Here is a 72,089-nt window from a genome sequence, read left to right on the forward strand (position 1 = left end):
CCAGGAAGTACATATAATTTTCTAGGAGCTCAACAGGACAACTACAGCAGAAGAAGAACAGTGGACATACTTTATTGGACCAACAACATGTATTTTTTCAGTAGGAAAAAATAGTAGAAATTCAAGGAGCTTCAATAATTAGTACCAAAGACTAAGAAATAATTCGATGGATAATCATGAAGGGACAAAGAAGAAAATATGTCAGGTATTGTCAGAGTATGCTATCCATAAATGCAAATATTGTGATGAAAAAAGAGAAGCAGACAAAGACTATGAAGACCCTTCTATCAACATGAATATTCTGGATTAGCTTGCCGACAAGTAAAAAAAAGACTGAAGAAGATAGAAGAAGATGGAAAAAGAGAAAGTCAAAAAGACTAAGCCTATTATGTCTCTTGTAATAATTACTTTAGCCTTTCATTTTGTCAAAAAGTCTATGTAGTCTAAGATTAACTTTTCCATTTTGTCAAAAGTAGTTTTGTCTTCTTGTAATTATTAGAGTTAAAATTAACCAAGGTTATGTAACTAGGGTTGGAATGCTAACTCTATATAAAGCTATATAATTTCTGAAGAAGAACACATTCAAGAACGGCTGAGAACCTCAAAGCCTCCTTGAGCACTTGAGTTCTCTGCCTTCTTGTAACCTTGCCTTTTCAATGTCAATAAAAGTCTTCTATTCATTTATTTCTTAGTTTACAAGTATTGATGATTAACAGGTATGGCTGAGTAATTTCTTTTTTAGGGATTAGGGGGGGATTATTATCTAATACTTAACAAAAGTTTTGAATTTCCGCAATGATCCTGTAAGGGGAATTACTAGTTATGTGTTGTTATGGCTACGCCTCCAGTAGGAAACGAAGGAAGGCTATGCTGTGCTGGTCTGAAAAAAGTGGTTCTGTCAAAGGTCTATAGCCAGGCTTTTGAGACTGCCGGCTTGTAATTTAGCCAATGCTTTACTTGAGTATTATCAGTTCTTATAATAAATCTGGTATTAACAATAAATAATTTTAACTTTTATATAGCTTTTACTATTGCTAAAAATTCTTTCTACTTCAATATATATATATATATATATTATATTATATTTTATTATACTATATTATGTTAGTTTGAAATTTAATTTTATATGATAGATTAAATTTAATAACTAATACAATATGAGAGAATATCATGTCAGTTTTATAATTTCAATTTATAAGATAAATTCGAAATAGATATGATATCATGGATTAAATTTATGAGATAAATTTAATTAAATTTTCGTAGGTTCTTTATGTAGAAGACAAAAATCCTAATTTATATAATATATATAGATAGGGACATGCTTTGTGAAAAGATGAGAGAGAATTAGAAAAGTTCCGACAGCAAAAATACTTTAAGAGCCACGAAACACTCTATAGAAAGAAAAACTAACGTTCAAAGAAGAAAGGACGCTGAGAGCGCTAGCACGCTGGTCGAGTTAAAGAACTATTCATGTGGATACCGGTAGAGGGAGCAGATTTACATTGTCACCTCCTGAAATCCAAACTCTTAAAGAGAACACACGTCAACTTCGAAGAATTAAAAAGTAACTCTTCTATCAACCTTGACTTAAACGAGTTTGTTCGATCCATATCAAGATAGAAATTTTAAAATTTTAATCTTTCACTGTGCCTCCCTATCTAACAGTGGTATCAAAACCAGGTCAAATTTTCATTTAAGTTGGGTTTTGATTCATCATATTCTAATTCTTACATCTTCATGTGATAAACTTCTTTAAATGAACGTTGCTTTGAGATTTTTAAAATTTATATATGATATTTTTGAAATCTATATATGTTTTTCATGTGATATTTTAGAAACACACACACACACACACAAACTCATTTTATATATTTGAATTTACATGAATTTAAATAAATTATTATGATTAATATTTCGCTGTATAATGTGCGTTCTTAATATGACTAATGTTTGCCTATATGATGTGCGTTCAGCGCAACCTAATTCATAATTTATAGCCTTTCATTATATATGAATTGTTTATTTGTTGTGTTTTCTTTGTCTTGAAGTTGTTTAGGTTTGGTGACACATATAGCTCTAGTTTTACAAGGGTTGTAAATTTTAAATACGACTTGCGTGTCGTGCTTCTCTTTATAAACTCTAAATGTACATTCTCTTCTCATCGCAATCCCCTTGTATGTATAAATAAGGTTTCTTGATGTAATTTATCTTCTTAGAGAGGTCCTCTGATTGGCTTGGGATGGATATAGGTTACGTGAGCCATATTATGTCACATTTAATTATGCTTTTGATTAAATCATAATATGCATGATTTTGTATAAGATACAATTTCTTTCACTTTACATAGTTATTAAACTAATAAATCAAACCCTCTAATTAAAATCTTAAGTCATAATGCCTTTAATTAATGAATACTTGTCAAAACCTAGATCACTTAAATGTAGGATCCACCAAAGTAGATACATGTGGGTTATCTTGGTGGGATAAGCGTGAGTAATTGTGTACTCATAAAGATTAATTATTGTTTGACTTAATTGATATTATCAAAATGATTTTGGATCTCAAGGCATTAGGTGGGATTTAACATGCCAAATCATATGATGATTGAATCTCATAAAGATCTAAGAGTTACATGTACTATAATTGGTAAATGAGTTACCTACATAAATAATTTAATTTTAAGCGTCCTACCAAAGCGAACTTAAATTTAAGTGAAATATAGGTCTTAGCCCACTAATCAAATTTGAGGGTTGTTAGTTTTAGTGGGAGATATAAAATTAACTTTGTGTATTTTATTGTAGAATCATATCAACTAGTAACACTACTATATTATCATTGCGATTAGTCCTTGAGAAGGACAAACTCAATGGAACAAACTTTCTTAATAGGTTCAGGAACTTGAGATTTGTTCTCAAGCAAGAAAGAAAGGCTTATGTCCTGGATGAACCCATTCCTAAGGAGCTTGCGGCCAATGCTCCAAGAGCTCAAAGGGATGCTTACACAAAGCACACCAATGACTCGGTGGGTATAGAATGCCTAATGCTAGCTACCATAGTTCCAGAACTTCAAAGAGATTTGGAACACATAGAGGTTTATGAGATGATTGTACATCTCAAGAAAATGTTCCAACAACAGGCAAGGCAAGAGAGGTATGAGACTATAAAGGCCTTATACTCTTGTAAGATAGCTAAAGGTGCATTAGTTAGCACTCACATTTTAAAGATGAAGAGCTATATTGATCACCTTGAGAGGCTGAAATTTCCCCTAAACCAGGAGTTAGGTATAGATTTGATCTTGAACTCACTCCCGAAAAGTTATGACCAGTTTGTTATGAACTATAATATGAATGACATAGAGAAATCCATTTTTTAACTGCATCCCATACTTAAAACTGCTGAGCAGAACATTAACAAAAAGCCTAACACTATTTTGATGGTTTAAAAAGGAAAGGGTATGAAAAAGAAAGGTAAAGGCAAAGGCAAGGGAAAAGGGTAAAGGCTCAAATGTTAAAACCAAAAAGTCTAACAAGCCCAAAACCAAGCCTCCAGGCAAGAAGGCAAAGCCTTCAAAGGAAGAAGTTTGCTTCTTTTACAATGACCCAGGTCATTAGAAGAGGAACTGTAAGCTCTACCTAGAAGATTTGAAAAAAAAGAAGGATAGCAAGGCTACTCCTTCAGGTATTTATGTTATAGACATTCACCTTTCTACTTCTTCTACATGGGTATTAGATACTGCATATGGTTCTCACATTTGTACAAATGTGCAGAGTCTTAAAGACAGTAGAAAGTTGATGAAGGGCGAAGTGGACCTATGAGTTGGAAACAGAGCAAGAGTTGCTGCTTTAGCTGTAGGCACTTATGAATTACTTTTTCCCAGTGGGCTTTTGTTAGTTTTGAACAATTGCTATTATGTTCCTGCTTTGAGTAGCAATATTATTTCTCTTTCTTATTTGGTTTTACTTCCATTACTAGGAATGATAAATGTTATATTTATCAAAATGGCATTTTTTATGCTAATGGTGATCTACATTTTGGTCATTATCTTTTAAATCTGGAACATCCTAGTAATGAAAACATTTATAACATAACTACTAAAAGGATCAAATCAAATGATTTGAACCCAACCTACCTATGGCATTGTTATCTCAGCCATATAAATGATAAATGCATTTCTAAACTCCATCAAGATAGACTTTTCAACTCGTTTGATTTTAAATTTTATGACACTTGCGAATCTTATTTATTAGGAAAGATGACAAAAGCACTACTAGGCATAGTGAGAGGTCTAATAACTTATTGGGACTTGTACATATAGATGTATGTAGACTAATGAGTACAACTGCCAAAGGAAATTATTTGTACTTCATTACTTTTATCGATGACTACAGTAGATATGGATATATCTACCTAATGAAACACAAATGTAAATCTTTTGAAATGTTCAAAATATTCCAAAATGAAGTACAAAACCAACTTGGTAAGACTATTAAAACTCTTTAACTTGATCGAGGAGGTGAATATTTAAGCCAAAAATTCATTGATCATCCCAGGAGTTGTGGGATGGTCTTACAATTAACTCCTTCAGCAACACACAGTGGAATGATGTTTCTAAGCAAAGAATCAAACACTATTAGATATGGTTTGATCCACAATGAGTCAAGTAGATCTTCCACCATCCTTTTGAAGCTATGTACTAAAAACAGCTGCATTCACACTGAACCGTGTTCCATCTAAGGCAATTAAAAAGACATCATATGAGATATAGACTGGGAAGAAACCTAGTTTGTCTTTTCTCAAGATTTAGGGAAGTGAGGTTTATGTTAAGAAACAGGCCTCAGACAAGTTAGCACCTAAATCATAAAGTGCCTTTTTATAGGGTATCTTAAAGAAACAAAGGGATACTACGTCTACAATCCCATCCATAACAAAGTATTTGTAATTCAAAATGGTATCTTTCTAGAAAGAGAATTTATATCTAAAAGAACTAGTAGGAGCAAGATATATCTTGAAGAAGTTCAAGAAACATAAAATAGCACAAAGTCATAAATGAAAAACCAAGATGACTTACAAGAAGTAAATGAGCCTACTCAAATGACAGAAGGCCCATAAAGGTCTAATAGGACACGGCATCTTGCTCAAAGATTTGGATTTCAAATTAATGAATGTCGTGATGTGTTACTCATTGAACACAATAAACCAACCACCTATCAAGAAGCCATAGTGGGACTAAATTCTAAGAAATGGCTAAATGTCATGAAGTCTGAAATGCAATCCATATACGATAATAAGGTATAGACCTTATTCGATCTACCTGAAGGTATAAAAACCATCATGTACAAGTGGGTTTTTAAGGAGAAAATTGACATGGATGGCAAAGTAAATGTCTTCAAGGAGTGATTGGTTGCAAAAGGATTCACCTAAACTCATGATATAGACTATGATGAAACCTTTTCACCAGTTGCAATGGCCAAATCAATCAGAATCCTTCTTGCCATTACAACATATTATAACTATGAAATATGGTAGATGGATATTAAAACAGCATTCTTTAATGGATATCTACTTGAGGAAATGTACATGACACAACCTAAAGGCTTTGTATGTCCAAAGGACTTTGGAAAGGTGTGCAAGCTTTAAAGATCTATTTATTAATTGAAGCAAGCATCTCGGAGCTGGAATTAACATTTTGATGAAATAATTAAAGAGTTTGAATTCATTCAAAACATTGATGAACCTTGTGTTTACAAAAAGTTAATGGCAACACAGTTATATTTCTAGTGCTATATGTAAATGACATCATACTCATTGAAAATGACATCCCTACCTTACAAAATGTCAAGTCTTGGTTAAAAAAATATTTCTCTATGAAGGACTTAGGTGAAGCCACTTACATCCTTGGGATTAAGACATATAGAAATAGATCCAAAAAGCTGATAGGCCTAAGTCAGAGCACATACATAGACAAAATACTGCATAGGTTTAGTATACAGGATTCAAAGAGGGGTTTTATCCCTATGTTTTATGGCATTCATCTCAGCAAAAACTAGTGTCCTAGTACACAAAATCAGTGAAATCGCATGAGTAAGGTTCTATATGCCTCAGCAATTGGATTTATCATGTATGACATGCTATGCACTCGACCGAATGTTTCATTTGCCTTGAGTATGACCAGCAGATACCAAGCAAATCCAAGAGAGGATCATTGGACTACTATCAAGAATATCTTAAAGTACTTAAGAAAGACTAAGGATTTATTCTTGGTATATGAAGGATTGGATAACGAGTTAGTTGTAATAGGTTACACAGATGTAAGCTTCTAAACTGACCAGGAAGACCTTAAATTGCAATCAAGATATGTGTTCACCTTACATGGTAGGGCAGTGAGTTGGAAGAGCTTAAAGCAGAGCATAACAACTAATTCTGCAACAAAAGCTGAGTATATAGCAGCATCAGATGCATCTAAGGAAGCTATTTGGAACAGGAAGTTCATTGCTAAACTAGGAGTGGTGCTTAGCATCTTAGATCCAATAAACTTGTTCTGTGACAATAGCGGTGCAATTGGATAGAGCAAGGAGCTAAGGTCACGCCAAAAGACCAAGTATATAAGGCGTTTCTACCTTATCAGAGAGATTAATGATAAAGGTGATATAAAAATATGCAAAGTAGCAAGAAAAGACAGTGTTGCTAATCCTCTTACAAAGCCTCTTGCATAGGTAAAGCATGAGTGTCATGTCAAGACAATGGAAATTAGACAAATTAATGATTGTACCTAGTGTAAGTAGGAGGATGTTGGAAATTGTGCCCTAAGGCCAATCATTGTACTATGCATATTGTTATTTAATGAATTTTTTTTTATTATCATATCAATTGCATGTTCACTATGATAATTGTATCCTTGGATAAACTATAATGATTGTCCTAAATGTCCCTGGTTAATCATCTATGAGGAATCATAGATAAAACAAGACTAGTATAACTTTGATTAATTTTAGAGAGGCAAATCAAAGTCATAGGCACTTGAAAGAGTATAAGGTGCTAAACTAACTCACTATGAGAAATTTTTATTGTACAAATTATAAGCTTATCTCATATGTAACTATATTACTAAGCCTATTGACTTGAGATCATCATGGATTCCTATATGATGACCACTGAACTTTGACCTAGTTAAAAGTTACCTTTGACTGGGTGATTAAAGGCTATGATTGAGTTTAATGATATTTATGTAGAGAAATATGAGTGGTTAAGATGGAATTTCTCCTTTACATTAAGTGAGAGATATTAATAGGCCCCTCAATGAGTAAGACTGAGAAAATGTATGACCATATTACAATGAAAAGGGTTTTTCTATTGATACAATCAGTCCACTTAGAGATCGAGAAAGCAATGATTAAGTAAAGGAGAATGACAATTTCATGTCTCACACTTGACCAAAATATCACGTGACAAAAGGGATGTGATATGGTTGCAAGATAAGTTACATCAAATCATTTATCCCCATATCAATTAGGTAATTGTAATGTCTTACTAGAGGTCACTTGTGACTTGTGGGCTAATAATATAATTAGCCTACTACTAACTTCATATGAGTCTACAGGATTGCACACAAAAACAGCCCAACTCGAGCTATAATGTCTAAGTTCATTGAATCTGAAATATGTCTACATTTAATGAATATAATATAGAGAGCGTTAGCACACTATTCAAGTTAAAGAGCTGTTTGTATAGATGCCAATAGAGGGAGCAAATCTATATTGTTAGCTCCTAAGATCTAAACTCTTGAAGAGAACACACATCAAGTTCGAAGAATTAAAAAGTAACTCTTCTATCCACCTTGACTTAAACGAGTTTGTTCAATCCATATTAGGATAGGAATTTTAAAATTTTAATTTTTCGCTGCGCCTCCCTATCCAACAATACTACCCTCTAGAATTTATTTCACTTCTTATTTGAGGTCATATTTTATGCCCTTGCTTGATGAAAAAAGATAGATGGAATTCATATAAAATAGCTAAGAGCCAAATAGCTAACCCTTTATTATTGATCACCTTTTGTCAACCATTTTGAGGTTTTGGTTTGATTCTTTTGAAAAAAAAGTTATTAACCCTATTTCCCCATGGGTTGCATGCTATATTTTTATGTCTTTCTAATGTGTATTACATACCCTAGATCAAGAGAGTGGATGTCTTCTATTATTGGTTTTCCATCTATTAATTTATATTCTCTACTGTCATATCATTATATTTATTATTTTTCATTGCATAAACAAAGAGTTAGGAGCAAACAAAAAGAAAAGTAAAGAAAGATTGAAAAAAAAATAGTCAAAAGAAAACAACAAAATTATTGGAAAAAGAAAAAGAAAAAAAAGGTAAAAAAGAAAAGAAAAGAAATAAAGAAGTTGCCTAGTTCATTGACATTCATTTCTTGTCATTTCTTTTCATCTTCATTGTGTTAAGATTTTCACTCAATTGAACTTAGTTATACTTTACATATTATGGGACATATGTCTCAGCTAAAGCATTATCTTGATGCTAAACCTATTTTCTCACATACATTCCTTAGTCATCCTTTCATAAGCCACATTATAACCTAATAAAATTTATTTGATTATTGATTGCAAGTGCTATTTTAATGGCCAAGATGTAAAAAGGTTACAAGCTTATGATAGAGTTTGTCCTAATAAAACTTGAGTGAAATTGAATACCTTATACAATATGATTGAAGAGTGCAAACACTTGACCTAATAAGGCTTATTCTTTGAAAATTAATTCTTGGTAAGGGTTTGTTTGTGAAGTGCATAATTCTTTCCTAATTGCTATCACATTGATTGATTAATTGTAAAAGTTCATGAGCTAGTGATTTAGTAACTTTAAGCATTGTTTTTCTTTGTTTCGATTTGAGTCTCATGGAAAGAGAGCTTCTTTTATTTTTATTTTGCTTGGAATGCAAAAGATAAGTATGGAGGAATTGATAAGAAACATTATTTACAAACTTTATTCATTTATTTAAGACCCATTTTATATGTTATATTATTCATTTTGGTGCATTTATGGTCTTAAAAGCAAGAAAATCACCTAAGGGCAAAGTTGTGCACTATAAGTATTTTGATCCAAAAAGTAAACTTTTGAGAAAATGTATAAAAAAATTTTTCAAAATGTGTTTGATGCCTAGGAGAATGAATATAAAATTAGATTTTAAAAATTCAATTGGGTTTGAGAGATATTAATTAAAAATCACAAATTAGGGATTGCTGACTTTGTTGATCTAATTAGGGTTTTATGCATATGTGTGTGCATGAGTGTTTTCACATAGGGAAGCCCTTAAAATACATTTTATTATTTTTATCCCATATAAAAAATAATTTCATGTGTCAAAATATGAATTATTACGTTACATGCATTTATTAGATTAATTTTGTTCATTATGTAACATAGGTGACATGTGCACTTGGACTCAATTAGTCAAGCAAGTGTAAGAGGGTATTATGGATAATAAGTGGCATGCTAAATGGCTGAATGGATGAGGTACATCAGATTTCATGAGTATAAAGCATGAGATTATTCATATTAGCATAGAAATTATCACCCAACCAATGAAAAAGTGCTACCTAAGGGTATGTGCACATAGTGTGAAACTCTCATTTGATTTTATATTCATTTTGAATTAATTTTTAGAGCCAATCTGAAGGAGAAACACACCTCTCAGCTTCTTTTATTAGGATTTTTAGATTCACTCCTTCACACACCAACTCATTCATCTCTTTCATTTTCTCTCACTTGTTCTTCATTTTCCTTTTCTTTTTTCTGCACTTCTAGCACCATATTCCTCCTTTTTCATCCATCAAATCCACACAATTCCTCTACCATTCTCTTCTCCTTCTTGACTAAATCCATTCCCTACCATTTGCACAGAGATTTGAAGTTTGAATACACCATTTTCATCGAGTTCTACAAGGCTAGGTCAAGTTCTTAGGAGAGCAAGATAATGATGATGTTTTCTAGCTAAATTCTCCATGAAATCTTAGGAAGGAGTTGATGGAAGAGGTGCATTGAAGACTATCTTTTTCTAAGCTCAACTGAATCCTCATCTTGTTTCAGTTTGATTAGTAGACTATGACTATAGTTGATTTTTAGTTCAATTTGACTTTAGTATCATGGTTGGTTGTGAATGTTTGTATTGGAATGAGATTGTTGACTTAAATTTCTTCTTCTTTTGCCATTAAATTGTTCATTTGCTATGAGGAATTGCATTGTAATATGTGATTTTCAAATGGTGAATGCCTTACATTAGCTTACCATGTAATTATTTAGTAAATGCTTGATTAAATGCTCAAATTTTATAGAGTACTTGAGTACCTTATTGACTGTGGCTATTAGGAGAAGAAACTTGGTTAATTTCTAAACTAAGCTAATGAGACAACCTAAAAGCTTGTAATTATCTCTTAGGAAATTGAATTAGTGAAGCTAGGTTGCTTAAGTTAGTTATCTTGAGTGAACATCATTTTTAGCCAAGAGGGAGAAGTTTGAGTGAGCTGCCACATTCATTTGTAAGCTAGGATTCTTCCATTAACAATGTCCTAGAGTTCCTACTTTAATAGAGAAGTTAACCAATCACAATTAGGTGTAGTTTGCAACTTCAATTCATTAGATAATTAGGTAACAACTTCATTGAATTGGTTAATCTCTATTCACTTAGTTAACTAGCCTAGGAAGTATAAATCATGAGAAGACCTAGGTTTAGCCTAAATACTAAATTTAAGTTAGTTCTAAATTTATTTTGAGGGATAAGTGACCAAGTCCTACCACACCTCCTTAGTTCAGCATATATTACACATATTCAGCTCTTTAAATGCCTTCTTTAGTTGCCTTGAATTATGTCTTCAATCATCACATTAATCCAGCTAAGTCACAATTAAATCAAATAATCAAATAACCATAATGTAACATCTATTTAATTGGATTAAGATAGGAAATAATTAATTCATCCAAAATAATAAAATTACTAAGGGAAAATGAATACAAAAGCCTCACAAGACACAAGTGTAGAGAAAGCAGATATTTGAACTAAAATCAAAGGTTAAATGAAAACCGTTAGGGAGATAATCTTAAAATATTATCTTTTCCTAATAACTCCCAACTTAGAATGAACCAATAAAAACTAATTTGACTAATCATCTTAGGCCATCAAAAGACATAATTCTCAAGCTTAACCTTACTTTGGTGAAAAAGTGTATTTTATGATTAAAACACCCTTAATGCATGTAATTCAACATTTAGGCAATTTTTCACTAAAAATGTGATATAAATGCATATGGAGACTCTTAATATGTGTAAAATGGTCCTAATTAACTAATAAATGTGTGTAAATAATATGTCTGCTCAATGCTGAAGTTGCGTGTTCTCAACAAGTAAGGAATGTAATAACTATATGCATTTAATGCTTTAACAAAAAGTAGGTTGGTTAATACCGATAAAGCAAAATGAATATGGGTATAAGGAAGAGTGTAAGAATTTATAAGTATTTAATTCTACCTAAGGTTGTGTTTAGAATGTTCCTAGATAGGTAAAAAATTCAACACAACACTTAGAATATGAAATGAATTGAGAACAAAGTGAGACTTAAAGCTCATAAGTTTTAGAAGTAAAACAGAGCACAAATCTTCATGTTAGTACTAGTATAAGTAACCACTATATCGGTATAGACAATGAATATTTTGAAGATAAGTGCTAAGTTTAATACGGGTATAAATGAATGATACCAAAATAATGATAGTGTAAAAATAGAGAATAGTACCAGTGTAGATAAGTTTATACCCATATAAGAAAGGTCCATACCCATATAAGAAGATTTAAACCCATATAAGAAAGGTCTATACCCATATAAGATGTAACATGAGAAATAAGGAGTATAGATGAAATAGTATGGGTATAGAGAAGATTAGTATTGCTATAGAGAGCTTAGTATAGGTATAGAGAAAATGGTACTAGTGTAGAAAAACAAATCTTCTAAGAATAGAGAAGTTTTAGTGTCCCAAAACAATTAAGAATGAGCGACTAAAACCAATTGAAATACTTAAAGAACAAAGGTTTGCAATGAAATAAGCCTTAAAATATTTTGGGCAGAGTCAAATACTTCTCCCATAAAAAAATCATAAGAAATCAAGGCTTTAGAATTTAAGAAAATTCATATCAATATTGATATAGGCAAAGTAATATGGGTACAAGGACCTAAAAGGAATAGGAATCAAAGTTTAATGCATAAGAGTCCAATTGCCACTTAATTTCCTTAAATGTCATTAAATTTCCTTGTTAAACAAAATATTCTCTCTTTTATAATGATCAAAACTAGGGTTCAACATTTCTCTCCCTTTTTTACGACAACAAAACTGGATGTAAATTGTTAGTCCTAAGAGAGATTTTGTCTCCCTTTTAAATAGATAAAAGCATAATTAAAGAATAAGATAAACAAGGAAATAAACATATAGAAATAACTGATAATTGCAATTTGTATATAACATAAGAGGAAATATCAATTAGCACCAAAATAAACTAAGCCATTGTTCAATAATAAAGATGAACGGCTAAAGGCTAAGGCTTATTTGAGGGATCTAAGAAGATCTATCAACTCATTGAAATTCTTGATTATAGGGGATTCTAAGTGAAAGGAAAGAGCTAGTGGCTAAGATGTAGTGGAGGTAGGTATAAAAGGTTTTAGAGCAAGTTTAGACTTCTCAACCTTTGTCTTCTTGATAGACACCTTTTTCCCTTTCCCTTTTGTTATTTTTTTGATAAATGGCTTCTCAACAACCTCTTTCTTTCTTAAGTCTTCAACTATCTCAACAAACTTCTTAGGCTCAACCTTTGTTCTAACTCAAGCACAACTAATTCAGGGTTCTCTTACTTTACATCTTTATCCTTCTCCCTATTTTTTCATCATCACCAAGAGGACCTTAATCAAGTTTAACTTCTTTGAACCATTAAGAAGGAGATGGAATTAAAGTAAATAGGTCCAGATGCTTTTACCTTAGCTGCAATCTCATCCCAAGTTAGCCTTGGATTAAACTAAAGATTCATTTAGATCATCTCCCTAATAGACAAAAGAATGGTAAGAGGCTAAGTTGCTTAAGAATATTAGGATTTTTTGCAATTAGATCCTGGAATAAGGTTGTAAGATGTATTCTAGGAAGAATGTAGTAGCTAGGGTACTCAGAGCATTTTATAACATCTTGATTTTCTAATCCCGCGATTAGCTATTAATCAGGGGTAAATTAATAATTAGCAATTGATTAGAAGTTTGGATGATTTCCTGATAATTTGACTCGTTGGAATGTTAAATGAATAGATGTAGGTATAAGAATCATGTTTTGAGGTGAAGCATATGTGCGCAGTGAGAATTTTTCTTGCTGTGCTATGCGCCGTGACTGATACTGCTTGCACTGTGGTGCATTACATAAAAAGTGACTTAATAAGTCATGAATTTGCATGAGAGTTTAGAAGGGAAGGGAAGAGAAACACGAAAGAGAGAGGATAAGAAGGCTTTGGTTGTTAGGGCAAGGGATTTCAGAGTATTGGAAGGCACTTCTGACCAGTAACTTATCAAGTAAGCTTCTGACCAGGCACTTCATGACTTAATAAGTCATGAATTTGCATTACTATAATTTCTCTTGGTATGAGTTATAAAGAAATTAAATAAGAGAAATTTAAGGTTTTTGTTTCTTACCTTATAGTAATAAAAAGGTTCTTGAGAGTTGAATTAAAGCTTTGTAACTAGTTTAGAGTTGAACGATAGAGCTTTGAACTTATAAGGTCAATTTAGCTCTAAACTAAGAGAAAATTGGGGTGAAAGTCATGTTTAAGTGAAATAGGATCATTTAAATTGATGTAAAGTGGCAATTGGGTAGTAACTAACTTAGATGGACTAAGTGGAGAATAATGGATGGCTAGTTGTAGCCTTATTTGATAATTAAATATTTTTAGTCAATGGATCAATTGACTAATTATGCCAATTGTGTGTAGATTGGCGTATTTCATGTGTGAGTTGAGGAAGGAGATTTCTAGTAAGCTTTTATGGTAATTCAAATCCACAGGTAATCTTTCTTGTGACAAAAGAGTTGAGATAATCGAATAATCTTTTTTGTTTGACTATTTATTGTAACTGTGTATAAGTATGCTATCTACTGCATGAAACTATTTTAAACTGAGCATGTTTTGTGTTATTACATGGTTATTGCATGAAAATAAACTTTGACCTAAATAGACAAGTGAAATCATGTGAAAGTATTTTTTGTGTGTGTGTGTAATGGTGATTGAGAACCTATGATTGGTTTGAAAAGCATGATCGTAGGGGTAGGAATTCACCCATGTAGAGTGTAGTGAAAGACCATTTGGCATTATTCTCCTTAGTACTCAATGTGGTACACTGTTAGAGAATTGTATCACCTTAGTGCCTTTTAAGATGCCATTTTGGAGATTATCTTCTTAGTGTCTATTGAGGTGCGATGTTAGGGATTCAGACTCCTTACTATCAATATGATGCAGTGTTAGAGTCAACAACACCCCATTGTGTGTATTGGGGGAAACCATAGTCCAGGAGTGAGATAGAATATCTTTAGTCGAGTGATTCTATTACTGAAGGTGAATCAAGGCTAATAAGAGTGTATATTGGTCTAAGGCGAGCCTATGGTTTCAAGTTTTGGTGATTTAGAGGCTCAATTGGTAGTGATCATGTTATATATTAGAAAAGTAGTGAAAAGCAATGAATTGTGGTGAAATGAAATATATATATATATATATATATTGATGAGATTTGAAGTAAAATATATATTATATGCTATGTTTAATTGTATATTATGCTACACTTACTTATGGTTTCATGTGATAGTTGACAGTAGAGAGTTACTCTATTACTGTAATTTTTATCTTACCCTCGTGGTTACATTTTACAGGTCAAAGTAGTGACTAAAGCAAAAGGAAAGAGTCAAGACCGACATAGTGGGTCCCATGGCTATGAAATCTTTGAGTTTGTGTAATGAATTAATTTAATGTAAATATTGTATATATAAGTTGCCATTGAAATTGCATGTATGTTTGAGTTATGATTTAGGGAAATTTGTAGAGATTTTGTAAATCTTAGCCCATATGTGGAGATGTGTGGTGAAATGATTAACGGGGGCTAAGATTTAGTTATAAGTATGCTGTGAATGTGTAAAGTTGTAATTTGTATGAATTTGTGGTGAAAATGGCCAAGTGGATCAGTTTATGCTAAGTGGTGAATAGTTATTGTAATTTGTATGAATTTGTGGTGAAAATGGCCAAGTGGATCAGTTTATGCTAAGTGGTGAATAGTTATTGCAATATAGAAATAGGCTATTGGATAGCCAAAATGTGATATATGTGTGTATATAATATAAAATGTGGCCCATTAGTGTATTAGGTTTTTTTAGACTTGATTCAAGGCCTAAAACAGTTTAATGAGATAATATGAACGGTTTGTGTGCTTGGATGCACTAAATTTTTATAAAAAGTGACTTTTTACACCCCAGATGTCTATATTTTGATCAATCCATTAGATCATGTCCAAATCAATCTCATTAGTTAACTTATGAGTTAAGCTTTGTGTGGGCACTTGAATCACTCTAATTGGACATAGTATGTGAAAATGGCATACGCTGAGAGTTTGCCCTATGAACTGTCACATGACAATTGTTGAAACTGGCATGTGCATAGTGGCACATTGGGTATCATGCCACAGTGTATGGTACTGAGAAGGTCAAAGCTCATGGCTCTGTACCACATTCCATGGCACATGTGATGCACGCCACGACACATGCCTCATAATCTGACCTTATTTCCTCGTTTCAAAGGCATGCAATGATTGATATGAATGCATGTGATTTGTTTCTACCATGTATGGCTCTGATATTTTAAGATTTTGATAAGTTCCAAAACAAGTCTTGGGTCTAAGCTTTTTAAACAAACTATTTGATTTCAGTTTTGCTTGATTGGTGGCGATTAGGTTAATTCTCTGCTTACACCTTTTAAGACTTACTCTCAACATCATCATTCCTATAAGCCTAAGGAATGGCAGACATTACCTCAAAACCAACATTCTCTACTTGTTCTTCAAGTTTCTTTTTTCCTTTTTTCTAACTTCTCAATCTTCTCTTCTATTCTATGCTCATTAGAGACCTCAACCATCTCTAGTTTTCTTTTTCTCAAAACTTGAGAGGAGGTAAAAGTAAAGTGAACTAAGGCATGCTCTGGAGTTAGTTCCTTAGGAATCTCTTCATTATTGTTCCCTTTGACTAGATTCTTTATCTCAAACATAGATTCTACTTGATTGTCCAATTGTTTTCTTTGAAGCTCCATTTGAGATCTAAAGAACTATTATCACCTCTCAAGACATAAGGTGAACATCTCTGCTTATGTTTAGAATCTGAACTCAAGCCATTCAATGGTTTGAGTATCAAGATTAAGCCTTTCACCTTCTTCTTTGATTGAAACAAAAGAACTTGGCTTATCTCTTCTTCTTTAAGACACAAAGGTAAGGGTTGCAGATGTTGGTGTAACAATTGAAGCTCCCCCATGATCTTCTTCCCATACTAGTAGCTTCATCTTCTTAAGTGTTTATGTCCCCATAACATCAAAGTAGGCATCAAGGATCCCTTCCAAATACATGATCTTCTTTTCATCTAAGATCTTTGACATCATAGAACCATATAGCAAGTATTTTAGAGCTCTTTGATGCTCCAAGGTGAAAATATCCTTCATTCTGCCAAGGATCATAGCAAGAAGGTTGATTTTGAATTCTCTGAGCAAGCTGGTCACATAGACTTGTTATTCATAGAACAATGCATTCAGTTCAATTTGCTTACACATCATAGTTTTGGTAAGAACATGATGAATAACTTTATATACATATATATTTTGAAAATATATATCTATATATTATATATTTAATTTATATATCATATACACATATATCAGATACACACACACACACACGAATATATATATTTCAAATTTTATATTTCATATAAATATATATAAATATTTATCAAATAAATATTCATATATATATATATATAATTCATTCACCCTATATTACATTCACTAAATCTAGACATATTCCAGATTCAATGAACTTGGACATTATACTTCTAGTTGGGCTATTTTTGTGTGCGAGCTTGTAGACCCATATGAAGTTAGTAGAAGGCTAATTACACTATTAACCTACAAGTCACAAGTGGCTCTAACAAGACATTGCAACTATTCAATTCACATGGGAATCGATGACCTGATATAACTTATCATGCAATCATATCACATCTCTTTTGTCACGGGATATTTCAATCAAGTGTGAGACATGAAATTATTATTCTCATTTACTTAACCATTACTTTCTCAATCTCTAAGTGGACTGACTATAACAATGAAAAAATCCTTTTTATTATAGTATGGCCATACATTTTTTCAGTCTTACTCATCAAGGAGCCCAGTAATATCTCTCATTTAATGTGAGAGATAAATTTTATCTTGACCACTCATACTCCTCTGCATGAATATTACTAAACTAAATTATAGCCTTTATGATCACCCGGTCAAAGGTAACTTTTGACTAGGTCAAAGTTCAGTGGTCATCATGTAGGAATCCATGATGATCTCAAGTCAAAAGACTTATAGTTACATGTGAGATAAGCTTGTAACTTGTACCATGCAACATTTTCATAGCAAGTCGATCCAGCACCTTGGACTCTTTCAAGTGCATATGACTTTGATTTGTATCTCTACAATTAATCAAAGTCATACTAGTCTTGTTTCATCTATGATCCCTCATAGATGACCGATCAAGGACATTTAGGACAATTAATATAGTTTGTCCAAGAATACAGTTATCATAGTGAACATGCAATTGATATGATATTAAGTACAATAATTAACCATAGGGCACAATTTCTAACATCATATTCACCAAAGACGACTTGAAGTAGTTCATGATGGACTATAAGATCAAGTGGTTCTATTCTACTCCTCACTATATTCAAGCCAAGGGATTTTAGAGATGTTATACAACTCTTGGGATTGGCATCAAGGCTGTAGAGAAGTTATTTTATAAAATTAAAGTAACTTTAGAATAGATTAAATCTTATATGTTCAATATAAAAGCGTAACTAAAAAAGAAGGGAAAAATAAATAGAACTTTTTAATAAAATAATTAATTTATAATATAATAAAAAGGAAAAATCACAACATCATTGTTCCCAGAATTAAAAGGGAGGGAAAAATTAAATAAAATTCTCGTTAGATACATAAACACAAACCGAGCAAAAAGAAGATAACAAGGGAATAATGTCCTGCTCAATGACTTCTCTCTAGTATTGTTCTTCATAAACTAGAGTTTGATCAGCTGCTTCTTATAGCAAAAAATCATCGAAGAGATTGGAGAAGTACTTTGGACATTATATCCATATACATGCATAGGCAAGAAGAATTGAAGCATTCTGGGTCTTTTGTTAGAGAACGTCTGCAAATGATGGTTTGAAGTACCTCATCATTGCATTGCATTGATACAAAAGAAATGTTTCATGTACTTGGGACTTTTTCATCCAAACTTCCAATGGAACATAGAGAATATGAAAGAATAAATAAGACTAGAACTACTTCCAAATACACAAGAGGAGATCATAAACTATTGGGGGGGGGGGGAGTGCAGATCATAAACTACTATTCTGTATCTTCACTCTACAACGCTTTGGATGCTTCCAAATTTCAGTTAGCCAATTGCTTTATTGTGCATCACGGCTACTTTGCACGTTAAAAGGCAAAAATACTCATCATTTTTTTTTTCCAGAAACACCCAACATCCTTAAATGAATAAGGGTACAAAAATATCCATGAACTTATTTTAATGAGTGCAAGTTTTTCTAAACCATAAAAAATGACAAACATCCGTTAGTTTCGTGGGGTGGATCCCATAGTCATGCTAGACATTAAAACTAATGGACATTTTCCATTTTTTTACAATTGAAGGAAAATTGCACTCGTTAAAACAAATTCATTCGTAATTTTTTTGCACCCCTATTCATTCAATGATATTTTCTTCTTCTAACCTTTTTATTACTGGAAACTAAAACCTACATTAAAAACTACTCAAAAACTAGCACAACAAAAATAGATAAATCCATACACTCCATCATCATCTTCCAACTCATCTACAATTAGAAGGGGAGGATGATCAAAGAGCCACAAACTATCAACAATACTAAGAGAATACCACAGCTGCTTTGTTTTCAACATCAGTTCTCTCATTAACTAAAACCATACATATATACATACTTACAGACTTACGTACATATATCATTTCCCTCATCCAGTCACTCCTTAAAATAAAAAGGGGCTACCCTTATTCTTCACAATTTTACATTGTAAGATAAATACATATCTTCGTTTCTATACACCATACTCTACAAACCATCATGACATGGCAAGCATAAACCTCTTCCTACCACTATTATGATCCTTGGCCTTGTGATGTCCGTCATGAACATTTATTAAAGTAGACAGCCAAAGTTGCACGTTTATTTACATTTTTAGTTTTATGTTGAATATTACAAAAACCGTATCCTGTTAAAAACATGAATACCGCTGCGAACAAATCATGGTTTTGATTGTTTCAACATGAATGTCGCATTCTCCAACGTCTTTTAAATTTTTTGTTTTAACATTTCAACTGTATAATAATATAAAACAGTCGAGCAAACATTAATGCATTTGTATTCAATTTTGCTTTCTTTGATACGGCTGACTCGATAAAAAGATGCTGCCATAAAGGAGGGAAATGAAGGGTAATAAAAAAGAGAAGGGCTAAATGGCTCACTCACATTCAGATTAGAATGACTTGGGGTGTAATAATACAACACAATAAGACCCAAAAGCAGAGACTAGAATGTCATCCATAGTTACAACTACTCATTACAAAAGATTGAAGTAATCAGGAAAACTACTCCTTGTTGCGCGAAGAGCGCTCCTTCCTTTGGCCACCAAGAATACGAGAAATTTGCAGACCTCTACTGAATGCTTGGTTGAACAACATTCGAGTCTGAAATTCTGAAACAAAAGGAAACCATGCCAGGAATGCCACTGGAGTGAACAAAAGCAAACCCATAACTATTTCGTAACCACGAGCAAGGGTTTTTACAGATCCCCAGAATCCAGCTCGGCGAACAAAAGGTTTCAATGCCTGAGCAATCTGCAAACAAAAATGACGGCAACATGCATATTGGACTGAGTGTGATGATATAAACAGATAGGCATCGAAATCAAGTCGGAAGTTAAGGAATAAGGGACAGACTGAAGACTTGTGCCACTAGCAGCAAACACACTTTTGATGTTTATAAGAATTTCTCATTTCTTCCAATTACTTGCCTTCATTAATATTGGATCCGGTGTGATGCAGAGTTTAAGAAATAAGCCACGCGATGCATGGCTCATGAACACTACTTGTTATAGGTTCAGTGTGTTTGGATAGCAAAAATAATCAATTTTTGGCCCAAAAAAATGATTCTCTACAAAATTATCCAAACACCCACTTTTTTGGAGAATCGAGTTTTGGGCCAAAAATCGATTATTTTCAGAAGCTGAGAATCAGAGCTTCTGCGAAAAAGCTTGTCAAAAATGTTGGGGAAAATTACAAAGACAGGCCCAAGAAAAAATTACAAAAAAAGCATATAATTTAATAAAAATAAAATCATTCTCTTCTTTTCTCTTTCTTTTCTTAATAAAAATTAAACTTTGTATCTTCAAAAAATGATATTTGGTATTTAAAAATTAAATCATATAATAATTTATATAGCTAAAAATTAATTCTGATTAAATTATCCAAATATCTTCAATTCTGTTAAAATTAATTTTTAAAAAACAGTATCCAAGTACATTGCATTATAACATAATCAATTATGATTAAAATCTATCACTTAATCAATTATTTTCAGAATCTATTATACTCAACTGAAATCCAAACGGGCACTTCATATATAGTCATAATATAAATAACACAACTAAGTATACAGCTAAATAAGGATCAGGTGATCAAGAGAGATCAACCCTCATTGCCACAAACATTCTGGCATCTTCTAAAAGAATTAAAGATGTAGGCTAGTCATTTACCTGAAGAATGCCCCAACCAGTTGGCATGAAAGCAAGAATGCAGACAAAAATGTCTTGTAACGTCATATGCGGAAGTGCAATCAAAGTGACCAGAATTGAGACAAATGTTAGGAATATCAATCCCTTGATTAGCCGGAAGCCAAGTTGAAATTCTGCACTGAGCTTCCGTCTCCCAACAGACACCGTCTGAGACCAAAGACACAGATCAAATTTGTCAGACCATAGTAAGGCTTTGTATGAGCGAAAGTAGCGGATCACCTTGTCGTTCAAAATAAAGACTAGAAAAACCATTTCACACACGCCAGGCTAAAGAGCATAATTATATGCAAACTGTTTAACATTCGCAACAACATATATAGCCGCAAGTCACTAACCTTCATCACGAATAAGATTAAAAAGATCACCAACCATGACAGGCCATAGACCTGTAGCCAAGGAAAGAATATTCAGTCCACATAATGACGAAAAGGTTTTTCTTGTTTTGAAGAAGAGGACATGGTAGAGACTTACCAGAACACTTTTTGTATGCCTTGTAATATGTAAGTGATATACAAGACCATACTGATAGATAAAAAATCGTAAAGATAACAAGATTTCAACAATGATGCCCCTCTTGCCAGAATATTGAAGATGCTCCTGTTCCTCTTCCCACCAAGATTCCCAACTTTTTTCAGGCGGTACCCCGATACCTCCTATGTTGCTAATCCATTTATTCCAATCAGTCCAATCATCTACAATTTTTTGCCACTCAAACCCAGAAGGATTAAACAAGAAGGGTGCAAAAAGCCAAGTTCCCACCATAAACCACATCGATATGGTGATGAGGATATAAGCAACAGCGCTTCTATAAGAATTACCAAAAATTTGGTACACAAGAAGCAAAATCATGAGTTCAATACCCTTGACAAAGTGGCTACGGGAGTAAAGTCTATAATTGTCAGCAAATTTGGCATGGAAAACCACAAACCCTCGTCCTGTGGGCCGATATTTTGCACCTCCATGAAGTAATGTCCTTCCATAATAATGAGTTTTTGTCCCAAGAGAAAATGTGAAGAATACTGGGGCTAATTGTAACTGCATCAATATAAACTCACTTAGCGCAGTTCGGAAACCTCTTTCCAAGCCAATCTCCATTAGCATCGGCAAGGCCATTAGAAAACCAATCTGAACAAATGACTGAGAGGCAAGAGCAACTTGAAGAGGCTTATTGTCTCGAATGGCTTTCTGTGTACTTAAACCTTCTTCAAGTCCACTTAGAACAAGATAAAGGCGACCATAGAGGAATACATATACAGTGAGAACAGTAATCTGTCAATGTAATAAAGATAAAAAAAACGAATTTCAGAATAGTGACATAAAAACAAGATAGCGGGTAAAGAAAGCAGTTAGCCATGGAAAACATACAAGAGTACTAAAGTAGAAACCAATTGTAGTGAAATAACAAGACAACATTCTGAAAAAGTCAAAGCGGTGCCCAAGTCGGTACACATCTCGACTTAGTGTTTGCTCTCCATTGCCATTAGCAATTTTGGCTTCAAACATGGAAATCTGATTGAGACCCACATCTCTTCCCTTCCCCACTTGTATGTACTCATGATGTGTAACATTTCCCTCACGGAGGGTAGAGTTGAATCCTGCATATAACATTTCGATAAATGAAGATATAATCAACTACAAGACAAAAACTAAGGCAGGATTGGCAATCATTGTACCAGCAAAAATATCTTCACTCAAATTGATAACTTTAGAAGCTTTGCTGACACCACCTCTTGTGAGGTGGAAGAGCCTATCGAAGATGTCAGGATGACCATAATGGAAGCGAACCCTGCATGGAAAAAAGGAAGTGAACCAGATTATATATCTCCCATGAAAATAATAACTAGTCTAATGAAGACCTAAGTAAAGCACAGGAAACCCAACTTTAAAAACTCACTTTTAGAGAGGAAGAACTATGCCACTTAAGTACCACAAAATAACCCATGATTCCAACAGAGCTAACTAGATAAATCTACAAAATTTCCAACCCATAATCTGGCCAAGTAGAAAATTTATTTATTTTTATTGTAGTTATTTAAAGACTTTCTTAAAGGATCTCGTAACACTGAAAATAACACTGCATATTCCTATTCTGTTCAACAACATAAAAAGAAACAAAAAGTAACACAGAAGGTACAAAACAGAAAGGAAGAACATAAAAGAAAAAAATCCCACTGTCAAGCATTTGAATGGTTCATTAAAAAAATAAATAAAAACAAGAAGAAAAAGAAGCCTCATCCCACTACGTAGGGTGGGCTACATGGATTAAACAACGCTATTTTGCTCTATCATCAACCAAACTTTAAGGAATATTGTAAAATAAGAGGTCTCGTTTAACAACTTCCATGAGTATTCTTTTCAGTCTTCCTCTACCACTCTTTACAAGGCTACTTAAAACAGACATGGATGGAGAAGTAAACCTATACACCACAACTTGGCATAATATTCATAAACTAGGCTACTTAAAACCTGCCTTACACAATAATCTGCGCCTAATTCTACATCACTACAATACTATATGGTTCTCATGAAACTGAATCAAATTAGAAAACTTTATGGTTGACTTCTTCAAAGGTGGATTATGTCTCACCTAGCACACTCAATATAGACCATAACATAAAAGATCTGACATTAATCAGCAACACAAGTATATTCAAGAATTCCATTATCCTACATTTGTTATTTCTTTTCTTTTCTTTTCTTTTTTTTTTGGGGGGGGGGGGGAGGGTGTGTCAACTTACTTCAGCGGATTAGCCAACAACCTCTGACCAATTGTCACAAAACTGGTCTCCTGATTTGACATGAACCAAGCAAGAGAAGAAACACTGAAACCTCAAAGCAAAACAGTAACAAGAAAAAAATCAGAAACACAACAAAAATACATTTGAAAACAACATAAATACATAAAAATTAAACAGACCTTCCAGTAAATATATGCTCCCTAAGTCCAAGAATACTTGGGTATCTCACACCATCATGCTTCGTAAGAAACTCTTCCAGCAGATTTCTCATTTTCAGAGCTTCTTCCATATAGTTGTCCTATAGAACTGGAAAACTCAGAAATGGCATGAGACTTGCAAAGAGGCGCACTTTGTAATATGATATCTTACCTGATTCATATCAATTGTCTGCAAGCCTTCACCACGTGAAAAAATGATGGCATGATTTTGATTTTCAGGCTTACCCTCACCCAAAATGGCTGGTCCAGGAAGTTTTATTTTATAAATGACCTGATTTAGACAATCATTTGATAAGCACATAGTTCAACAGTAATAAATGTAACACTGGAACCAGAAAGAGAATAGAAAAATACTTCATGTAGAAAATCCTATATTGAATTGTAGTATATTGCATTGTAGATTAAAGAGTTTGGCAATTAAGCTTAAATTAGTTTGTCAATTAAAAGGCATAGATGACTGAGTTATATTTTATGTAAATAGGGAAGTATCTTATTTTGAATTATTTCATAATCTAGGAGAGAATATCTTGGGTAGTTAATTGGGTTAGTATTATTCCTAGTGTTTCTCCTATTTTTGTGGGATTTGATTCGTCCCACCATTTTATATATTCAGATGTGCTATTCTTCATAAAATACAGGTTGATAGAAGTATATGAAGGGAATTGATAGAAGTGAATGAAATACAGGTTGACATCAGAATTGTTCCAGAGATAATCATCATAACCAGGATCGCACATTTCTAGGGCACAGTCCTAGAGGAAGAGACCATTAATGTGAGAGACAAATACTGGTTTATCTTCCTAGATGAACCACTGAACTAGATGATTGGGTCAAAAGTCTATATGATAGACTCTGCAGGCAAGAGCAAAAATTGGATGCAGACCTTCGAAGATATATCGGAAAAAGATAGTGGACACGACTTTTTCAAAGAGGAAAAAGAAATTTCAGAAGTATGGAGACAACTACAATCGATAGAAGCAGATTTAACTCGAGATCAATCTAGGACTATTTAGGGGTCCTATCCCACCTATCCTACTCTGTCAAAACAATTCCCTTCATACACTTCTATACATCCTAGAGGATATCTGTAATAACCTAAAAATAATAATAATGAGTATTTTTTTAATTTCTGATTAGGTAAGCCAATCATATTTATATATATACATATATTTTGGAGTTAATTTGCCAAGTAAACTAATGGCTCAATTGGTAAGCATTATTAATCTTAAATTCTAGGTTCTAGGTTCGATTCCTTTGCCATGCAAGAGCAGATTTTTTTAATCTTAAGCAAATTACCATTTTGCCCCTAGCACAAACAGATTTTTTTTTCCCCTCCCAGCCCTTGCGATCTGCATTCACGAAGAGAGGGAGGAGAGGATTCCAAAAAGCTTCTCATCTATTCTTCTCCATTTCAACATGACCACCGACGTGAGTGTGCGATCACCATGATTAGCTATTGCTAACGGTCCAAGTCATGCATCGTCTTCTCCGTCTTGTTTTGTAGCGTTCACTGTTGCTAATCTGTGGTTAACTTGTTCGTCCATTCTTCATCCGCATCGCTGTTCGTTCTTTTCTCCCCTGCCCTTTTGTTTGTGCGATGGCTTCTCTTCTTGCTTCACATTGCTGCTACATTTGTAGGTGCGGCTATGGCTGCAGGGGTGTTTAACTTCTTCCTTTCATGCTTCATGTCACCATTGTCTCCTCCCCTATTTGGCCATCAAGTTCCACTCTTTCTTCATTGAGCTACATCAGCGAACAAGTGGGTTGCCACTCTAGTGTAACTGAGTGTGTTTCGGATTTCTTTCTCCCTCATTACACTGTCGGCCTTCTCTTTCTTTGTTGTTTTTCTCCTCCAGCATTACGTGATAGCATATTCATCTCCACCCTGTTTTTGACATCATCGATCTGGTGTGCTGCAGCTTCAAGCTCTTCTCGTTGTTTGCTCAGCTGATTTGGGTGTTTGAAAAGGCAAAAAAAAAAAAAGAAAAGAAAAGCTCGATTGGAGTTGTGAGAAGTGAATTTTGGGCCTTGAGGGTACTACAGTAAGTGGATAGTTTCCCAACTGATTTATCAATAAAACTAATTTTATTGAAATTTTATACTCTTATATGGATTATTTTAATAATAATGATGTTGATTAATGGATACTTGGTTAATTAAACTACTTCATTTTCAAGTTAGAAGATAGTGGTGAATAACATTTACATCGTGGCATATGAATGCTTTACTCCATATGATATATATTTTTTAAGATTGATAAAAATCATTTTTACTACCTCTGGGAATGTTTGATTACTCAATAAATGCAAGCATGAGCATTGGATATGAAATTTTATTTTGGCAAGTTTTGATGCCTAGGAACCATTCATGCGAGTTTGATTTCAAGAATATAAATTATATTTTAATAGTGGTAATTTTCTCACATGTTTGAAAATGAATTTGGAAGGGATTTTATACAGAACACTAATTGCTAACGACAGTTCCGTTAGCCCTTGACGTGCCATGGTCAATGAGTAGCTAGTTCGATTTTCGTGAACTCTGCTCTCACATTTGTTATTTGTGGGTTTGTGCCTGTGTTTGTTTTTCATGGCTTCAAGCAGCGTTTGGTTTGCATTACCCTCGTGGGCTACATGTCCACGTTTGTTTCGTGGCTCAAGCCGCGTTTGGTTACTTACCCACGTAGACTATGTGTCCACATTTGTGAATTGTTTTAATAAATAACCATAAACATGAATTCGCACAGAAACCGAATGAACAACAAGCAATTCTTATTCTTTCAAGTCTGCCTCTTTCACAACCACAAGGTCCTATTTATAGTCCTAGAATTCGTGAAACTGAACCATACAAATTTAAAAGGGGGTTACAGAAATTAAGGGGCGGTTACAAAGAGTTTATGATGCTCCATTATGTGTGTCTCTCGTTTTCTGCTTCATTATGTGTGTGCCTTCCGTTTCAGCTCGTTTCTGCTCTTTCCGTTTCATGAATTCTCAATTAATTGGTGATTTTATATTCAATGGTTTTCAATTGGTAAATATCATTATTCTTATTCATTTATTTAATCATTTTAACTTGTCAAGATTCAATGTTAAAGCTTCTTTGTCATTATAAATTTAAAGTTTATTGACATTTAAGTTATATAGATTTTTTTTTTACAAGTTTACAAAATTTGTTTACATTAAATTGCTTTCTTTAATTTATGTAAATGTTGTAGCTATTCATTTAGATTTTGGAAAATGCTATAGTTGAGACGTTATTCATTGAAAAGTTATTTTAATCTCGAATAGCATAGTAATGCGGTGTAGTCCTGCTGACCACTAAGGGATTTTTCCTAAGCTGAGTGGAGATTGTGTAAATATCTCCTATTGATGTAAATATGAAGTTTATGTAGTATGTCATGAAAAATATGAATAGGTGCTCCACATAAACTATAGTTAGGGTCCTTATTTTTGTTACATACCTCGTTTGTTGGCAGAAAGGAGAAAAACTCCTGGTTGTTGAAATTTTCTGTTTAAAAATTGTGATGTAGAACTTTGGGAGGTTCTACAAAAATTTTTTATAAAAATATTAATGCAGTTGTTTGAAGAAAAACACTAAAGATATCTTAAATCCAATATAAATATAATTATGATTTAGAAATAAAAAATTTTTCTAAATTAAGGCTCAAGGGATACTTGTTTTGTACTCATATCCCATGCCAGTCACTTCCATATTTCGAGATGTGACAATATCTTTTTCCTCGTGGTATCAGAGCCTAGTTCCGGTAAGGGACCCAACGTGAAGATGATGAAAAACGTCTTTGAAGCCCACAAGCATTATTAAGCGAACATGTTTGTGTGATCAATGATGGACTTACTCTAGGGAAAGATTGTTGAGATGTCTAGTGTAAGTTAACTTGACCTCATATGGAGAAAAAAGTCCTACATCAAATGGAATTGGGCAGGAGAAGATGTATACAAGTGAAAAAGACCTATAAACTCAATGCCTTGAGGTTTTGGGTTAAAATGTGATATTATACTCACTTGCATGAGTCCTCTTGAAACCATTGGGCAGCCTAGCTGTGTTCTCCCTCTAAAATGCTCCCCAAGCCCAAAAGTGGTATCAAAATGGCAGATGACGGTAGTAGAGATGAGAGCACTAGAGAAAAATGACACATATGAAGCAAAATACTTCATGCAGAAAATCATATATTTCATTGTAGAATAACAAGTTTGGCAATAAAGCTTAAATTAGTTTGATGATTAATAGGTGTAGTTGACCAAGTTATTTTATATGTATATAGGGATCTATTTTATCTTGAATTATTTCCTGATATAGGAGACAATATCTTGGGTAGTTAATTGGGTTATTATTTTTCCTAGTTTTTCTCCTATTTTCATGGAATTTGATTCTTCCCACTATTGTATATATTGAGATGTATTATTATTCTTGATGAAATACACAATAGTGGATATCGTTTTCCGCAGTAGGACTTAGGGTTTTAAATGGACACAAGGAGCTTGATTGATTAAGTCAATATTTCACAAACAAGAAGCAAGAAATGCTGTGGTCAAGAAGTGGCCATGAAAGAAAATCTTTGAATATGATATGCTTGCTAGCAAATCTAGACCAAGAGGTGCGAACATTGGACAAGACATGTGAAGGATCTCAAGGAATCTTGTTAATTACTATGCATTTGCTCAATGCATTATAGAGAATTTGGCTACCCAAGACCAAAAGTTTAGAATCTTGAACATTAATGACACATCATCCTCTATATGGGAGCCTCCATACCTATGCACTATGAGAGTCAACCTTGATGGATCTACAGCTGACAAATACCATGCTACATACATAGGGATTTTCCGTGACTCAATGACACTACCAAGTGCATAGGGATTATTTGTGACTCACAGGAGCACCACCAAGTGGGAATTCGTTCCAACTTGGCTTTCTACTACCTTGCATAGTAGCAAAAGCTATAGTGATATGGAACGGTAAAATCTAGCATATACTAAACATATGTACTATTTAAGTAGATAAAATAGGATATCGCTTTATTTCCATGTTTCCTTTCTCCCTTCTTTTTACAAACTAGCAATTGAGATGTGGTTGCCTCTTCCTATTATATTCTATATTGATTACTAAATCATATTCAAGGGAGCAACACTTATTGGAACTCTTCACTAAACAACCCATGGAAATTCATCAAATTGAAAACCAAAACCAAAAAATAAGACCCATGACTTGGCAAGGTCAATGAGAAAACATGTCAATTTGAGACTAATACCTAATCAAATGGAGCTTTAAACCAAATTACTCAAAAATAAGGAACACTCGATGGTTGTAGGCAAGAAGATTGGCAAATACCAACATTGGCTCCAAATTCAATATGATTACTTCTTAACTTGAGAACTTCATTTATGAAGTATACATTGACTTTAGCATATTTTCAACATTTGTATTTATTTATTCTCACCTTCATGTTATGATATGATAATTGTAGTTATGATATGATAATTGTAGTTATAATTTAAAATTTGTGTCAATTATTTCACTAAGATTTAGCAAGTTGCAACCTAGCAATCCAACACCTTTAGCACCATTCAACTTCCAATGGAAAAGAATAAGAGAACGATAAACTATAAAATTCATCACCAGTTTCAATTATTCTTACAACTTCTAGGTCTTCCCTTGAAGAGCCTCCATGTGTCCCCAGTCTCTATCCCCTCAAAAATACCCTAACAGCACCAGATTTCTTCCTTCCTTTAGGGAATTTGTCATCAAGTCATTGGTCCTAATTAGATTTTTATTTGTTTTTCCTATAGGCCATTAACATAAGTGACAAAGTTCACATATTTGGGATGAATTATACAAAATGAAGGTGAAATTAGCTGGATGGTTCAAATAAAGAATGCTAAGAGTTATTTGCGATCAAAAAGTACCTAATAAGCTTAAAAGGAAGTTTTATCAAATATTAGGCTTTAAAGGGCCAACAACATAAAGTTAAGGTAGTGGACATGATGATGCTAAGAAATATGGTCATGAAATTTTTGACTTGGATGGAAAAGAAAATAAATTTTGGGAACCAAAATAATATCTAAGGTCCAAAAGTTTCATTATCCCATCCCAAAAATTTGGTTAAGAGCACCATGGTGTCATCCAATCCATGTAGCTAACCTCACCTAGTGAAATAAGGCTTGTTATAGTCTATTAACAATCTACAACAGTTATATAACAATTTCTTATAATTCCTAGCAATAACAAAAACTAAAATAAGTTTCAAATACATTTGTTTCTTTATATAAACCTCCACAAAAAGATATGGTCCATTGTTCATAATGGTAAAAGATTTCATGACAGAGAATTGTCAAATAATAAGGTTATGAGAACAAGTGTTAGCATATGAACTCAAAGTTCAAATTAGTTCAACACCAAATATTGGATGAAAAAACATCTATATGATTGATTTGTCAAAATAATAAATCGATAACCTGGTCCAAATATTGAGCAGGCTCAGACGGGCTGCTAGATTTTGGCATGGCCTTTACCAAGCAAGAGTAATAAACCTTGTTGATCCTTTTTGGTCTTTCTTTGCTAGGTTCTTCCACCTCATCAATATAGGCCACTCGAAGAGAAGGATATCTGCCAAATAAAAATGTGAAACCAAATAATAAATTAGCTGCATACAATGGAAAGAACTATCAAGCCTTGAAACCTACGTTGTCATAAGCCTCAATATGTCTTGTGCACGAGCAGCACCAGATCGCTTGTCAATACCATACTGTTGGCATGACACCACGTAAGTAAATTTCATATCAGCTACTGCCTGACACTGTGTCCACAAGGACCTTTCCCCTCTTGAGTTATCATCCAAACTTTCTAAGGCTTTATAACCTTCCATTAAATCTACATTCACAAAATTCCAGCCTTAAAACCCAAAATTTCACCAATTCAAGCAAAGCACTGTCTCCCAATGCCAGTTTCTTTGGCTAACAAATTTGGGAACAAAATTGCATCCAATGCAGGGGCAACTAGTAATTTTATATTGAATCAATCCCAAGAGAAGAAGCACTTACCTTCATCTTTGGCCATGTCAAGAAAAGCCTGAAGCTCCAAAGCTTTTCTATAGTACATCATGCCCCTCACTGTATTGAAAGAATACTACAATAAATAACTACGAAGATAAAAGAACGCTTTAGATGTTGGTGAATGAACAAAAGAACTCTCTAGTCCACAAGTTCACATGCTAAGTATAAAAACAAGAGAAGAGAGAAGGGGGCAACCAGTTCTAGTCAGAGTTTGGCCCCTATATGATGCCCAAAGTCGAAGTTCTTCCTCTAACTCATCATTTCCTTTAAGTTCCTCCTCACTGGAGCATTTAACTCTCTGAAGAAAGTTGTTCCACTCATCTGCACACCAATAACAGAAATATCATCAAATGCATGGATAATGAATATGAACCCATCAAATTCATATCTCAATCATCACAGAGGTTTATGCATAGTGCACCTGGAAAAATCTTTTGTAAGTAGAAGAGTATTGAAACACCATCTTCATTAGGTGATTCCAACTCACGCAAAGAGAATAGAACCTCCTCTGTGTAATATGGTGTTAAAACCCTGCAAGCAAAGTCCAATAAAAGAAAACAAGAAAAAGGAAATAAAAATTAGAGAACATAGCCAAAATAGCCAAGAAATGGCAAAAGCTGAAGCTTTCTATAAATAACAAACAATTTTTCTTTTCTAGCATTCTTTCAGGAGACTTTAATTCCTACAAGTTTCATATCCTTTCAGAAGCAACTAAACAACAACAGTAAAATGGTCCTCACTTTCACAGAATTATTTTGTTGATCAAATTTATCAACTTAAACAATTTTCTCATATATATATATATATATATCTAATGTGAGTTTAGAATCAGAAAATTTCTCAACACAGACTGAGGGGATTGAATAAGCATATTGTTGGAAGAGATTATGTCTTATTAATTTTGAATCTCCATTTACGAAGATTGCATGGGAAGGTATTGACTATTGAGTTACAATCAGAGGCAGCAGATTCTAAGAAATTTTTATTTTAAACATATCCACACTCAAACAGTGCAGAATCAGAAACACTATGACTACAAAATTTTTATTTTAAACATATCCACAATCACAAACAGTGCAGAATCAGAAACACTATGAACTAAGAAGCTTACGAGAATGAAAGCATATTCCGAACTTTGGGTGCTGGAGGCATGTCCATAAACAATGAATTTGAGAAGAAAGAAATACGTCTTCTTGCTTCTAAGTTAGATGGTACATCCATGGCAGATTCTTTTGTGGTAAGCAGTAAGTAAAGTCGTTTAATCTGCAAATAAAAGCAAATGAAAATTCAGGAGGGGTTACTTCATTATCAAAGAAATTATGTCGTGGCATCCACATAATCTTTTTAGTGAAAGACCTTCTCTGTCCACGCTTCAGCGACTGGTTCGATTGGAAACCTGATAGCTCCTTCAGATGCAAATAACTGCTGGTGTTGCCGCTCAAGGGGAAGCAACCCTTCATGCCCAGAACCAATATGGATTGACTCTACTACACTATCCAAGGAAAATGATAATATTTTCAGCAAAGGGTGGGGGGAAATGCCATTTCTTAGGGAATAAGGATCCATTTATGCATTACCTCAATATGTGATCCTCCGTCATAATATCTCTTGTAACCACCTCCAGCATGTCCTGGAATAGAATCACAACTTGATCCCTTTCATTTGCATTATTATTTAACTGCAATAGTTTAAATAGCTCTGTAAGATTTAGACAAGAAAAATAAATAAATTGTTCTTAATTACATAAAAATGTCCAAACATTACCAAATATTTAATTAGCTCAACAAACTGCCCATATAGGCTTGGAAGAGCACTCATCCGGAATTCACTTATTAGGTTACCCGCACCTATATGACTGTCAACTTCAGTGAACAATTTCTCTATAACCCTGAAACGAGAGAAGCCAGTTAAATTTTAAGAGATTAAAAATAAGCTAGAGAAGTTTATTGTAGAAAAGAAACAGAATCAAGCTGGAGAAACCAAATGTTTGTAATCATGAAAAAAATATTTATATAAACATGCCACTGACAAATAAACCACTTGTATAATCAACCACATCAAAGCATTTCTAAAGACTTACTCTTTCTCTTGTTCACCTTGGACCAAGAACTTGATAATGCTCTTAAATGAAGCATAACACTCACGGACAGCACAGGACATATAGTTATCATCCTCAATCCTTTTTTTCAGCTCCCGGTCCTTTCCATTGCTGTCCTTAGCCATATCTAATGCAATAGGGATCTAAAGAGCCAGTACAAAGTTAATAAATGGGCAGGCAGGTGGCAACATGTCAAAAAAGTTGAAGGAAAAAACCTTGCTGGCAAGTAAAAAGGGAGGCCATTGTATAAGATCCAACTCCCGGTCAGCCCAATATGGTACAAGCAAAAGGTCCATTTCCCTGAACAGTACCTACCACCTCAGTACAAAGCATGAGAAAATTGAAAGTGACACATACTCCGTGCGTGCGCGCGTGTGTGAGAGAGAGAGAGAGCAGGCTCGCTCAAGATCCAAAAAATATAAATTTACCCCTCATATTACCTATTGCTGATAAGATCTTCCTCTCTAAAGCTCGTGATTATTTGGTTCCACAATTGAGCAAATCTTGCAGCTGGTTTGCCTTTGCTTGATGGGATCTGTGAAAAACAAACCAAATCAATCAAATTTAAATCAACAATCCTCTAGTTCTCTATTACAAGTTCAAGAAAGTAAAGTAACTAACTTCAGGAAATCGGCGAGTTAATCTGGCCATCCATCCTTTTTTCCTTGGCTCGCTCTTTTCCTTTGGGATCAAGCAGTCATTGAAGGCAGCAGGCAATGACAAAAAACGAGATCTAAGCATTCCTAGTGTTCTTATCTGAAAGCAGCAAAATAGTTAACTAGATGCAACTGCCAAGATAAGGATAAGAAACACAAAGAAGCAAAGAAAGAAATGAAAATAGTTTAGCTAGAGGCATGCTAGTAATGAATGTAGCCACCAATCAAACAAGAAGAAGGGTCAAGTTCTGTAAGTATAGGAAGAACTTGTCAATAATAAAGATCCTAGAAAGTCATCCGCATCTCAAATTAAATATATGAATAACCAAAAGGATAAATTCCAACTCAGTCTTCTACAATTTCCCAATGCAGATGGTATATGAAATAAGTAAAAAGTAAATTCAAGTTCTATCACTATTTACCATACAATGAAAGTATCAAACATATGCAATGTGCAAAGGCCTGAGTTACATGCACACTTAAGAAGAAACACCCAACGAACATCAATTAAGGGACAAATATTGACAGTCTACAAACCTCTCCAAGGCGACGGAATGCACCATAAATACCACCAAATAAGGTAGAGAATATTGCATACCAAATTTGGGTATCCATGAAGTATACCTAAGGGGGAAAAAAACGAACGAACAGTTTGATTATTTCCTGACAGTGTATTCAAAAATCAAATCTGTTAAATTATAAGCCCATACCAGAATAATTGGACCCCAAAGGGCAATTACAACACCAATATTGTTCCTGGCTGCAAACAAACAATAACTTATTACAGGCTTTTCTAGAATACTGTAGTATATAAAAACCAGTGCCGATGCTACTTACCCCGAGGAAAGAATTCATGCCACTGGAACTTTGAGATTCTAACCCTCATTATATCTTTTGTGGGTTGCACCAAAGGTTTTATCTACAGCAAAATTTTAAAAAAAAAAAACAACAGGTGAAATTGACCACATTAAGAAAACATAAATCAAGTTTTTTTCTAGTAAAAAACAGGTCAAGTTTTAGTTAATGTGTAAAAACTTCACCTAAACACAAACCACTACCCAATCAAAGTATTTTAACAATAACAAGGGTCTGTTATCTAAAGGGGAAAAAATTGAAAACAACCATCCATATTATTGTGCAAAATTGTGAAAGCACAGAAAAGGCTAATCATAATAATAATTCATCTGAAAGTAACGACAGCTTCAGGTTGAATGAAGAAGTAAAACCTCTATATAGTAACTGAAAGCCAACTTTGTAATAATAAGGAGAATCCAAAACATTGTATACCTGAAAGTGCAAACAAGGACAAAATAAGATCAGAGAAACTTCAAAAGTCATATATAATTACCAAAATTCATTTTTCAACCTATGTTCTTACTTGAAAAGTGAAAATGTGCTCTCATGCATTCCCCTACCAACATACAGACGAGGCTGCAAGTTAAAATACATTATAAACATCAAGTTAGGGCCTCTTTCTAAAGTTGCACCAGCCAAAAACATGTGTACACTGAACACCAAAAATGTGTGCGTGCGTGCGTGTGCATCAGTGCATGGCACGATCAAACAGAAAGCTTCAGAAAAATTGAGGTTTTCATTCTGCCTACCTGTGACCACCACATCATTAGCATCACAATCTTATAGTTTGATCTCTCGAGAAAACGACGAATGAATGGGAACAGAAACAATACAGCAGCAAGCATATTTGGTGACAGGTAAGCAACAACAGCCACAATAAACAACGATGGCGAACTTGAATTGCTTCCAAACCAACTTTGGATGGTTTGAGCAAAACCAGGAGGATTGTCCCACGTATAGGCATAAGTAACTGATAAGACAATCACCCATGCTGCAGCTGAGAAAACTTTCAGAATATATCTTAACTTGACATGGATTGACATACTCCGTTGCGCTTTCCAACTGAGGATTACATCCAAAATAGCTGCACAAATGAAATAAAACCCAATAAGAAACTTCCCCTTCATGAGAAATGAGACACCAGTTCTAGATATGATTGGTGTTTCAAAAAGTATTGCCAGAGAAAATGAGGCTGTCGATGAAGATGGAAGAGAAATGTATAGTTTTTGACATTTCAAATTTCGGCCCTCAAATCGACATCCTAGTTTCCATTTGGGTGGTTGTTAAATCTAAGTAGATTTTTTTCTTAGGGCCATTATGGTCTATTAAATTTTTGGCTTCCTTTTCCATACCTAATTCATTTGTACCAAATAAAATCATAGCAAGATTTCATTAATTTTTTGTCATGCCAAACATACTTTTTTAGCATTTTCCAATTCTATTTCATGTTCCAATTTCATTCCCCTCAAAATGGTTCCAATAAACAAAACAAGGCCTAAAGGAAACAAGTTAAGATAAAAGATAGACTAACAAATAAGTCACAAAATAAAATAAAACGCATAAAATAAATATAATAATATATCCAAATACCCATGACACTTCAAAACTGGTCAAGTCAAAAACTAAAAACCAAGACACTAAGGGCTGTTTTATTCTGTTTTCATTTTTTTTTTTTAATGTTGTTTTGTAATACAGTTTCAGCATAGTTTTTCAGAATAAATCCAAATAAAAAAACATGTTTGGTAATACTAAATTAAAAACAATCCTAGAGGATGAGATAGCTTCATCTTGCTCTATTTTGATTGTCACCAAAATTATAACTTGTGCCATTATGGAAAACTATTTCTTTCCTTGTTTCCTCCAAAATGAAATAAAGGGATTTCTGCTTTCTTGTATTTAAGAACAAGAAATGGAAACAGTTTTCAAAATAGATATTAACAAAACAACTGATCACACAAAATTTTTATTTAAAAAAATAAAAAATGCAAATACTATTTTAAAAAATAGAAATCAAACAGCTCTAAGTACCTGTTTGGATAAAGAAAATAATTGATTTTGAACCCTCAAACCATGGTTTTGTTAAAAAAAAAAACCCAAACACCTCTACTTCCCCATAATTGATTATTGGATGCCCTAGTAGCTTATCAATTGCAATTTTACTGTTACTTTCATTTATTGCTTGTCAGAAATATTAGCTGCCCCAACATACCCTATGTGCACTTGTAGAGTTGATGTCTAGCTTTTCTTTGTTAAATTTATTAAATGAAACATTATAATATAATACCAAGATCATACCTCTTAAATATTATATTACAATACCTCCTCTGTTCCAAATTATAAAATATTTTTGGACAAAATCTCACATACCAATAAATTTTCATTAAATATACTTAACAGCCTTATTCTTTTTAGAATAAAAAAATAATTTTTAAAAATACCCTTCATTTAGTATCACCTTAAATCTACATTTAATTATTAAAAAATAGAATGTAAGGGTAATATTGGAATAAGCCTATTTAACGAAATCTTGATCTTCTCATAGTGTCTTATATTTAAGAAATATGAATCTCTCGCAAAAGTGTCTTATAGTTTGGGATGGATGGAATATTAATTACTAAAATTATAAAAGATTCTTCTATTTTTAATATTATTTTTAAATATAATTTTCATAATTAATCATACATGTTAAATATCATATAAATTTATTTGAACTTAGATACATTGATTTATTTTTAACATACATTAAATTATTAATATTACACTACAATACAATTGAAATTTCTATAATTAATCAGGTATATATATAAGTTAAATAATATGTTTTACTTGTTAAAATGAGTTGAACAAATTTAACATCATTATATATAATTTTATCAATATTTTAATTTTCAAAAGCAATGTTCTTTATGATAATTTGTACATCTAAAATTGATTCTAACTATATCATTCAAACATTTTTTGTCGAAGTCAATTTTAGAAAAATAATATCCAAACATGATCACGTTATAAAATAATCAATTACAATCAAAATCAATCATATTAATCAATTTTTTTGTAATCAATTATACACAATTGAAATCCAAACAGGCGCTAAATCTACCCTAAAGATTATCTCCTTAGCAAGTCAAACACAAATTAAAATTAGTAAAATGAATGGCCTATGAAAGAGGTTAAATAAGCTAGTATATTAAAACTTCATAAAACATTTACAAGGCACAAGGTCAAATACACTAACATCTATTATTTAATTCAGAAATATATTTGCTGGCAAAAAGTAAAGGTTACCTACCTTGCCCAAGCTTTATTATAGCAGCTGTTATAAACACACTCAACATTTTCTTGAACACATCCCCGTTAAAGACCACACTTGGGTCCCCATTGCCATTCCAAGCAACAATAATCATAGCCTAAAGACAAACCAATTATTTCAAAAGAAGAACTTATTTGGGGAAGAATTTAAAGAAGATTACACCACATCATGCTAGATGCATGAAATACAAAAAATCTATTACCTGCAAGCATAGAATAAAAAAACTCCACATCCTGTCAAAGCTTCTGAAACCATGCCAAAATGACCTGATCTCAACAAAATTGACCTTTCCAACCCATCTGTCTCTACTAGGTGGCTTATTATCCTGAAAATTGAGTTATGGCAAAGCTTAAGATAGTGGAAGATGAAATTGAGCAGTACATGACTTGGTTGAATAGTACACAAATTTGCCGGACAAAATTTTCAACTACCATTACAATATTCAACATCAATTTCTTGCCAATCACATGACTACAATAACAATAAATCTTGTCCCACTAAGTTAGACTGGCTATCACATGACGTCATTGGACTATCAACAACTAACTCTTCAGATATATCATTAGCCAAGAAAACCAATTCAATAACTTCCTTAAATATCCTTCTTGGTCTTCCTCTACATCTTTTCATAAGGCTAAAGACCATCTACCCAACTCTCCTGACTAGCACCTCCAATGTGACCTTTGCAAATGTCCCCACATCACCTTGACCATTTTTCTCCCATCTACAATTTTCCCTCTATGAAGCCACACCAACTTTTCCGTGTATACAATCATTACAAATCTTGTCTTTACACTACATGATTGAGAACAAAAATTTACCATCCCTATCTCAACCTCACATCCTATTCCTAGAACAAACAAGATCGATATTTTTTCTCAAAAAAGAAACATGTAACCAATAATACAATGATATACCATGCATATTTTATTATATTATTGTCCAACCACTAGGCATATGAGAATAAGACAATAAGTTACTTGCTCATTCAGAAGACATAGATTACACTTCAATGAATAAGCACTACGTGTTTAGGACAAAACTCTTATAACCCAATAATTATCCAATATTCAACAATTACAAGAGCATCAACGATGAGGAAAAAACCCTTACATGAAAAATGCAAACAAGATGCAAACACAACATAAGCCAATTATAAATGGAAAGCGCAACTAATTGAAGGATAAAGAATCCTCCTAAAATGCCAACAAAAGTTGGTCCAGTTGTCAATAATTTACGGCTTATAACTGACAAAATCATGGATTCAAATCCCATTGCCAATGTAACAACCATGTTGGTGGGCAACCTGTAAGTAGATAAGCGCTCTTTAAACCCAGAGGCATGCTCTAGCCCTACCAAGATCACAAGACCTAACTCACCTAAACTCTTTTATCAAAAAAGAATCCTTCTAAAATGGAAGATTAAAAGAGTAACTATCAAGAAAAGGCATGTGAGACAATAGCTAGCAATTGGCATTAGCAGTTGGGAATCAAGCAAGTCCAAGCAAGTCAGACCGGCAATGTTATATAGTAGTGAATGCTGGGCTCTAACGGGACAGCAAGAGCATAAAGTTGGAGTAGCAGAGATGAGAATGTTACGATGGATGTGCGGACATACACGTAAAGATAAAATTCGAAATGAGCACATACGTGAAAAAGTGAGGGTGGCACCTATTGAGGAAAAAATGGTAGAAAATCGGTTGAGATGGTTTGGGCATGTACAAAGAAGACCAAGGGAGGCACCAGTGAGAAGAGTGGAACATATAACTTTGAGTCCGATTAAGAGAGGTAGAGGAAGGCCTAAGAGAACACTCTTGGAAGTTGTTGAACGTGATCTCTTAATTAATAATATTTCTAAAAGCTTAATAAATGATAGAGCACAATGGCGTCTTGCAATCCATGTAGCCGACCCCACCTAGTGGGATAAAGGCTTGTTGTTGTTGTTGTTGTAATCAAGCAAGTCCAAGATTAGGCAGGAACAACTCCCACATTGGATAAATTTGAACTAGGAAGGGAGTATATGTGTGATGAAAACCCATAGATTTAATGCCTAAGATTTTGTGTCAGTATATTGTGTCAAGCCCACTTAAGTACTTTCCTCAAAGGTCTGATAAGGAATGCCTAATAGATCTCTTGGACTTTAACACTCTCCAGCCCCAACATCGTCTTCCTTTTTTCCTTTTGTCCATGGGCCCTAACATTAGCCATTAATAACTAAAGAGTAAATTAGTTAAAGTTCTAACTAACTCCTTATATAGCCAAGTAACAAGAGGAATTCAGTTTGGGCAGATGACGAATTTCAGATTTTATATAATCTTCAATTTTCTATTTCCATTCTGTTCCTTTCATTCAATAATAGTTCATAAGCTTTCTCCATTATGTAAAGATCCAAAATATAGATTAACGATCACAATTAACACATCCTATGAACTTAGCTGAAAACATTGAACTATTAAGCAAAACCCATTAATAGTTTTATTATAATCTCCAAAAAAAAAAGTGAGTTCAACTGGCTTTAGAATACAACAATGTAATTTAAGCTCTTTGCACACTATTTAAGTAATTTTTTATCAAACCAATAGCTCAAAATCAAATGGAAGCGAACCATTCAAAAGTTCAAATGCCAAATATTTAGTAGCCATCAACATACAAAAAAAGGTTTAAAGCCATGAAGCATACAGGTACAAGTATTGAATATGATATGGCATGATACGCGAATATGCCAACTTTCAAAAATTTTAGGATACAAGTACTACTACATAAATAATTAAATATTAAGTATTTACATGCATATATATTTTCATAATTTCATCTATAAAGTCAACTTTTTAAAATAAAACATGTATTACAATTTGAAGATATCCAATGCCATTAACATAACATACAGGATGCTACAAAATGACTGGACAAAGAGTGGGCTACACAATTGAGGCAAGAACGGAACACAAGAGCACGATAGGAAGTGAGAAGAAGAAAAAGAGTAAACTGTGGGCAAAGTGACCAAAGAAGACGCCAGAGAAGAAGAACTTACCTCGCTCGATGGAATATGGAGGTGAGGCTAGAGAAGATGACGAAACTATGACTAAGGCACCAGAAGGAAAAAGTGACGGCAACAGTGGAGGAGAGATAGAGCAACACAACAGATTTGGGAGAGAGACGATAGAATGAAAGGAAAGGATTGATTTTGAAGCAAAATAGGGCACCTATTTTTTTAAAAATAAAAATAAAAAAGGCCTTATTGTCTCAAAGACATTTTTGTCCCTCAACTAATTTACAAGGAACATTGGGAAACTAAATTATTTATTAAAGCAATGTTGCTCCTCCAGTGTCAAATCGACTGCAATGTCACCTTTTGACTAACAAACAGGGACATTGACCATTAACTTTAGGTTAAAAAGCATTTTTGCTCCTGAAGTATTTATGAAAGAGTAACTAGCACCATAAAGTTTAATAATGTGGAGAAATTGCTACCCTAGCCACCTATGAATTCATCAATCAAAAATACTAACCCGAATTATCAATCAATTAGCAGCATTTAGCAATATGATCACAAGTTATATATGTTTATCATAACTTGCAAGCTAAAAACTTGCAAGTTTTATACGTTTTGATTAATGGTCAACATCAAAACATGATATTAAAAAAATAAGAGGATGGAATTTGAACCTCCAGCTAAAGACTCACTGGTAAAAAAGGAAAGAAAAAGGTGTTAGCCAGCCTACACAAGTTGTAAATCGATGGAATTGACATAGATCATATACTTCTATCCTGACCGGCTATAGGACTAACTGACAATACCTTTACATATGATGGCAAAGACAAATATAATATGTGATAGTATGTTAGTTGATCATTAGCATACACTGACAGACTTTTTTTTTTTTTTTTTACTAATGAATACCAGGTCCGCATGCCATGTGACACCCAAAGCATAATATGGCATGATTCGGTTAAAAAAGCAAAAATTAAAAAAAAAAACAGGATGACAATTGGTCCAAATTGCTAAATGTTAGGGTGTTAGTTACTCCCCTATAAAAAATTTAGGGTGTTATTCAATCTAAAATAAAGATCAATGTTAACGTATATTAGTCAAGGGGTAAAAATATAAAGAATGACCCATCACCCACTATCCACACAAGAAAGTGTTGCCCTCCTCACACTCTAAAAACAATATAGCAAAGCTAGACTAACAGCTAAACACATTAATATTGACAGGCACATATATATAAACATCCACAGAAGACCCATGATGTAATTAACTCGATCCAGAATTTTCAAAAGAACAAGATAAATACGCAAGTACATGTTATTAAATTCACTCAACATAATGTGGCAATAATAAATTATTATAGGTGAACAAAATGATAGAAACGGTTAACAACTTCTTACATTGGACTTGTCATAAGAAAGTGACTCATTTGGCACAGAAAAGAAATCTGCATCAGCACGCATCGGCCATCCCAGCCGAAAGCAATCAACAGACCTACAATTGTGTCATTTGAAATTAATCACTAAAAATATTAGCAATAAACGGGAATGCAAAACAAAATCCAAACAAATCATACCAGAAATATTCATTTAAATCATCATAATTCCTCCATCGTGAATGCTTTGACCTCCCCATTTTGCTTTGCTTCGATTCCTTTTGAATTAATGAAACAAAATAAAATTGTGAGCTAATCAAATTGAGAATTGGGGGGAAATTGAATTACATGGCTTCATGCTGGTGTGAACTTCCAGAGGTAGAAAAGGAAAAAGAGAAACAAGATTGTAATGAGTAACAGGAAGCACCTCAGCGATCACATTATAGATAGGAGTGACAACTTTCTTTAAGAAAGCCTCCTCTTCACCTCCATACGCCGGCTTGACATTTTCTCCTGTCATTGGACTGACATTGCCAGCAAGCATACCATAAAGCTCAAAAGCCATCTACATGAAGCACCATCATAAAAAATCCGCATTAACTATGGTCATAAAAATCCATTAACATAGAAGGTAAGAATGTGAGCAAACACAAAAGCTCATGGGAATGAAAACAAAAAATAAAAAGTTCATATAGTAATGCAAGGAGTCACTAACAGCAAATCACCTCATAGAAAACAAAACGTTACTCGTTAGAACAAATTTCAACTTGCAAGACTTCAAGTTTATTTACACAAGTCATAGAGTGAAAAAAATAATAATAACAAGTTGCAATGCAAACAGCAGAAACAACAGATTGCATAGGCCAATAATTAAACAAACTTTTTATTCAACTGAGTTTATTTGCAGTAATTGTAACTTCAAATGACATGGAAGTTGTTCGGGAAACATTTTCCCTCATTCTTTGTTAACAACACAAGCTCCCTTCAAAAAATTTCTTCCATGCTTAGATTAGAACTTTACCACTCCAACACATCATTAATGTCAATGGTATATCACAAAATAAGGAATGAAGCTTGCTACTCACGTGCCTATTCAATGACATGCAAAATGAAACAAGGGAGTAAAGAAACAACATAGGAAAAATGTCATGTTTGAAATCAAATCACCAAAATTACATTAGGCAAGAAATAATCCTAGGGAGGACACCAGATCTTTTTTCCTTCTAAAAAACAAGAAAGAAAAGAAAAGAAAACGGATGCATTTGCAAGTAATGCAAAGCCAAGTGTTCTCTCAAAAAGGCAGTCAGTTAGATACAAGCCGATGAACCTAGAGCTATTGAACATACAAGGTTGAAGATGACAAAAAAAGGAAAGGAAAAAAAAAAAGGCTCCAACATCTGAAAATTCATGATGAGTTGGCTAGACAAGCTGAAAAGAGAAATCCCTGCTAACATGGACTGCAAGGTATGAGCGAGGGGGATAGAGCTATTGATAGGGAATATATAGTGGAGTGAAATGTCAATGAGAAATACGCAAGGATTTGGCAAGTTTCAGAAGAGATCCTAGCCTCTCAAAAGCTGGAGGATACGCTTGTTTCTATCTTGTCTTTCAATTGTTTCTTTTTACCTTGTTTCAGCATTTGACCTTACGAAAAGCATTAGCTTGTTAATTCCTATATCTTCTTGTTTAGAGAAGGAATTATAACTTCATCAATATATTGATATTATTAGCTTCTTCTGGGTTCCATCAATTTGGGATTTAAGTCGTGACAATTTGGAAAAAGGCCAAAAAACAGAATGAGATGCACAATAAGGAAATGGAAAACGTCAATGAAATACCCACAAAGAAAGAGGAAAAAAATGGAAATGATACAAGATATGGTAGGAATGATTAAGGATAGAGTGAAGCTCATAAAGAGGACCTATTACAAAGTGGAAGAGAAAACGCCAAACAAGAAGAGATCACTGAACTGATTAGTAATAAAGAATCAACTGAGTTGATAGTCAGGGAAGCACAACAAGCTCAATGAAAGATAAGTGGACGATAGATTCTAAAGAAAGTGGGTTAGTTACCAAATTTGCTACTGTAGCATTTCTTACGTCCCCTTATATCTTTCAAGTAATTTTTTCTCTTTCTTTAGTAATCCATTTACCAAAATAATTAGTTCAACAAGCATGTAAAAGCCCAAAGGGCTAGAGACAAAGTAGGCAACTATCTTCTATTAAAAACCGAACATGAATTACTAAAACTGAAAACTTAAACAGTCAACTAGAATACCACATTAATGAACCAATTGATCTAAAAGATTAAGTTGCAAGTCAAAGGCCCTAGCATGGTTTTAGTAATTCAAAAAGTGAAGAATTTTTTGAAACAAAGAGACTTTGATTAGAATTGGCAAGTTACATTGAAGAAGACAACTACATGGTTGTGCTTGATAGATACTAAACACCCTACGATAGAGGAAAAGGAAGATTCAAGTTAATAGATCAAAAGAACAAAAGAAAAATAAGGGACAGCACAAGTGTAATAGTTAGAGAAATGGAAACAAGAGCAAACAATCTCTTCCTTGATAGAACTACAAGGTCAAGAAAGCAAAACACATGCACACACAAGTGGAAGGGATAACGCAATTAGTTTAATAAGGGATCTGCCATAGAATTTAAAAAACGGAACGACATAATTGAATTTAAACATTTTGCACATCTACAAAAAGGCAATCAGATGATTATTAATCACATTTTAGTTTAATTTAGAAAACATACATGATGATAGATATAGCAAAGGCATTCTGGCATGAATCGCAAGTTGGCAGCTTCACCCCATATCAAAAGATACAGACCCATGTATAACAGTTTGCGCTGTTGGACTTCTTGCTGTATGGTTGGTAACCTGCAACATGCCGCATGATGTATATTTCAAGTGAAATTGAATAATAGATGCTATTTCTTTGAAAACCACATAATATCATAAAACAGTAATTTAAACAATCAGTAAATTTAAAAGGACTCTATTAAATGGTCACTTCTCAATTTAAGTGCCCACCAACTGATTTAACATTTTAGACTAGAATACACAATAAAAAGGAAAAAGAATATCAAAAATCCCTTTTATCTAGTCACTTGAGGAATTAAAAAGCTCATGGTCAGCAAGGCAGCAGTTACAATAACTTTAAGCAGCAAAGAACAGAGATCCTCACCAAAGGCTACTTTTCCGACCCAAATACTTGCACCATTTTTTGTAGTTTTTGAAGAGTTTTTTCATCACATCCGTCAGTGCACGATCATCCAACTAAGCAAATAACACGACGCAAGTCAGAAGCAAATCCATCCAAATCAATCAATTCTTACAGAAAAGATCGATAGGAAAAACTCATCATCACATATATGATTCCCAGAAAATTAAACACCATCATCAGGATGGCTCAGACGGAACATATGCATGGTACACATCTACATGACCCAAAAAAAAGCCAGAAGGCATCCGCTTGCAGCAGGAAGAAAGTAATAAATTGCCTGATAAGCTCTTACCAGCAAAAGAAATCACAGTTCATGACAATGAAGACAAATTAAACATCTCAAATGTTTCTGTTAAACTAAATGCTCTATTCAAAACTTCACAAGCCAGAGCAAGTTGTATGCATAGCCAGATGGTGACCCTTGATAGCACGGAAAAGTTTAACTAAGACAACTTTCATGACAAGCTTTAACCACCAAGGGAAATCATTCATGATTACAGGACCAATTTAAATAATACAAAATCATTTCTATTGCATTACATAGAAAGTTCTAAGTAGCCACCAACTTTTGATCTTGGAGTGGGAAAGACAAGGAGCATCAGCCTTGAACTAGAAACTATTGTAGACAAAATAGATGTACATTCCCCATAATCTTTGGTAAAATGAAAGAATTTTCTACCCTGACATTTGTATTATTTTTTAATAGATTATGGACATGGATGATAGTGCACTTAACCATGACTACTGTACACTGGCTTCTAAGATAGGATTTACTGAGACATGTCTTTCCAGAAACAAAAGGATTTGTTACGAACAGAGAAGAAAAAAATCAATTTCAATGTCAATATAATACATAAATGACTTACAAGAAGCTGTGCTGTTTACACACCATGTACAGTACAACTTACCTCAAAATCAATACAATGAGCAAAGCCCACATTTAACTGAAAACGATAGAAGAAAGTACATCAAGAATTCATGTTAATGCTAACCTTTGGTTGTTGATCAGGCTTTGGAAACTGCCTTATGTGCACATTTGCAAGTAATAAGATCAAGTGCTCTCTCTGATTTGCAACATTGTGTTTCTGCATTGAATTGCAAATATAGATTAAGAATAGAACGTGATAGCATGAAACACAACATCATTCAGATCTTTTAGTGATGAAGAAATAGTTTTTCGCAGAAAAACAATAGAAAGAGTTAAATGAAAGCAAAAAAGAGAGAGTTTGGTGTGCATTTTACCTGAAACCCAAACATTGCCCCAAGCCAATCCAGAATGTCCTCGTCCTTCTTTTTCTTGTAGTCCTTGGGCAAGGGAAGGCCCCTAGTGTTACGAAGAGCAAATACAGCAGCTTGAATCTGAAAATATTGAGAAACAAGTATATTCATTATTCATTCACTAACAATTAATTATTCATTGTTATTAATAATTAATGATTAATATATTGACCAAATAATAAATTAATTAACATTATCAATTAATAATTGTTCCCTCTAGTTCATAAAAATTGTTTTGGGGCATCCCACCAAGACCAAATAATCTAGATTGTAGTGAAATTAAATGTAGTATAATACTAAACTATCCTTGACTTAAATACTTTCCTTCGAATTTATGAAAGGTAAAACAGTAAAAAAAAATAATTAATGCTTCATTGAAATTCTAAAGCAATAAACATTTGGGAAAATTACTAAAAACTCCAGAGTGACAATTTTTATGAATTGTAGGGAGTAATAATGAATAAAAAAATATTAATTACCAAAAACATTAATTAATTATTAATAATGATAATTGCAATCATTAATTTTTATTAAATTAATATTAATAGTTAAGTAATATACGTACGACCGTGCAGGGGGAGTAAACAAACATAAAAACTAAAGTATATACCTCAGGAAATCTCATTATTGCCTGATTTGCACTGTCAGGATCAAGAGGAAGAATATTGTAAGGAACTAAGATCTCTGTCTTCTCAGCAACTTTATCTTGAGTCTCCAAAATCTATAACAATGTCATTAACAAGCAGATTATTTACATTACAGCCAGTCATATTTGACATTATAAAGCAAATTAAACAAGCAACTTCTTTATAACAATAAGAATTGCCTATATCCATGTGAGATTTGACAAAGTTTTACATTAACTGTCAAGAGTCTTACACAACCCTCCTCTATCTAGGTTAAGGACTGGCTATAAATACAGGCGAAGCTTTTAAGAACAGTAAGAGTGAATATAAAATTGAACACCAACGTAAAATTAAACTATCAGGAGCTAGGAAAAAATAACCTCCCGATCAACTTCCATGGATTGCGTCATGTTGACAGCCTTTAAAACTTCGAACAGAACATTGGCAGTCTGGTATGCCTTAGTAAGCTGTGCACTGAATATATGCAAGACAACTCAATGCTACTCACAAAATAGCCAAAATCAAATCATATAGCATATTATCTGAGATCCTACCGATCAGCTTTATCAGCAGCATTTTGTAAAGCCTGGATATATTTTTTATAGTAATGTTGGTAAAAGCTCTGCATCTCACGAGCATCACTTTTCTTTACTCTCCCTTTCAATGTTGGATCATTTTCCTGACAAAATCATGGCAAGATTACAAAATTTCTTCAAATTAACACGGCACAGCATAAAATAAGATTAATATCATCAACATCATTCAGTCTTACACGGAGCAATTATTATATCTATGAAACTGCTGAAAGTTCATATGGAAATACACCATGATAAAATCCCATAAGGACAAATAATTCATTACATAATTCAGAAAAAAGGTTCACATGGAATTCTTCAACAGAGCAAAATGTTTGGATTCAGCTGCATGTCAATTCCGTTAAGGTATTAGGTATTTAAATTACAGAACTCCATAGTCCATAGAGCTCAAAACCTAAGACTCCTACAATGCGCGACAGCTGACACTAAGTAGAGGAAATATCAATACAAAACGTACAGCTCATAATAATAAAACATGTATGCTACAGTAACTCATCTAAATTAATAAAAAGTGAACGCAGAGCAGGCCTATGTCAATCCTACATTTACAGATTATGCTTGAAACATGTCACACTTCAATTTTCAGTAGTTACCAAGAGTTGGATAAAATTTTATTTCAAGCAGTAAACGGCACTGATAATTGAAGTGTGACATGTTTCAAGCAAAATATTTCAAAAGTTACTAGCAACAAAAAAAAAAGTGTATCAGAAAAAAGTATAGTCCTCACTCTTTCAAGGCGCTGAAGAAGAGCAGTTTTGAATTGGCGAACACCTCGACCACTTGAAGTGGGGTCCAACCTATGAGCTTTCTCAAAGGCATAAAACCGACCTGCAGTAGCAGTCTAGATGTCACACAAATAGAAGGACAATCTTGCATCCACAAATAACCAAACTATTTACATAGCAAATAATTGTTCGTGAATTTCAGGTTCTGAGCATGAAGGATTATTCATATTCATACTTGGGGCAAAAATATGGCCAATTAACGCAAAAATATCAAACCCATAAGCCAGTACACACCGAATGCACTACTTGAAAAAGGTATGCTTTACCCAGTGAGTGAACATATAGAGAACCATAACTTGTTCCCAACAAGAAACCAGAAAAGCACAATTTGCAATGAACTTACAGAGATAAGCAACTCTTGGATGGGTCTTTTCAACTTCATTGGCAACGCGAAGAATAGGCGCAATTTCGACAAGAGACGAAGGCACAACCTCACTATCAAATATCAACTCGCCGAGGTTCCCGGCGGTCTGTGTCCGCATGATCCGCCTCTGAGGTTGTGGCGGCTGCTCCGAGGGTCCCGCCCTGGACGACATATTCTGGCACTTGGATCAAACACCCAGAATCCGCAACACCCTGCTGTACCCATCAAGGGGGGGAAAAGTGCAATGATGAACACCAAAAGCCCAAATCACACACAGAACAGCAAAAGCATTACAAGATCAAGCATACAGAAGCACATAACTGCATTAGAAAAAAAGAGAAACAGAAAAGGTACCAACCCAAATGAACTAAAAGTTAAGTCTCTGATTCCACCATCTGCACCCAGAAAAGAGGTACATTCTTTAGTTAGAATGCAGAGAAGGATGGGAATAATTCGTTTGCATGTAAGGCAGACAGCTTACAAATGAGAGCTAACGAAAGGAGTCGCAGTGAAAGCGGAAACCCTAGGAGAGAGAAGAATACAGGTAGAGAGAAGGATAAAGACCCCAGGATGCAACTGTAAGCAACTACGTAGCAAAGAACGGAAAGAAGAGAGAGTATATGAACTTTTGGGAAAAGTTTACCACTCTGAGTGTGCTAAACCAGTCTCGTCTGTAGGAGTAGGTGTGGGGTCAGGCTCTTTCGGACTTGTTTCAAAATAAGGACGATAATATTCTCTATCTGAAAAGACTGTAACACCCCCGAGGTTCAGTTTCTGCTTCACAGCTGTTTAGCTTTTCAAGGTTTGCGAAAGAATAAAAGTTGAATGGAAAAATTAATTATTTTATCTTTATAATTTAATTTAATTATAATTTAATTTTTAAATTTTAATTTAATTATATATTAATACTTAAATTTTTCCTCTAATAATTCAATCATTAAATTTTAACCTTTTAAATATATTTTTATATTTTAAAAAATAAAATTTTTAATTTAACACCTTATATAAATATTAAAAATTTATAATATTTTTAATTTTTATAATTTTATTTTTTAAAGTATAAAAATTAATATTTAAGACATTAAAACTTATAAATTAAATTATAAAAGATAAAATTTAAAAATTATTTATTATAATTGAATTAAAATTTTAAAAATTAAATTAAAAATTAAATTATAATTATGTTAAAATTAAAAAGATTAAATGATTAAAGATAAATAATTTCATTCCTTTTCAAGTAATTTTTAATTAATTCTAGATAGATCAGAAGACGTGGCCCGAACTTTAAGGCCGTTCAAATTTTAAATTACCGAAATGGAATGGAATTGGATTCGTGAAGATCTAGCGGTAAGAGATCGATCAGAAAAAGTAGCCGTTTCGAGAAACTGATTTGACAAGTTTACCCCAAGAGATGGGGTGAATCTCCAAAATCGAATCCATGCCAAACGGTGTGAGGGGATATTCGTCCATAAGCAGCATATTTGCACAGCTGAATCTAATATAATAATAACTAGAAAATGCTCTAGGATTAGAGAAAAATTCACTTATTTTTTTTAAATATTATTTATCTGCGAGGGTTTAATCGGATGCACATGAACCCCTTGAGTAAAATTATACAAAAGTGATATAAATTTTTGCATTTCTCTTCCTTTAATCATAAGATTTTGCACCCTTTAAAATTTAAATCATTTTCAATATAGATTTTTAACTAATTCAATAATATTTGATAATTAATTTGAGACTTCTATTACTGATATGCATGAAAACATTTAATTTGAAAGAAAAATTTATTTGCTAGTTTATTTCCTTTTAAAATTGATAATGAATTTTTTGCTGAAGAGATCATGAAAAAGAGTGGCACTATCAAAATAATAATTTTGTATGGTTTTATTAAAAAGCATTTTTAATAGCATTGATAATAAAATTATGGATAAAAAAGTAAGCTGAATCCTAAATTAAAGTTTGAATTCTCTCTCTATAAAAGCTGCTAGCATTTAATATCCTATCGTGTGTTTTAAATAAAATTACTTCAGATAAAAAAAATATACGTAAATAATTAGCAAAATTTTTTTATTTTTGTGCATACTAAACACTTTATTTTATTTTTAAACTTATTACACTGAAAAGCTAAAAGATAATTTAAAAACTATATAATTATAAAATATGATAATATGATATTATAAAAATAATTTTCAAACATGGTTTATTTTAAAAATAAAAGTTTAACAAAAAAATATTGTAAAAAAATGTTAAGAGAAAAACAATTAAATTTAAAAAAAAAAACAAGAAGAAGAAGAAACAATGGACCTACAATACCATTAATGTTACTGTTCTATAACAGTAAAATTATGTACACCTACAAAATGTCACATGCACACAAGAGATTAAATAAAAAATATATTGTAAAAAATATAATAAAGAAACAATTGAATTAAAAACAGAAAATATAGGTCCCATGATACAGTTAAAATTTACTATAGATTTTATATAATTATAAAATAGGATAATATGATATTATAAAAATAATTTTAAAAATTCCAGCTGTCACGATTAAACATGGTTTATTTTAAAAAATAAAAGTTTAACAAAAAAATATTGTAAAAAAATGTTAAGAGAAAAACAATTAAATCTTAAAAAAAAAAAAGAAGAAGAAGAAGAAGAAGAAGAAATAATGAGCCCATAATACCATTATTTTGCTGTTATAGAACAGTAAAATTTTTATTATGTACAACTAGAAAATGTCGCATGCACACAAGAGATTGAATAAAAATATATTGTAAAAAGTAATAAAGAAGCAATTGAATTAAAAACAGAAATTTTAGGTCCCATGATACTGTTAAATTTACTCTAGATAAGATTTTATTGTATAAATAATTTTTTACCAAAAAATAAAAAATAATAATAAAATAAGAAAAAATTAATATCAGTCTACTTCATCCTATTTTGGATCAAGTTCCTCTAGTATTTTTTTTCTGTTTTTTAATCCGCGCAATTCCTATCATCAACGGCTTCGGTCCTCCCATTAATGCATGTGAAGAAACAATGCCTATGAGCAAAACTTTTCCAAACTATCCTGTGTCAGTAATTAGTATCTCGTCAGGAAAATGATAATTAAGCCCTAAAGGATCAATTTTATTTAAGGTAAATCTCAAGACATTTTGAAATACCAGTTAAGTCCCTAGGTCCTTGAGTAGCATTTTAATATGATGAGAAATAACCGAAATACCCTTATTTAGCTGATGAAAATTTGAGGTTGCTCCTTCTTTGCTCTATCCTGCCTGCAATTACTTGTCCATTGTCTCTTCCCTGCCTTGTTCATCGTCTCTTGCCTGTCTCATTGGAAGCGAGTAAAGCTCTCTGTCGTCTCTTCTCTGGGCTATCCAGTAAAGCTGTCTGTCATCTCTATTCTAGTCCTGTTTAACATCTCTTCTCTGCTCTAAGTGATCAGTTGCTTAAGTCATTAATCTATAATCTATTTTGGTTATTAATCTTTGATGGGTGTGATACATTTGCCTAGCTGAAGAGTCTGATCCTCATCAACATTCACCATTTTGATTGTGCAGAAATTGCTTCTTCTTCAATTTTTTCCCTGAGTGACTTAGCTGAAAGGAGGACTATGTAGTTTGTACAAGTGAGGACATGCTCAAATGGATTTTAAGTTCGAAATTATACATTGTACCCAATTAATCAAGTTTGCAACTTTGTAACTCTATAATTTGTTTTCACAATTTTATTCCAACTTCTAATATTGAAACGTATTTATAATGTTTTAAATTATACTTTATACCCAATCAATCAAGTTGCCAAGCAACTTAGGTACCCAGTTTTGCAACTATCTCGAGACAAATTTGCCATTACTTGTGAAAATTTTGGGCGGAAGAACTATTAAATTCTTAAGAAATTTATTATTCTAGGACAACACTCCAGTAATTTATAATTCAGACACCAGATTTGCAACTTCTTATGAATAATTTGCAACTCCTTTTTGAAATTTTGGATGGATTAATTATTAAATTCTTAAAAAAGTTATTATTTGATGATAACGCTCCAATAATTTACAATTGAGACACTAAAGTTTACAATTTTCTTATGAATAATTTGCAACTTCTTTTCAAAATTTTGGATGGAAGAACTATTGAATTCTTAAAGTTATTATTGTAGGACAACGCTTCAGTAATTGGCAATTGAGACACCAGATTTTACAACTTTCTTATAAATAATTTGCAACTCCTTCTCAAAATTTTAGGTGGAAGAACTATTTACAACTGAAACATCAAAATTTACAATTTTCTTATGAATAATTTGCAACTTCTTTTTAAAATTTTGGGTGGGAAGAACTATTGAATTCTTAAAGTTATTATTGTAGGACAATGCTTCAGTAATTTGTAATTGAAACACCAGATTTTACAACTTTCTTACAAATAATTTGCAACTTCTTCTCAAAATTTTAAGTGGAAGAACTATTGAATTCTTGAACTTGCAAAGCTACCAAATTATTTTAGGACATGGTTCAGTAATTTACAACTGATATACCAAATTTTGTAACTTCATTACAAATAATTTGAAACTCCTTCTCAAAATTTTAGATGGATAATTTTGAATTCTTGAACTTACAAAGCTATCAAATTATTTTACGATAACGCCCTAAGCTTAACCCAGTAATTTGTAACTGACATACCAAATTTACAATTTTATTATGAATAATTTACAACTCTTCTCTAATTTTGGATGGAATAACTTTTGAATTCTTGAAATTGCAAAGCTATTAAATTATTTTAGGATATGACTCCTGTAATTTACAACTAACATACTAAATTTTACAACTTTCTTACGAATAATTTGCAACCTATGTTCGAAATTTTAAGACAACACACTTTTAGTGATTACAAAGATATAAACTGTACATATAAGTTACATGTATTAATTCATCTAATGCATCTGCACATATCAATTGTCCACATACACAAAGCATGAACTTGGATTTATAAAAGAGGGGTTGCTATGTGCCAAAAAAAATTCCCTAATACTACCAATATATATGTACAAAAACCTATAATATGTTAACCAAATCTAACTTGATCTAAAACTACCCATATATGTATATCACCAAATCCAAGTTCATATGGTAACCCTTTATAATAACATCAACTTGAATTTGAATTTCTACACCTCTTCCATGTACGACCTGCTTCATGACAATGAGAACAATGATAAACCTTCTTCTGCTGATATTGAGACTCAATGCTCACATGACGAGGTCTGCCAGCTGATCGAGATGTTTTAGGAGACAGCAAAAAGGTTTGGTTTATGAGCTCAGATACTATCAACACATTTGGCTTTGACATCTCATGGGTCTCAACATGATGTATAAGTCCTACTAGCAAATCCTTTCACTTTGTTTGCATTTAGTTCAGGCATTGGTATTGGGATACTTTGTATTGCACATGGTAGAACTTCAAAATCTTATGTAGCATGTGAATTCCCAGCCAAACTTCTGCTCTGCATTTCCATTCAAATCATGTTTCTTACTACCATTCATATTCATATTAGCATAATATTAATCATGCAACTATTAAAAAAACTTACACATCAATTGAATCTCTTGTTACCTTTGTACTTTTTGTATCTTCCCAATAATGTGCACATTAGCAAAATTATCATTCAATTTCATTAATTGATTTATCCCTTCATCATCTTAAAGTATAAAAGAGCATTACAATCAAAATTTACTGTGTACTTCAACCCTATTCCTTTAAATCACAATTCAAGTATGATGAAATCAATCTAACAAGTCCTTCAAGAAAATTCCTTGTCTAATCATTCTTCCATTACAACTCCCTCCATCATAATGCATTGTCCCATGCATATCTTTTATAATATATCCCCAAAATGAAAATAACAAAAAATTTCCTTGAAACAACTACTCTCTATCGTATCCAATAATATCAACCTACAATAAACAAAATAAAATGTATAATATATCACTTAGAAACAAGTTACTTTTGACATAAGTGATTTTTACATCAGTAAAACAGTGAAGCGTTCCATTTTAAAATATGGACACTTGATAATAAATTCTTACACTTTTAGTTGCAAAATGTCAAATCTTCATGCCAAATCTTTAGAAACATGAAATAAAAAAATCTTTCATGTTCAGTTGTAATAACTTGTTTCATCTTTTCCCTTACGAGAGCTATTTTGCAAGAAAATCAAACCTTAATGGAGTAAACTTTTTTGTTCAGATGTAAGGATTTGAAAAAAAAAACACACACATGTCTAAAACGCACCAACACAACTCCTGAGCTTCCTTGAGTCAATAATTAAGGCAACTCCACCTCTTTCAAGCACAACTCTATTTTAGGAATGGGTATTCTCAACGTGTAACCCCACCACTTATATGCAGCTCTCATTAATGGTGGGAAAGAGATAAATCAAGAGGGAAATGCTAGAGCTAATGAGTGTACATATTATATTTAATCATAGGAGCATTTCTTTCATAAGTCTAATTTGTGAAAAATAGCATGAGACTTATTGGCCTTTTACAATTATTTGGGACTTAACTAGTATAACTTGGTCTTTTGGACTTCATTATCATTTTCCCGCATCTCGCCAGCTCGTGGCCCTTTCTCCCCCATGCTTTATAGTCTATTCTCCCATTCTTTTTTCGTCCTGCACTCCTTTCTTGGTTCGTCTCTCTCTCACACCATACTTAGTGTCCATCTAAATTTCAACTGGATATATTTAATTAATAAAAATAATTAATAAATAGTTTGATTTAATCATTATTAATTATATTATAATATAATTGTTCAATATTATTTTTTAAAAAATTAATTTTAACAGAATTGAAGATATTTGAATAATTTATTCAGAATTAATTTAGTTGTATAAGTTATCATAAAAAGACATGCTTTTTAAAAATTAAATTATTAATAAATTTTTATCTAATATTATTAAATTTTTAAATTTCATTTAAAAAGTAAAATAAATTATTTAAATATATATATGATTAATTATAAAAATTTAAATTATATCAATATTAACAATTTAATTTACGTAAAAAATAACTAAATATATCTTAGTTCAAATAAATTTAATAAAAGAGAAAGATTTAATTCTTAAATATCAAATATCAATTTTATAATACCTAATGAAAATGATAATATATAAGTTAATCTCTAATGATATCACGAATATGAGATATCTGACAAAAAATATTACGCACAGCTAAAAATTTTGGCAACATAAAAAAATATAGCAATATAACAAATGATGCAAAATCTCTCTCTCTCTCTCTCTGATCTTCTTTTGTAACAATCTTTGTAATAACCTTCAATTTAAAATTAAATTAAATTAATTTTCCCTACCAATTAATATTTTATTTAAATTAGTTTTATAGAAAAGTGCTAAGTGGAGGGTGGTAGTTGACAAGAACTTGTGCTAATAATTTTTTGAGGATCTAAAGTTTGAATTTTACTAAAGAAAAAAATAGAAGAGAAGACACGTTTGATTTAATTTTATCAAGGTTTGTGCCTTTTTTATATTTTTTCTTGGGCCTTTTTTTAATTTTCTCACATGCCTTTATATCCCAACTCAGAAGTTATCTTGCAGCTTATGGGGGAAATCAATTTTTTGAAAAAAAAATTTGATTTGTGAATAATTTAGTGTTTGGGTATATAATAAGTTAACTCTTGCAGCTTATGGGGGAAATCAATTTTTTGAAAAAAAAATTGATTTGTTGAATAATTTAGTGTTTGGGTATATAATTGAAAAATTGATTTTTTAATCCAAAAAATAGATTAAAATGTGTATCTAAACACGCACTTATCATCTTTCATCTCACTGTAATTTATGCTTTCGCACAATGTTAAGACTAATAACCTCACGAACCCTGTGAAGAGAATAAAGAAGATGAAGATGAAGAGGCCGATGCCTGTTCCTTGGAATTGAGTGAGGCCTCATCTATTGGCGGTGAGTTCAAAGTCTAAGGGGATGATGGAGAGACACACCATAGGGATTTGGAAGGAGAAGTTGCTGACATGTGTTGTTGTAGCAATAGTGTTGTGTTAAAAGTTCTACATTGCCTAAATGAAAAGCTCTTATACTATAGAAATACTAAGGAATGACATGGGCTAATAAAAAAGGCTTGGAGGAGAAGTGGACTCACGTGCACGAAAGAGGCTAACTTGGGGCAATCACAGTTGAAATCAACTAATTTGCCCCCTGTGCGTGAGTTTAAAAGGCACGACTGAAACAGCTCACGATTTGCATCTATGCCGCCAATAATATTAAGAACTAACCGATCCGAATGGCATCCACAATGCTAAGAATGTTGTCCTCGAAGATGTGCCAGTGGTTCGAGTGGAGATCAATACATCTCTATTACTGTTGCCATCCTCTTATCAAGGCCATTCACAGACATATCAAAGATAGAGGTCTTTGACAGCAAAAACTTCAAACGCTGGCAAGAATGAATCTTTACTATTCTTGATATGCATAGTGTAGCTGTTACGTTTGCTCAATCTGAGCCCGCTACTGATACTAACTAAGCCTAGAGAGTTGCATGGACTTATGCAAACAAGGTATACTGACACACAATCATTAGCACTTTATCTAATAATTTGTTTGATGTCTACTGTGTCTGCAAGGAAGCCTATAAGATATGGGAGTCCTTGGTGACAAAGTACACTACTGAGGATGCCAGCAAACTAAAGTTCGTTGTGGGAAACTACTGTAAATAGGAGATGACTGAGAACAAGGATGTGAAAGAGCAAATCAATGAATTCACACAAGCTGTTGGAGGAGTTCATGTTGAAAAAATCACCTTCCAGATGAGTTCATTGCTCGAATCCTGATTGAGAAGCTGCCAGAATCGTGGAATGACTACAAACAGCAACTGAAACACAAACAAAGTAGTTGTCTTTAACTGACCTGATCACTCACATCATAATCGAAGACACCAACCATAAGGTAGTACGTGCAGCTCAAACCAGAAAGATGACATCCAAAGCCAATCTGGTAAAGACAAAGCCTTATAATAAGAGATATGATCTTAAAACCAAATATACAAAAGAATAGAAAATCTAATTACAAACCCAATGCTTCTAACTCCTTTTTCAAGAAAAAAGGAGACTGTTTTGTCTGTAGAAAATGAGGACACTATACAGCATAGTGTAGGAAGAGAGCAAATCGTGATAAGCCTTAAAAGTCAAATGTAAATTTGGTACAACGAGATGGTAATAGTGATGATGACCAATCATTGCTGCAGTGGTGTCTTAGTGTGTGTTGGATACACCCACTTTTACATTTGAAAAGTAGATTTCAACTTTTTAAATGTGAAATGTTGTTTGGTTTTTTTTCCCATATAGAAATGTGCTTTCAAAAGAGCTTTCAAATACATTTGAAACTGAAAAAAGGCAAAAGTTCCTTGGTGTTTGCTTTTGAAACGTGATTTGTGGCATTAGGCATTTATAGCTGATACCTAATAATATTTTTATTGACCATGATATCCTCCTTTTTCTTTATCTCATTCATGCAACACGAGCTGCCTACTCGTCTCTCATTCTTTATTGTTGCTCTCATCATGCTTGGCCATCGCTTAACCGTCTCTTCTCTCTTCTCTCCTTCTCCTCTTCCCTCTCCTGCCATCTCATAGATCCAAGCTCTCATCTCTTCCTTCCCTGAGCTCCTCCTTCCTTCGTCGATTCGTCGCATTCTCTACTGTTTGATTTCTCCTCATCTCTTTCACAAATCAAGCTTGTTGGGGACTTATGGCATTTTAGAGCTGAGAGAACTCAAGACACCTGGATTAATAAGCTTGTGGAGTGCAAAACTGAACATTCAGACCAGCTCGTCGAACTTCGACCCCCTTCTCTGATCTGCATCGTATGATAGCCTCCAAGCATTTTTTGTCAAATCTGGAAATGGTGGTCCTTTGTTTTTGCATTAATAGATGAAATGGTGGTCCTTTGTTCTACTCTTCGATTTGATCTACTTCTTTTTTTTGGGACCATCGTGAAGTCTCTATTTTGGTGACTGGTGTGAGGTTTTTTTTTAATTTCCTCCTTCTTTGATTGCCATCTTTTGCACAAAACAAGACAAAAAAAATGTAAATGGGATGGATGAGATCAATCATTATTTATGACTATATTTGGTGATTGTTCTGTTAATCTGTTGATGTTCATGGAATATGACACGATATTCTGGAAATATGTTCTGGTGACTGATCTATTAATTGTTCCTATCTTGCTTTGTTTTTTTTTTTCTTTAGTTTCATTTTAATAGGAATTTGAGCTAATTGATTTTTTCGAAAACTGATGAAGGGATGAGAGAAAGACTACAACTTTCTAGTCAAACTTGCTTATGTTAATACATACTATTGAATCATATGATCTAAATTTTTGAGTAAGTCTAGAAATTGCCAAGCCATTTGATTGTAGCTACTTTTGAATAACACAGCCTCTTTCAACAAGTATTATGGCTAATACAACAAGTGGCTAATTAACCGTGATCGAATAATATTTGTTCTCTTTGTTCCAAAAAAAAAACAAAAAATACAATTACTATTAACTTTTCATTGATAAAAAGGATAGTAAAGTTTTTAATATTTTAAAGTCTAACTCAATATATGGATTTTTTAGTCCTTAAATTTTATTTGTTTTGAGAATATGATATTTTGATAGTAAAAATGAGTAAAGAAGAAGGCCTATAAAGTACCAAAGAGACCAAATTGTTCATTAAATTAGCTCTCCAGCAAGTCAAGAAAAATGAGCGTAAAGGCTCTACCTTATCAAAGGAAGGTTGGGAGGCGCTAATGCAAGAGTTCACTGCTTTGAGCTCTAAAAGCTATGATAAGAAGTAGTTGAAGAACAAATGGGATAATTTGAGGAAAGATTGGAATATATGGGACCACTGTTGAACAAAGAGACCGGTTTAAGATGGGAAGCAAAAAGAATACTGTTTCAGCACCAGAGGAGTGGTGGAATCAAAAGATTAATGTATACAATTCTATATGGCATGCTATACATTTGATATTTTATTTTATAAATATACTGGACTTAGTTTCTTGTAATAGTGCAGGAAAATCCTAAGTATAGGAAATTCACACATAGACCACTTCCATACAAGAATTGACATAGTGTGTTCTAGCCAGTTGCATCACGGGCACTTACATGTGCACCTGTGGCTAATGATCCGCAAGATGTGTATAGGCCTCAATTAGAGTTGATCGAAGGATCAAGAGACAGTGATGATGTAAGAAACATTAATAGAGGAGCTCTCCTAGAAATTGGGTCATGCATACAGTGATGGTACTAATTCAAGGAACAAGCGAAAGAGAGGTGAAGTGGTCAAAACAAGAAGGAAAAATGTCTTGTTGCAGCCGTGATGGTTGATTCAGTGAGTCGATTGATGTCCACACAAGAGGATAGGGTTTCAACATTGAAGTCAATTCTTAATTCCGTAGAGGGTGGAACAAAACCAGTTGATTAAAATGTGGTGGATGTTACAAAGGAACTTTATGGAATCGAGGAGTTTGCTTGTGATTAGGTACTTCTTAGACAATGTGTTATGGCCTTGCTAGATAAGACCGCAAGGGACATGTATATTAGGCTTAGGGACAACAAAAGAGCATTAAGGCCTATTTAAAGTGCTTAGGCGAAAAAGCAAATTAGATCAATCCTAGTTTGCCTTCTCAATGTTTTAAATCTAGCTAGTATCGTTCATATTATTAATTTTATTTTGAAATTGACTGTGTTATTTGACTCTTATTTTATGCGTTTCTTATGTTAAGTCATGAACAATGGTGTAATGGTTGTTAAATTATGTTATGCAGTTTTTGTGGATAAAGTACGCAGTTTCACTTATTACAATTACTTGTACATGCGGAAGATGATGAGGGTTAAGGTTATTATTGCAATAGTATCTAATACTCAACAACTTGTTTGAAGAAGGCTTTTAGAACCAGTTCGTAATCAAGTTATGCATAGGTGCAAGAAAATTTTGCCAGGGCATCCTCAGTGTTGTTATGACATATTTTGTATGGAAAAAGATGTTTTTCTTCAACTTTGTAATGAACTAGTGTAATTGGCCTATGTCCAACCAAAGAACAGGGATTCATGAAATGGTCGGTATGTTCCTAAATATTGTTAGACATGGAGTGGGGAATAAGATGGCATAAGAACGATTTCAATGTTCAAGCAAAGACTGTTCACAGACATTTTAGAAATATATTGTATGCTTGTGAGAACTAGCAAAGGAATATATCGAACCAAAAAATCACACTTTTCTAGATATCATCCAAAAATTTAGGTGATCCCGCGTATTGGCCATTCTTTAAAATGCCATAGGAGCAATTGATGGGAACACACATCCGTGTATGGTCATTGTTGAAGAGCAAGGGAAATACATTGGAAGGAAAGGTATTCCAACATAAAATATAATGGCTGCATGTGATTGGATATGTGCTTCACTTATGTCATGGCTGGATGGGAGGGGACTACGTGATGATGCCGTTTGTTTGACTATGTACTCATAAGGTCGGACATGAATTTTCCACATCCACCCCAAGGTATATTTCATATTTATACGTGGATATTTAGGTCCTTATAAATCTCATAGATATCATCTCCTAGATTTTAGGTGTTCATCTGAATTTGCAAACAATAATGAGGTTTTCAATTATTATCATTCAAGCTTAAAGACCATGATTGAAAGGACTTTCGGGGTTTGAGAAAACAGATTCGCAATCTACGACACATGTCTAGCTATCCATTTGTGCAACAAGTTTATATTGTTGGTGCAACAATGGCTATACATAATTTTATTAGAAGAAAATCTGTAGCTAATTCTAACTTTAGGCGTTTTGAGAATGAAAATATGGTTAACACTAATGATGATAATGACGAACATGCATTTTTCATCCACAATTTTAAGTACAATTACAAGCGTAGCTTCTGATAGAGAAATGAATAGGGTTCAGGATTCTATTAGAGATCAGATTGTATATTATAGATTGAACCGTTAATCATGTAACTATTCAATATTAATGAATGTTTAACTATTATTACATAATCTTTTCCAAAATTAAATTTTTATATTTTTTTATTCTTATTATTTAACATTTTAAATTTTATATTATTTTAAATTTGTTTCACATTTTTAAACATGTTTAATATATTATATTTGTATAATAAAAATTACAAATTATCATAAATCAATGTCTTTTTTGGTCATTACATATTAAAAAGTACATTTTAAAGCACAAATTTTATTAATTAATAACTTTCAGTTTGCCAAATTGACTTTTGAAAAAATATATCTAAATACAATTTCGTTACAACAATTGACTTTCACCAAACTGACTTTTGCAATGAATTTTCATTAAGCGAACTTTTGGCAAACTGAAAATCAAATGCCCCTTAAGCTCTCTTGATTTTTGATGTGAAGAAATGAGTAGTAACTCTGGGGCTACTAGGCACATATGTGGCTAATCGGAAGATGTTTAACCTCGATGATCTTATAAAAGAAGGGGAAGACCGTGTTTATCTTACTGATTCCTGAACTACCAAAGTTTAAGGAAAATGAGTAGTAGACTCTGGGGCTACTAGGCACATATGTGCTAATCGGAAGATGTTTACCTCCTATGATCTTATAAAAGAAGGGGAAGACCGTTGTTTATCTTACTGATTCCTGAACTACCAAAGTTTAAGGAAAAGGGAGGTGGTCTTAAAGCTCACCTTAGAAAAGACTCTGGCTCTAAATGACGTTCTACATGTGCTTCAAGTTAGAGTAAACTTAGTTTCAGTTGCTCTGTTAGGAAAGATGGGGTTTAAAGTGTCATTTGAATCTGACAAGATTATAATGACAAAGAATACATTACTTGTGGAGAAAGGTATTGTAATTAGGGATTTTTATTTTGAATGTTGGTGAAATGAATAAGACTGCATCTTCTAAGTATATGCTTGTTTATATGATTGATTCCTTTGATTTGTGGCATGTTAGACTAGGTCACGCTAGTAAGGGTTATATAAATAGGATGCAAAAAACTACTTTTTAAAATTAAAAATAATGATTTTGAAAAATGTGAAGTGTGTGCAGAATCAAACAAAGTAAAAAACCTCATTTTTCTAGTCAAAGAGAATCTGAATTGTAAGAGCACGGCCCCTAGCCCCTTACGTTGGCGAATACAGTGCTGGCACGTGTCTCTTCACCGGGCCCACGTGTGACTTTTTTGTGGTAGCACAAGGGTTATTTTCACCTCACCAAAGAGGTTTTTTGTAACCTTCCCAAGGATGAAATCCCCAACCTCTCCTACCTTAGTGAAGTTGTGGCCAACTTTGAATTGTTGTCTTTAATTCACACTAATTTAGGTGATTTAAAATAACCCATGACTAAAGGTGGTAAAAAATATATATTATTTTTTATTGATGAGTTTTCAAGATATACTAAACTATACTTGTTAAAAAAATAAAGATGAGGTTTTTGAAAAATTTCTTTTGTACCAAGTAAAAGTTGAGAATTAGTTAAACACAAAAAGATTAAAAAAGTTAGATCTGATAGAGGGAGGAGAATATGTTTTGTTAAATAATTTTTGTGAAAAAGAAGGTATTATTCATGAGAAAATACCCCCTTATTCTCCGAGTCTAATAGTATTGCAAAAAGAAAAAACAATAAACATTTAAGAAATTATGAATGTTTGTTTGTGAGTTCTTCTGCGCCTGATAACTTGTGAGGTCAATTGTCTGCATGTTTTTTACAAAATAGAATACCTCATAAGAAAACACAAGAAAACCTTATAAGTTATGGAAAGAATTTACCCCAAATTTAAAATATTTGAAAATGTGGGGGTGTATTGCAAAAGTTTTATTGCCTGATCCTAAAAAGAGAAAAATTGATTCTAAAACTTTTAATGTATGTTATAGGGTATGCTAAATAAAGTGTAGCTTATCATTTTTTAGTTTTGAAAAGTGATGTTTTAAATCAAAACACAATTGAGACTAAGGATGCTGAATTTTTGAACATATTTTTCTTTAAAAATTGAACGGTTTCTAAACCTATTAAGAATTTGAATTTGAACAAAATTCAAATGAGGATTTAGTTTAAGGAGAAGTAAAAGGCAAAGAAATAAGCAAGTTTTGGAGATAATTTTTAATACTTATTTGATACAAGATGAACCATTAAGTTTTTATGAAGCTGTTTCTCTCCTGATGCTAACTTTTGAAAAGAAACAATTGAAATTGAAATTGATTCTTTAAGGAAAAATAAACTTGAGTTTTAGCATATTTGTCCTAAGGAGCTAAGGCTATTAGGTGTAAATGAATTTTTAAGAGAAAATTTTCTAGATGGTTCAATTGATAAATAAAAGTAAGGCTTGTGGCCAAGAGTTTTACAAAAAGGAAAATATTGATTATTTGACACTTTTTCTCCTGTGACTAAAATCTCTACTATAAGAATTCTTATTGTTTTGGCTTCAATTTACAACTTTTTGTTCACTAAATGAATGATAAAACAACATTTTTAAATGGTGATTGGAAGAAGAAGAATTTATACGGTACAACCTAAGGGATGTGTGATTACCGGGTAAGAAATAGAGTTTGTAAACTGTCAAGTCTTGTATGGCTTTAAAACAAGTACCTAAGCAATGGCATGAGAAACTTGATCAAGTTTTGACAAATGGTGGTTTTTTTACTATTAAAGTAGAAAGATGCATTTATACAAAGCTTGTGAATAATGATTGTGTGACTATATGCTTATATGTGGATGATATGTTATCTTTGGCTCTAATATATCTGTTGTTAATGAAACAAAAAATTTCTTTCTTCAAACTTTGATATAAAAGATATGGGTGAAGCCAAGGTAATCTTGGATGTAAAGATCATAAGGAATGAAAATGAGATTTTGCTTTCCTAACAACATTATATTGAGAAAAATTCTCAGAAAGTTTAGATATCTTGAAAATGCTCCTTTGAGTACTCCTTATAATTCGAGTGTACAATTAAAAAGCACAAAGGTAACCAAGTTGCTCAATCTGAGTATGCACAGATTATTGAGAGTTTATTACATTTGATAACTTTCACCAAGCTTGATATGGCTTATACTGTAGGCAGATTGAGTAGATATACCCACTGTCAGGCAGTAAACACTGGGAGGCTCTAGTGAGAGTCTTGATATATTTGAGAGATACCATGATTATGGTACATTGTATAGTGGATTTCCTGATGTATTGCAAGGATACAGTAATGCTAACTAAATCTCGAATTTAGAAGAGACACAATTCATTAGTGGTTATATATTCATTCTGGTGGTCGTTGTGCAAAACCTAGAAGTCTACAAAAACAGACAATTAATACAAAATCTTAAGGGATTCTAAATTTATTGCCATGGAGCTGGCTGCGGTTGAAGGCTGACCTAATGGTTGAAAAAAACTTCTTAGTGAGTATTCTAAATAGGTGAAAAAGCCCATACTATCGTGTCTTTACCTTGTGATAGCCAATCTACAATAGCAACGACTCTAAAAATAAGACCTTTAATGGGAAATGTAGACATATTCATTATTGAAATGTCGAGGGGAATGGGACTTAAACCTATTTGAAATTAACGGTGATGGCAACCCAACCTGATTGGAAAATCCTATTAAGAAGGTTTAATAGGTAAGAACAAGTCACTTGTTAGTTCTGCTAGCACTAAATTTTTCTCATTTCCTATAGCTTGAGAAAGTGCTAGAATGTATTGAACAGAGGCTGAGTGAAAACTGTTAATGCTTTCATAGTCCTTATGGATGGTATATTCATTGCAGATATACTTGATGAAAATACTTATATAAATGCGGAGTGGGATCGTCCTATGAGATCATGGCAAAATCTCTAGAGTATTTGTTAAAACCAGATATACACATGGTCAATAACGTGCAAAACCCTTGTTAACAGTAGAGATTGTGGGTGTATAATCCAATTAAAAAACCTCTAGTACACGCTCAAGATCTGTTGGTTCAATAACAAAGTTACACTGACTTTTTTGTGTGATAAGTTTTATTAATCTAAGTTTGGTTCAAGTCGAAAGACACTAAATTCAAAGTGATTATCCTTCGTGTGAATAACTCAGATGATATTAGATCCTTTTGACACATGTGGGGGATTGTTGTAGCAATAGTGTGTGTGTGTCAAAAGTCCAACATTGCCTAAATGAAGAGCTCTCTTAGTATATAAATAATAAGGAATGAAATGGGCTAGTAAAATGGGCTAGGAGGAGAAGTGGGCTCACATGCACAAAACAGGATAAATTAGGGCAATTGTAGTTGAAATCAGCCAATTCGCCCCCTGTGCATGAGTTCAAGAGGCACTAGGATCCTTTTATTGGATTATTTTTATAAAAATAAATAATTATTTATTTTTTGAGCTTACCAAAAACCTTAAATTTTTGCTATTTGAAATTTGATTTTGAGCCTTGGCCATTTTCGGGTATTAAACTACTTCTTAAAACTAATTTTGTTAATTAATTTCTTAAATGCTCTTATCTACGAATGGCTCTTGGTTAATGGCATTTCATGTGTGTGTAACCAAAGTTTTAATCCGGTGATTATGAGCCAACGTTCATGTCTTTACTTTTGGCCTATATATAGCCATGGGTGCGAACAGAATAACTGGCCAGCCTCTTAAGTTTTCACCAGCATTTCTCTCCTCCTCCGACTTCTCTCCTTCGTTTGAGTTTTTATATTCCTGCTAGTACTATTGTTATGTACCCTTGCATTTTTGCAGGACGTGCTTGTTAATCCTAGAGAACTACCGGTCCGTCATCCTGGTGTGCCGAAATAGTTTTTAAGAATAGTGTCCTTTCGGGCATGACTCAACCAGCTTACAATTTGCATCCATACTGCCAACATGTGTGTCCATGATCTTGCCTCACATCAGCTGCCTCAGTCTTGCACAGAAGACATTTGCCATCTAAAACCTCAACCATGTGCTTTTGGTGCTGATACATACAACCTCGTGCTAGAAAATGAAGAAAATTGCTGTGATGGCCATTGCCATTGTCGAAATGCCGGACCCTGTCAATCCCTACTCAATGTCATCTTAATCTATGCCTCACAGAAGCAGTGATGGAAGCATCAATGTTGGTGAAGAAGTAGAACCAGTTAAAGAAGGAGTCCTTCTTCTCTCTCTCAGCATCATCGGCATCATCAAAATGGAGTGCTTTAGAGAGAGAGAGAGAGAGAGCCATGGGCACTTTTGCATTGAAAAAGATTAGTGGGAGAGGCGAGATTGGAAAATATGCTTGGCAACATGTTCTTCAGTACCACTATCACATCATTCTTTTTAGCTTACACAAATGACGTTTGGAGTAATAATTAAGGGAAGAACTATTGCCTCCAATGGGATTGACTTGCAAAGACCTAATGAAAAGGAAAAAAAATTAAAGGGACCTAATTCAAGATTTGATGAAATTATAAGGATTGTCAAATTAATTTTTCCTAACAACAACAACAACAACAACAACAACAACTATGATCCAAAAAATATTTACATCTGTATAAAATAATCTAATTTATTGTCATTGATTTTTTTATTGGTCGAAAGTTCATTTGATAAAAGTTAATTTAACAAAAGTCAGCTATGGTAACAAATTTGAATGGATATATTTTTTTTAAAAATTATGTTGGTAAATTGAATATTGTTATATATATAAGTACTTTAAATGTGCAATTACTGAAAAGGAAATTGATTTTTATGATTTGTAATTTTTGTTATGTTAATTTTTCAAATTAAAAATGTTTCAGATCAATTGGAGCAATTTGATCTAGTTTAAATTTTTCATATTAAAAAAGTATTTAATTATTATCATAAAATATTAAAAAAAGTTTCTAATTATTTATTAAAATTTTTTAATATTACATGTTTCTAATATTAAAAAAGTATTTAATTATTTATTAAAGTCTTTTAATATTACGTCTTTCTAATATTTGTTGTTTTTATTTTATTTGGCTATTTTTTTCATTACAACATGTATTTAAATATGGAAAAATTTGTAAATTTTTATTGTTAAACAATGTTCTTAAATTAATAGTTCCTAGATCTGTATTTTATCTTGTAAGAATCACAAAAACAAAGGGTATATAATGCAACTGGTTCTGGAATCTCTAGTAAAGACTTTATTTAATTTAATTTCCAAGGGATAGTGTGAGATAAAATGAGGGTGGAGAGCATTAGAGTGATGAATGGTGGAAGAGCGTGAGGGTTGAAAATGTTCTTTCAATTTAAAAATCTCCAGGAAAATAACGTTGGCCTAATCTATTTTTTAGCCTCATTTGGATGTGCTTTTAAGAAGGTCAATTTGGGGGAACTTGTTTTTTTTTTTTTTTTGAATCAAATGGAAACTTCATTCAACAGAATATAAACCAACAACAGAGAATAAAGAGCGTAAACAACTCAATAGGAGAGAAACTAAACCTATCCTACCAAAAAGAAAACAAAAACTAAGTTAGAAGGTATACATCGCAAAAGCTGGAGCTATCAGGGAGATTGAGACACAATTTAGTAAGATAGTCTCGAGGGAAAAAACAAAAATTGAACACCCTAAAAGTGTAAATAGACTTTTTGAATGTGAAATGTTAAGTTGGCAAAAAAGCCCTTAATTTCTATATATTTATCGCGCTATCTTCCTATCCTTAGTGTTCCCCTGGCTTTTTTTTTTTTCCCAGCAATGTCAAAAGATACCATAAGAGATTGCAACAAAAGATATTAAAATCCATTTAATTTCAATTCAAATCTATATAATAATATATGAGATTCAATAAAAAAAATTAAAAAAAATAGGAACCCTTTTATTTTGTTTTAATTACATTAATCTTTCTTTTATTTAAAGCAGGTATAATTAAATCTAATTTATTTAACTCTTTGAAAAATGTTTTTGAAAATGTAATGTACTTATTAATTATAATTAATTATTAAATTTTTATATTAAAATTGAAGTAACTTGATTGTGGTGTCTCCATGTTACATATTACATGGAATTTAAAATAAGTTACATTATTGTTTGCCAAAACCAATATTGAGTTTAACCAATGATCTTGAGTTTAAGTTCTGGATATCAAGTTGGTTCTACCTAGCTTGACACAAGAATAATGGGTAATTGTATCAAAAAAAATTGTTCACCAAAAAAATGAGCTGCATTATTTTTAAATATATTTATTTCTAATATTTTTTTAAGTTATTAATAGCATGGATTTCTATCAATTATGTTTTGATAAATATATAATTTTTTTAATTATACATTGTTGCATTTGGAAGAACCACTAAGAAAAAAAGATACAGGATAAATAATCAGATATTAAACATGCCTTTTGGGAGAGAGTCGCAGAGGATCTTAACCCTCATTAGATTTCCCTCTTACGGTAAATTTTATTATTGTTGGGATTAACATGTAGAATGGGATTCTGTTTTTTTTTTTTTATATAATAATAATGAGACTCTCTTTATTCTCTTATTCCTTCTTCAAAGATCTATTAGTTTAATAAGGGGGTGAATGATTTTTTTATTAGGTCGCCCATGTAATGAACGATTGATCAATTCATATTCAATCTTTCCTCACCTTAGAATCAATTCACAATTATTTTTCTCAATCCATATAGCTTATATTTAGAAGCTTGTATATTTGATGGAATGTTACTATTACAAAAAAAGCTTTTCACGTCTCTTTTTTAGGACATTTCACGTCCCTATTGCGGGGGACATAATCTAGGTTACATAAAAAATTAACTTATTTACATCATTTTTGTAAGGGAGTGGATTTTTGAGAAATCATGTCCCTTTTTGTAAAAAGAGACATGAATTATGGAGAATCCACGTCCCTCTTTCGTAAAAAGGGACGTAGATTATGGAGAAACCACGTCCTTTTTTTACAAAAAGCAATGTGATTTCTTCTAAAATAAATATTAAAATAATTTAAATTTAAATATTTTTTATTTTTATTTTATCATTTCAACTAACTCTAAATTTCACAGACTTAAAAACAAAATAAAAGAAATATAAAACCATACCAAAATTGATGAAGTAACTAAAGATAATGAAGAAGGTTCAAGCAGATGTCAGAAATATCGACAAAGAAAAAGAGTTTGTGAATGAAAGTAACACTAACCGAATATTATTCGCTTAAGGAAAACAGGAGGAGAAGCTGTGGATCTCAGTCGTGGGTCTTGAAGCTATTCGTCAAATGGGGGAAAGAGGAGGAGATGAGGAGAAGAGAGAGTTGTTTGTCGAATGCTCACCATTGAATGCTAGCCTTAGGTCTCTATTCAATTTATTGACCGTAGATCATGATGTTGTGGGTCTCGATGCAGTGGCCAGTGGGAAGGAGAAGAGAGAGTTGTTGTGTGGAGGAGAGAAGAGATCTACGGTGGGGAGGAAAGGAGAGACGTGCTAACGTTGAAGGGAAAGAGGGAGAGGAGATAGGTTTCAAAATACAAAATGATGGAGTAAGGAAGAAGCTTGATCTGATTTAAAAAAGCTGACTGAAATTCATGTTGCTTTTTTAAAAAAGGGACATGAAAAATATTCAAAAATTAATAATTTAAAATATCTTATTTTCTACAATCCACATCCCTTTTTTTTTTAAAAAAAAGTGACTTGGTAAGTTACCATATCCCCTTTTTAAAAAAAGGAATGTGAAAAATGTCTAAAAATTAATAATTTAAAATATTTTATTTTTTACAATTCATGTCCCTTTTTTAAAAAAAGCAACGTGATAAGTTACACATCGCTTTAAAAAAAATGTAAAAAATGTTTAAAAATTAATAATTTAAAATATTTTATTTCCTACAATCCATTTTCTTTTTAAAAAAAACAATATGATAAGTTGCCACGTCGCTTTTTTTAAAAAAATGGATGTGAAAAATGTTCAAAAATTAATAATTTAAAATATTTTATTTTCTATAACTCATGTCCTTTTTTTTAAAAAAAAAAGTGACATGGTAAGTTATCATGTCGCTTTTTTTTTTTTTAAAAAGAAATGTGGATAGTCTTATATATTTAACACTTATTTACAAAATTATCACAACCTTTATTTTTTATGTCATTTTTACAAAAAACGTCGTAAATTGAGGGATGTAAAATATATATTTTGTAGTAGTGTATAAAATTAACTATAGATATAGATATTTAAAATCTATTTTAAATAAGAAAAATTTTGCATTACTTTTATATTTTACTAATATATTGACCAGACTTTAGATTATATTTTAAATAAATAATTTGAATTGTGTATTGATTTGATTATTTTCCTATTTTTATAATTTCTTTCACTTGAAATTTAAGTTAGATATAGCTGCTTCTCATTTTAGGCCTTTTTTAATGAATTGAATAAAATTTAAGCTTCTTTTGTCCTAATATAAAATTTTAGTTAGATGTAGTTAGATTATATTTTCCCTTTTCATCGTTGTTCTATAAATATAAAATCTATAGTGATTTAATTATATATTTTTTGAAGCCTCAATATTGGTAGCAATTATCTACCTCATCAATTTTTTTTTTTTTTTAAGAGAGAGAGCTAAAATGGTTAAACTCATTAAATTTGTCACAACTTAATGTTGTTTTCAAGAATGTCCTCATTTAACAATTAAATTCCATGTTGCTCACCCCACTTTTACGCTCCTCACTTTCGTTCAGTCACAGAGTTTGCTTATATTCTTGCAGATTCTCACCGTCC

At 32.7% G+C, this 72,089-nt stretch overlaps 1 protein-coding gene across 3 annotated transcripts; it reads right to left on the minus strand.

Moving 5' to 3' along the window:
• Window positions 1-19,851: 19,851 nt before the first annotated feature.
• Window positions 19,852-49,994, minus strand: LOC129320829 (callose synthase 3). Of its 3 annotated transcripts, none has more exons than XM_054966471.1 (44): window positions 49,876-49,994; window positions 49,753-49,789; window positions 49,374-49,609; window positions 48,973-49,073; window positions 48,204-48,328; window positions 48,030-48,123; window positions 47,634-47,744; window positions 46,988-47,104; window positions 46,738-46,830; window positions 45,707-45,798; window positions 45,273-45,399; window positions 42,938-43,075; window positions 42,712-42,788; window positions 42,536-42,629; window positions 38,350-38,472; window positions 38,127-38,244; window positions 35,587-35,921; window positions 35,361-35,413; window positions 35,209-35,269; window positions 34,820-34,901; window positions 34,693-34,742; window positions 34,520-34,606; window positions 33,948-34,082; window positions 33,767-33,861; window positions 33,542-33,626; window positions 33,309-33,469; window positions 32,993-33,116; window positions 32,806-32,906; window positions 32,585-32,720; window positions 32,340-32,491; window positions 31,650-31,759; window positions 31,424-31,549; window positions 31,217-31,285; window positions 30,860-31,046; window positions 30,632-30,782; window positions 24,313-24,432; window positions 24,123-24,241; window positions 23,944-24,027; window positions 22,879-22,991; window positions 22,571-22,800; window positions 21,677-22,474; window positions 21,541-21,591; window positions 21,167-21,352; window positions 19,852-20,240 (listed from the first exon to the last, which is right to left on the minus strand). In XM_054966471.1, exons 3-44 carry the CDS (start codon window positions 49,564-49,566, stop codon window positions 20,001-20,003), a joined length of 5,844 nt encoding a protein of 1,947 aa, XP_054822446.1. In that variant the 5' UTR covers window positions 49,567-49,609; window positions 49,753-49,789; window positions 49,876-49,994; the 3' UTR covers window positions 19,852-20,000. The 3 variants fall into 3 exon arrangements, with proteins under 3 accessions (XP_054822446.1, XP_054822444.1, XP_054822445.1); XM_054966469.1 differs by having other exon boundaries at window positions 19,852-20,249; window positions 49,876-49,993; XM_054966470.1 differs by having other exon boundaries at window positions 19,852-20,249; window positions 49,374-49,606; window positions 49,876-49,979.
• Window positions 49,995-72,089: the final 22,095 nt, after the last annotated feature.

The sequence above is a fragment of the Prosopis cineraria genome, unplaced genomic scaffold, assembly GCF_029017545.1.
Source record: "Prosopis cineraria cultivar Desert tree isolate PC_DT_omini unplaced genomic scaffold, ASM2901754v1 PC9, whole genome shotgun sequence".
NCBI lineage: Eukaryota > Viridiplantae > Streptophyta > Magnoliopsida > Fabales > Fabaceae > Prosopis > Prosopis cineraria.

Excerpts from the sequence above, each read along its gene's own strand:
- LOC129320829 (XM_054966469.1), bottom strand. The coding sequence starts at position 49,566 with ATGTCGTCCAGGGCGGGACCCTCGGAGCAGCCGCCACAACCTCAGAGG. Across the intron at positions 43,076-45,272 it reads TTTGCTATATCTATCATCAT|ATGGCTTTTGAGCTTTATGG; the intron begins GTATGTTTTCTA and ends TGCTTCATGTAG. Across the intron at positions 22,992-23,943 it reads TTGTTGGCTAATCCGCTGAA|GGTTCGCTTCCATTATGGTC; the intron begins GTAAGTTGACAC and ends TTTTCCATGCAG.